Source organism: Neomonachus schauinslandi, chromosome 6 (genome assembly GCF_002201575.2).
Source record: "Neomonachus schauinslandi chromosome 6, ASM220157v2, whole genome shotgun sequence".
Taxonomy (NCBI): domain Eukaryota; kingdom Metazoa; phylum Chordata; class Mammalia; order Carnivora; family Phocidae; genus Neomonachus; species Neomonachus schauinslandi.
This window is the reverse complement of record NC_058408.1, coordinates 125,655,652-125,718,877: the sequence shown is the minus strand read 5'-3', so window position 1 is coordinate 125,718,877 and position 63,226 is coordinate 125,655,652. Positions and strand designations below refer to the sequence as shown.

The 63,226-nt window shown below is 46.3% G+C and overlaps 1 protein-coding gene across 1 annotated transcript; it reads right to left on the bottom strand.

Annotated features, from left to right (window-relative positions):
- Nucleotides 1–2,620: 2,620 nt before the first annotated feature.
- CNNM1 (cyclin and CBS domain divalent metal cation transport mediator 1) lies at nt 2,621–59,261 on the bottom strand. Its single transcript, XM_021699969.1, has 11 exons — nt 57,698–59,261; nt 34,618–34,761; nt 31,545–31,685; nt 29,274–29,443; nt 27,268–27,367; nt 26,829–26,876; nt 15,402–15,565; nt 5,636–5,819; nt 5,395–5,538; nt 3,692–3,793; nt 2,621–2,700 (listed from the first exon to the last, which is right to left on the bottom strand). The coding sequence occupies exons 1-11, from the start codon at nt 59,259–59,261 to the stop codon at nt 2,621–2,623; spliced, it is 2,841 nt and encodes a 946-aa protein (XP_021555644.1).
- Between the last annotated feature and the right edge of the window lie 3,965 nt (nt 59,262–63,226).

The window sequence follows — 63,226 nt, the reverse complement described above, 5'->3', positions numbered from 1 at the left end:
TCTGGCTTCTCATTTGGGTTTGACTTTTCATTGCTGGCATTCGCTATAGCAAAACCTTACCCATCTGGCGCCCAGAATAGAGTGCCCGGGCTTTCCTGTAACCTTAACTGCATCCTCACACCTGGCCTTGAGAGCCTCCGTCTCAAGCAGGTGGGCCTCAGCTGAGACAATTACGTGTGCCCCACCCAGCCTTCATCTCCCATGTGAAACCACTTTAGAACTGAGCTCTTCCAGGGGCAAGAAAAACATTCCAGGAAAAGCATTTTCATTTTATTAAAAAAATTATTTACAATTTATTAAGCCTTCATAAATGCTTTATTTTAAAATCTTTTTTTTTTTAACCTGAAAAAAATCTTGGGGAACAGAGCAGGGAATAGGGAGGGGAGTGGTGACAGGCTCCTTTGGGATTTCGCAAAGGGATGGATGTAACTCAACAGCAGTGGCCTGAGCCCTGTGGCCTGAGGGATAATGAAAGGAGGACTAGCCAGGCAGGCCCCATTGGGCCAGTGGCCAGCCGGGCAAGAAGATTGCATGATGACAGATCTTGCTTGAAACTCAGTGTTGGCTGGTTTGGGTCTCAGGTGCCCAGCACGGAGGGCTGACACTTGGCCCCTTCCTATGAGGCAGAAGTAGGTGTTGGGGATGGGTGGCAGCTGTGGGCTTCTCTAGGGGTCATGCACTGCTGAGCCTCAGGCAGAGCCAGGCAAGGGGGAGGAAGTCAATCATCCATTGCTGGAAAGGGCATCTCCAGCTGGAAAGTCTTTCCTTCCATGTGCCGCGGCCCTCCCATCTGCAACACCTGCTCTGGTTTGGTGGGGAAGAGGGGACAAAGTTATGTGGGGGTATGGTAACACACCCTGGGGTATGCCAAGGATTTCTGAAGCCCTTCACTTCCTGGCGGGTGTCAGCTTTCCCCATCGGTATGATAGAAGACCGCCTGTCTCTCAAAGTCTGTCTCGAACTGCCCCCTAGTCACTTCACTCTGCATTGCAGAAACTTTGGGCTGAAAGTTCCACGAGCTAAAATAGTGGTTTTTAACCCTTTGTGAGTCTGAGACCTTTCAGAATATTATGAAAGCTTTAGCCCTCTGGACAACACACATAAGAACACATACACTAAACTCTGACAGTATGAGGGGTTTCACAGACCCTCTGAAGTCCAATAATGGACCTACCTGGGGTGACTGACCCCCAAATTAAGAACCCCTGAGTTAAAGGTTCCTTTGGGCTAGCATTTTCTTTTGAGATGCAAATGACCCAGAGGAATTATCAGTCTCCCCCTCTCCCCTTGTGATTATTGATTGAATGGGTGTGGGGGTGTGAGATGAGTGGTTTTGGGGGCAAGCAAGGTAAGCCTGGATAGTATATCCCAGTGAAAGGTTTTGGGAATGGTTTGGAGATTGAGCAGACAGAATGGGATCACTGGATCCCTGATAGAGGGAACTCAAGAGATGGGAGACAGAAAGGGAGACAGGTGTCCCAAAGACAACCTTCACTTACTCCAACATTTTCCTGAAGGTTGGTTGGCTATGTGGTTAGTGATCTGAATTTTATTCTCGAAGCAGGTATGGAGTCATTCTGCCATCTGGTGGCCATACTTGGAATTGCATCTGCTCCAACATCAGGTGAAAAAAGATCTAGGAAGTTCATGGAATAAAGTACACTTAGCTGACCTGCTGGGGAGGAGGAGTAAGGGGAGGGGTGGTGTGGAGGGAACAGATGAAAAAGAAGGGCGATTCTTCAGTGTTCCTGTGTAATGGACACTGAAGTCCCACGAGAGCTTGCATCCTTCTTGGCTGACCTGGGCACTCTTTGGTTTGTCATGGCTAAACTTGCTTTAACAGCTTAGAATTTTTCTACGTAAGTTTTTGTTTGTTTGCTTGCTTTGATTTCAACTTAAAACCTGAAGTTCCATCTCTGGCTCCCAATTGGGTCTCTGCTCTCTGCTCCTCCTCTTCCAGAGCAGATTTACTGTTGGATCGAGAACTGCTGATCGGGAGCCAAAAAGATGTGTCCCTGGGAAAAAACGGTGACTTGAGGTTCCATCTCACGGTCTTTCCATTCCAGCCGAGACACACTTCCCTGGCTGCTAGAACCCTTACCTAACAGGAAACCGGTCACCGACAGTTTTCTGTTCTGTACCATCCCATGCCAACGCAGCTGGGTCCCACCGCCTTAAAGTCCTGGAGGAAGTCTCAGTGAATCTCCTGCACTAACCCCACGGCCTCTGCGCCTGTCCGCCAGAGGCGCCTTCTGAGCTGAGCGAAGCATGAAATATGGCATCAGGGGATCCCAAAGAACGAAAGGGGGGTCAGGGGTCCCAAAGTGGCATTGTCAGCTTGGGGTCCTTTCTTCTCCAGTCCCAGATTGTACTGTGGAGAAGACCATTTCTAGCATGTTCCATTGGAGGCACCTCCATCCGTAATGGCCACAGCAAGGCTCTGAGTCAAACTGGAGGCAACAAGGGGAAATCTGCCAAACTGACAGTGAGGGTTGAGGAGGTGGTAAGGAAAGCAGAATGCTCTGTCACCTGTGGGAGGCCTCGGGAGACGCAGAAGATGGGAGGGTGGGTTCTCCCTCAGCGCTGAATCTCACATACCCAGCAAGCACTGTCTGCCCCGTCATGTGATCAGAGGCATTAAATTGGAGTTCTCCTCAGAGGCTCTCTCTCCATCGGGTGACCTCTTCTGTTTTCGACCACCTGGAAAACAATTGGTAAGGGTCAATCTCTGGCCGGGAAAAAGCGGAAATGCAGACAAAGCCCTTGACAGTTTGGCAGGAAGTAATCTGCATGGAATCCTGGTGCAAGTATTGGCCTATGTACATCTGGAAGGATTAGGGCAACACCTTCTACCTGAGATGACATCTCCAGAAAGCCAGGCTGGTGTCGGTGGAATGGAGATCCGCCTCCCCGCCCCCCCCAGAGGATTGAGTAAAGCCCATGTAATGCCTCAGGATCATCTCTCCATCCCCTGAAGGCCCTGGCCCAACTCATGGGCAGACGCCTGAGAGAGGACTGGTCTCCCAGGCTTTGATGTTCCATGAGCCAGGGTTTTGGTGGGTATAGCTGGGAGCCATTCCCACGGATCTACATTCTGTAGATTGGAAACAATCCTCCTTCTGCAATGGGGCAGGTGGGGTAATCACATAATTGTCCTTAAGGATGGAGGGGCAGTCTGTCCCCAGCTCTACTGTTTTCAGGAAGGAGTATTTTTCACCTTGTTCTTCCTGCTATCGACTTCCTTCCATGAAGGATATTGCTTTCCTTTCTACTGATGTCTCCTGGACACAAATTCTTTCTTTAAAGGACCAGATAGTAAATCTTAGAGGTTTTGCAGGCCATCTGGCCCCTGTTGCAACTGCTCAACACTGCCATTATGGCCAAAGATAACAAATGGGTCTACCATCCAGTAAGTCTTTATTTACAAGAACAGGCAGGAGAGGGAGGTCAGGATTTGGCCATGACCATGGCTTGCAGACTCCTGTCCTAGACAACCACCAACCGAATGGGACACATCCCCAAACTATCAAGGGCACAGTACCGGCCCAAGCCCTGTTATGGGTTTTCACGGGTGTATCTCATCAGATTCCCATAAGGAGTCAATGGTTCCTCCTCCAGGAGTGACGTCCTAACATGCTTTTTCTAGCAACCAGGTGGTGGGAGGCTTTCATCTGGGTGAAGAGCTACTCACTCAAGGTTCTCAGCAGCTTCTTGCCCAAGGTTTCCTCAAAGTCGCTGCTGCAGGGGCTGGTCTCTGTGTCCAGGTTGATATTACAACATTCACTATCTGATGCTGAGAAAAAGGAGAGAAGAAAGAACTCAAGTCTTGCCGACACCCAGGGATCCAGGAAGGGTGATTCTGGTTGATGCTCCTCAGCAGGTGGCAGCTCAAAACCAGAGGCAAGGCCGTGGTGGCCGTAACAGGGAGGGATGCCCAGGTCTCTGTGGGCTCTCGTTAATTAGCAAGGGGCATTTTAGTGCCACAAAAGGAACAAAGAGATCAGGAGTGAGACTCCAACTATCCAAACATTATTTGGCAGGAGAGAGATGAAAAGGACAAGATGTTCTCTGTTCAGTATCTTTGCCAGACCAAAAGCACATGAGTACCCTGGAGGTGGGGATATTTCGTTCCAATACCTGCTCAGACCTGGGAAATCACAGGACTCAATAACAATTAAGCACACGTCTGTATCTTCTCCCACCGAACCCTGTGGGGATTCAGACAGGCACAGAATCTCAAAGCCGGGAAGAGGCCCAGGCCCTTAATGCCCGTGAGGTAAGAACCTGACCTGGGAGGCAGGGTGGGGTTGTGGACACTTCTGGGGGTGCCTGCTTCCAATGCAGTATGTAGACCACACAAGCCCCTTCTCCGGACCTCAGGGTCCTCACGCAAGGTCCCCTGTGTCACACAAGGACGATGGACTAGCTGAACTCCAAAGACTATCTTCTCCATTCTTATTCCTTTGATACAATTTCTTGCTACATGCTTTAGCTACTAAATTCAGTGTGTGAGGGAGAAAAAGAACATCCGTTCTATGTTCCCGGAATGGTGACCATGTATGTCCCAGATACTCTGAGTAAGCCACAAGTTCAAATATGCTGTCTTACCGACCACAAAAATGGATGAGCACTTGCTGGGTCATTGCTCTGGACTTGAGGGGTCTCAGACTATGGACTGCAGCGGGTCTGTCTAGGAGGCCAGCTGGGGTAACTGCTGCCTTGTGGGGGGTGGGGGGGAGCAGAGGCACGGCTGAAGGCTTGGAGAAGTAGATCTCAGTGAGGCAAGTACAGGAGGATCTCAGGACTGGTGGGACACTGGGAGCTCAGAGCAATACCACTGCCAAGATGGAAGTGTTGCAAGTCTCAGAGGGAGGTGATATGATCTCAGAGCTCAGGACAAGTCCTACAGATCACGTCTGGCCCAAAGGAAGGGAAGACCCTGCCAGTAAGAGTGACAGCTGACTTCAGTTTCCTCATCTGTAAGGTAGGTCTCACGAGAACCACCTACTATGCCCAGAGCATGGTACCAAGCACTGTGAGGTGCCCTCTGTATTTGCTATCTCATTTATGCGCAAAGCTACTTGATGACCTAGCCACCGAGATTTACATCTCTTAACATAAGGAAGAAACTTACCTATTAAGGTCAGGAAACAGAAAATTGCAAGGATCTGAATCCACGTGGAAACCTGCTCCTGACCCTGCCTGACACATTGTCTTCCTGGGAGAATGGAGTGACGCGCCTGATGAGGGGCTGGTGCTCTCTACGCGGGAGTTCCCCTTCCCTCGCTCGCTGTGTGAGGAGGTGGGAAATAGCACACAGGGGCTGGAGCCCCTCGCCCGGTTCTCCCCGGGCCGTCCCAGCAACCGACGGCGAGGCCTGACCTCCTCCCTGACCTGCTGTGGTGGGAACGGCTGCAGAAGACAGCTGCTGTGTGCTCTGCTCCTCGAGGCCCCTCACGTCCTCCTGGGTGAAGGCCATCTCCTCCATCTTCAGGTCCACGACCTCGCCAGCGCTTCTCAGCCCATCTGAGCGGCTGCCTGTGGAGGACAGCAAGTGTGTGACCAGTCTGCTCTGGAGAAGACCTGAGACTCCAGCTGGCTCGGGATGGCAGCCCAGCCCACCTGCCCGACTTACATGGCAGGCTGTTCCTGTTGCTCAGGAGGGTGATGGCACGGTCATCCTTGGGGGTCTGGGGGGTACCGCGGGTCGTAGGGGCTTTGGTGGAGTCTCCGTCAGCGAAGGCCTCCATGTCAGGGGACTGGGGTGAGCTGTCCATGTGGCAGGCGGTGAGTGCATTCTGGTACTGCTGCCGTGTGATCTAGAAGAAAGAGGCAGAGGGGGGAGGAAGCTCAAGAGGAGCGGGGCAGAGCCCTCTCTGGATGTGGTCCACTTCTCTGAGCTCAGAAGCAGCTCTGCTGGGGTGCGTTGGAACTCCTGACCTCTGTGGTCTAGGATCCATGACCTGGGTCCTTTCCCAAGCTGTACCAGCCTAGCAGTTGAGAGCCGCTGCATCACCACTCTCTTTTTTATTGGCTCTGGGCTCCTCAGTGCACCTGGAGGGGCCATACCTTCTCCTGAGACTCGGGAGAGGATGGAGGGGTACCTTCAGTTAGCAGGGTAGTTGCCCACTGCAAAGTTTTAAACGCATGCTGATACTATTGCAAAGGGCACTCTTCCCAAGGGTCAGTGGGCGGGGACTATGGGGAGGGAAGTTCTGCTGTTCCAGGTCCTCCCGTCAGGAAGCTGGAGGCTGAGGCCCGAGAGCACGCAGGCATTTCTGATTTGGACTTGGGCCACGGCCGGATGTGGGCTCATGCTCCTATGTGGGAGAAGTGCACAGCAGAGGTCTCCCAGTTGTCTCCTCAGATCATGGGAGTCTTCCTCGTGATTTTCCTGATGTGTCAAGCCTCACCTACAAGTAAAAGCATCTAGAGAGTCAGGCTTAGCCAGGCCAGAAGGGAGCTTCCAGAATTCCAGGCAGGAAAAGTAGAGATCCAATGTCTTTTCTGGAATACGGAAAGGTTTATCGGTCATCCCTGTTCTCTGGGTGTACGTCTGCCTGATATCCTTGTTTCCAGTAAAAACAGGCTGGTTTTTGCACCACCCAATATAGAAACATGATACTGTTAATCAGTGAAAGGCCCTGGGTGAAAATGAAAATGGCACACGGCGATACATCCTTCCCACGCACCACGGCCCCTTCAGTGTTTTCCTCCCGTCTTCGTTGCATTTGGCTAGACAACTGGCAAAACCACAAACTGCTCATAGTCCTCTTTCCTTTAGGGGCAGGATTGGTATTACCTGTGGGAACAGGAAAGGTGTGTGGCTGGAAACAGGAGAGGGCATGGTTAAGATTTCCACGTTGGAACAGAGGTGGCTTGAAGCTGGCTTTGTATCTGGCAAGGGCTCTTCCGACTCTGGCCCCTCGTCAACTGCCCACTCCTCAGCACCTGTCCTCCAGGCCCTCCTTTCCCTGGTGGCTGGGATGTGCCCCACGCCTGGCCTCCCTGGGGGCTGTGGGTGATGGTCAAACCCAAGGCTGGAGTCAAGCCTAGACTGCTCCATCCTCACATGCTCTGGGTTGACTCTGCATGCGGATCAAGCAAACTCTAAGCACAACTAATCTAAACACAAAACACCAATTAAGAATGCGTGTCTTTTTGCGATTCTTATGGGACAGACACATGCAGAGATCCTAACCTTCTAGCCATACTGTCATCCATTAGAGGGGATACAGTTCTCTTGATAGTTTAAAACCGTGATTCTCAAACTTCAGCATCAGAATCACCTGGAGGGCTTGTTAAAGCAAGATTGCTGGGCCCCACTCTCCAAGTTTCTAATTCACTAGGTCTGGGGTGGTGCCCGAGAGTTTGCATTTCTAACAAGTTCCCAGGTGATGCTGATGCGGCTGGTTTGGAGACCACACTCTGAGAACCACTGACTCGAGACCTAGTTAAAATCAGACACAGTCCTGCTCAGGTTTTTCTTCTTTCCCCCTTTAAAGGAGTCAGATGAATAAAGCGACAAAGCGTTAATGGGCGTTGATATTTTTCAGGTCAAAAATTTATGCTCTGTGTTTTATGGCATGCAATGATGGGGGTCTCCACTTAGCATCTGTCTAAAGTCTTCAATAGAGTCAATGTGACTGTGGACTTTTGCAGCCCCCTCTGTTGGGAAGTGAGAGAAGTCAGGTTCTGAAATTTCCCCAGGAGATGTCAACTCTGGAGCCTACCCTCAGTCTTAAACCTTATCGTGACTCAATCACAGAGAACATCAGGCATATATTAGAGATTTCACCACCAACTGTCTGTGATGCAGCCCATGCTGATGGTTCAGGGACTTTCAGTGCTTCAGAGAAAGGATCAAAGTGACATGCTAATTATTCATGCCTTCTGGGACAGTGCTTCTCAACCTTGGCAGCACATGAGAATCACTTGGGAAGCTTTAAAATATCCTGATACTCAAACAACACCCTTAAGCAATTATACCCAAATCTCTGAGAGTGGGGCACAGACATCAGGATCCTTTAAAGCTCCCCAGGTGATCCCAATGCACACCATGGTTGAGAACCACAGCTCTGGACTCTTGGAAATGCCCCCTGTAATCAATTACTATCTTGGCTCCCCTTGATAATGGCCTTCACTGATGTTCAGCTTTCCTACTGGACCCCCAGCTTGCGTCGAGGGCTGAAATAAGAAACTTCCATATGAAGAACAGAAACTCTGGCAAAACTACAGATGAAGCCAATATGTATTACTTTTTTTCTGATGCCTTCCATAGTCCTATAGAAATCCGTTTGATAAACCCTTCCCCAGAAATTACTGCCAGGAAAAAGCTCCTTTCTCTAGGTAAATGATGTACTTCCTTACACCGGATGAGAATCCAAATATCCCACTATGTTTGCACTCTTTGCTTTTATAACCAGGAAGCTCACAGATAAATTATTTACTGACAGTAACAAATTCATGCCTGATAGCTTTTTCACCAAACTGGTTTGCCATTTCTTCTTAATTTCTTATTTAAAACATCACTGGGTTAATTTTGAGGGGAAATCATATACATTGCTGGCAGTGCTATAAATATCCTGAAGAGACAGGACTGATATTAGGTGTTCAGATGTAGTGTTACTCATAAGAGCTTGCTTTTGCAGGATATGGATATGGAAGATATGGGGTCGGGATATGAGGACGGAACCTTCCATCCATAGAGCGTATTATGGCTTATAGAGCACTGGGATGTGTTATCTCCTTTGCTGCTCATAGCGACTATGTGGGGTAGGCATGAGAGCTCTTGGGATCCCCACTGTACAGATAAGAAAACGAGGCCCCAAAATGTCCAGGGATTGTCTGAAGTTTGACGGTTAGCAAGTTTTCAGAATCCTAGCCAGTGCACGGTCTCCTACGCTGTGCAATTTGCCTGGGAAAGTGCTGTTCAGTCTTTGGAGCCAGGGAGATGGAAGGGGACGTGAGACGGTGGAATCCTAAGTTCCCAGAGCGGGAGACTCCAGAGTCTGATAATGGTGCCCCTGCAACCTGGATATTTGGGGTTAAAGGCCTTTTACTCTTGCTCCCCAGGGGCAACCATGTCAGCCTGGGCTCTGCGCTCTGGGAATGGATGTCCCTCGGCTGCCCTGGGGCTGCTTTCACATCCCTTTAGGGCAGGTGCCCCAATAACTACTTTGTAGGCTTGGGGTCTACAGGCATCTGACGAGTGACAAGAAGCCGGCACACGGCCTGGACCAGTGTCACCATCAAACCCAATTCTCTACCGTGCCCGTAGCCTTCCTCTAGGTGAAGCCTGCTTTGGAGTCTCGCGGGTCCTCCTGGCTTAAAGAACAGAAAATTTTCCTAAATGACACCTGATAAGCTCAACAAAGCATATTACTCTTTTTGGGTTAACCAGTTAGTTTAGATTTGGCTTCTGGTTTAGTCCCAGTTTTGCCACTTTCAAGCTGGGCAACCTTGGCCAAATCATTAACCTCTCTGAGCCCGTAACAGAGGCCCAGAGATAATGAGATAACACCAGTGAACCTGACGTCCAGCTGTTAGAAATGACAGTTTAAAACACGTCCACACCCATCTCTCACAAGTTAACTTTATAATGGGCATACACTTCAAAGAAAGGGGTCAAACCTACCATCTCATTATGTCTAAACTGTGGACGGCATGGCATGAGGTGAGGTAGGGGCAGGGGCAATGGTCCCTCTGACCTCGGAGTAGGAGTGGAGGGGCTGCCAAAGCAGGACGAGGTCTTAGGACAGTAAATTCTTAACTAAGAAAATAAAGCAAAAGACAAAGTAGGGGAAGGAAGGAGATTCCAAGTGGGGACAATGAGAAGAGGAAGATGGAGAGAGGAGAGCCGGTGAGTGAGGGAAGATAGGAGGGAGGGGGGTGTACTCTGGTTTGAAATGGATTTGGGGGCTCAGGGCTCCAATCAGCTGGTACATTAGCTGTGGTCCCCAAGCCAGAAGCCTCTGGGGAGTGTTGCAAAGTGCTGTATTTAGTTTATTTTTGGAAAGGTTCTGTCCAGGCTGCATGCACAGTGAGCCGTACCATTCTCTCTTTGTTCTTAAGAAAAAGTGAGATCATCCTCCAGTAAGCTGGAATCAAGGATCCAGGAACTCTAACCCTCTTTAAGCATGGTTCTGGAGTAAGAAATGAGCTGGGAATAAAGTATTGTTTCTGGTCTTGCTTCCTTACAAGGTCCTGAGTTCTCTGTCTGGGATGCATCACACAGGTGTTAGATAACCACCAGTCAATGGTGCTAGAGGGAAGATTCAGACGACCACAGCCAGGACCCATATCAGGGCAGAAGCGTGGCTCTGGGTATGGCGGTGCCGGGGCGGGGGCGGGGGGTTGCCCGGGGCAGGGGTGGGGGGGTGTGTGGGGGCAGGACCCACACAGGCGGCAGATGGTTGTGTAAAAGGAAAGGCACCGCCCACTGACTACCTTCTCTTTCGGTCTCACAGCCTTGCTGTCACAATGCTTCCTCTTTTTAAATTAAAAAAAGAAAAAAATCATAAACTACTGCCCTGACCACATGTCACCTTCACAGAAATTGTTGACAAGGCACCACTCTAGAAAATGTGTTCAGGAAACAACCTCTCCCCAGCTGCATTTCTAGATTCAAGCATTCCTTTTCTTTTTTCCCCCCTTCAGTTCTTCTTCTTCTCAAGTTTTTATTTTGCTTCAAGAATGACTTTTTGTCACTTTGCTCCCCCTGTTCAACCGCCTGAGAACTCGTTCCTCTCTGGCACAGTACTGTCCAACAGAAATAGAACGGGAGTCACACGGGTTATTGAAAATTCTCTCATAGTCACATTAAAAAAGTAAAAACAAATAAGTGAAATTAATGTGAATAATGTTTCATTTAACCCAACATATCAAAAAAAAAATTCACTTCAACATGGAGTCAACATAAAATTATGAACGGGGACCTGTACATTCTTTTTGTATTACGTCCTTGGAATCCAGCAGTATTTTACAGGTGTGGCCCATCAGTCTGGACGAGCCACGTTTTGTGTGCTCGTGGATGTGGCTGCTGGCTCCCGGGTTGGATAGCAAAGGTCCAGCAGATCAACCTGAACCTCTCTGCCCAGTTTCAATAATGTGGCCTTGCGTGGCCAGTGGTGCTCCCACAGCCCCCAGAGAACCACGGGGCCAGCTCAGCTGCTTCTTCACTGTCCCTTGAATGCACTCTGTCTACTTGCCTTCCACATGCCTTTTGTCAGTGTCCCTCCTCTTTCCTAATTCTTAAACGTCTAGTACATTCTCCAGCAATATCGTGTTTCAAATAAGTGCCACACAAATTCGTAATCAATTAGATACTGCCCTGCATGGGTCACTACAGCTTAACCTATGTTTCTTCTCCCTAACTAGACTTTAATCTCATAAGGCAGAGGATATGTTTTATATTTCTTTAGAGAAACCATGGTATCTAGAACCATTATTAATGTTCAATAAATACGTACCGACTGGTTCACTGAGGGAATCAAACCACTGCTCAAAAGGCAATGTGTTTTTATTCTCTCTTTACTACTGTAGAAACAACCATTTCTTAGCAATAGCTTGAATCAAATTGCCTTCTCTTACACATGGCCAGTTAAGAACTCAAGCAGCCACTAAATTACAAAGGAAATGGAGATCTGTTTATCTTGAAACTAACCAGAAGTAAGTGTGCCCTTCTGGACATTCTGACTTCGAAGCCAATGTGTTCAGAAGTTAACCTTCAACCAGGGTGCTGTCTCTCCTATCATTAGGATGTTCATCCCCCAAAACACCATCCTGCAATTTAGGGATTCTGCCACCAGATGGTGATGGGGCATCTTGGTCACGGTTACACAATCCAGACTGTAAGACATCTGCCAAATAGCCTAAGTTTAATAATGATATTTACAAAATACAATTTTAAAAAATTCATAAGGATGCTTTGGTACCTTCATTCATAATTCACTATGATTAATCACAGCTTTAATAGTTCTCCCAGATAATCATTAGATACACCTTTCTATCTAATTTTGTAGCTTATCTTGAAGTCAAATTACTCCTGGACTTAAGAAATGTTCTGGAACCTCAGTCTGCTGGACATGAAAAACCCTTGCAAAATCTTCCTGCAGCCCGTCACAGGGGCTTGGGCTGTGAGACCAGCCTTCTTGCACGGTTTTCTCTTTAGCTTCCTCAAAAGCTCGCCTTCTGTTAAAAAGGGGGGGGGGGGGGGCAGGTGGGCGAGGGGAATAAAAGGGCAGCCTAAACAATGGCCCTAACAAGTCTGTTACATCAGCAGAAAGAAATTTTTAACTTTAGTCTAAGACATCATCTTAACTTATATAAAAAAACAAAACAAAAGAGAAAACCAGCACCAAAACAAAACACACACTTGCATTCAAACAGCTTGAACTCCCAAAGTTCCCTCTATAGAACTGTTACAACTGAAGTTTTTAAGAAATGGGGGCCATGATTTGAAGGAGGCTTCTGAATAATACTTCGACTGGTTTCTAGCCTTCCCTCAACTTCTTTTGACATTTAGTCTCCTCAATGTCAAAATGTCGAGGTGGGAAAAAGGACCATGTTCTGCGCTGCTCAGTTGCCCCAGGTCACAGCCTGGTCCTCTTGCCTGACTGAGACGATGACACTTGCACCTGAGGACGGACCTCGGGTTTGGGGTTTTTAACCCGTCCGCCGTCTCACGTCAGGCAAGACACTTCCCTTTTATGTTCCTCATTAGCTGTGAATGTCCCCCTTCCTTCTGTTCTAGGCCTGGATGTCTATGAGCTCACCTGTAAGTTTTAAGAAGATCCTTACATACTTAATGCTAGGTGTTCATCTTAACACATTCCTCTTTGAGGAGCTGCCCCCTCCATCCCCTGAAAGTGCTCTCCAATCTATGCACACCTAGAGATGTTCCAGAAAACTCTGGGCTCACCACAGTTGCTCATTAAACAGGACGCCTCAAAATCTCATTCACTTTCCTCCCCAGACCAGCAAGCCAAATCCTCATACTGATTTCCTAAACGTGTTATATAAACCATGTGAGGGACTGAACATTTGTGTCCCCCCCCCTCATATGCTGAAAACCAACCTCCCCCCCCCCCCCCCCCGCTCCCGGCCCCGTGCTGATAGGTGGAGGTGGGGCCTTTGGAAGTAGTTAGGTCATGAGGGTGGAGCCCTCATGGATGGAATTAGTGTCCTGCTAAGAAGAGAGCTTGCTTCCTGTCCGTCTCTTCCCACCACGTGGGCATATAAGAAGACAGTTATTTGCAAACTAGAACATGGGCTCTCACCAGACACTGGATCTGCTGGTTCCTGGAACTTGGACTTCCAGCTTCCAGAACTGTGAGAAGGAAGTGTTTGTTGAGGTCACCCAGTTTATGACAATTTGCTACGGCAGCCCGAACTAAGACAAATGATAAGACCTGAGAAGCAAACTTAACAAAAATTCCCAGTGCAATTGCAGTGAATCCAGGGGGCTCCCGCCGGCCTAAAGATGCCACAGGACACGGCTGCTGAGCCTCCACTGTCATTTCGCGTCAGCCTCGGTCTTTGCGCACTGTGTGCAGGCACTCAGATCCATGAGCCACCAAGCTCTCTCCTGCCTCCGTGGTTTCTCTCCTGAGTTCTCCCCACCGCCCCTTTCAGGTCCCAGCCAAAATGTCCTTTTCTCAGCCCGCTCTGATAACCATTTCTAAAGCAAGCAGCCCCCTTGCCAACTCTGCCCAATCCCTGTTTATCCCACGACCCTGTTTGTTTCCTTCATGGCCTTTATCACTACCTGAAATTAGGTTCTTTACTCTGTGGTTACTGGTTTATCCTCTCTGTCCCCCTCCTAGCACAGAAGCTCTAGAAAGGCTGGAGCTTAGGGTCTTGTTCACCACAGTCCCTTGCCAAAGCCTAGACAAGCACAGAGTAGGCATGCGGTCAGTATGGTTGAGCCACTTACTCATACTGTGACTTTCAAGTTCTTTTCCCACAAACCATGTGACGAGCACTACAAACCAGCAAGAGCTGGCATAATAGTTTCTCTGCTCACATTTTTCCTACCTCCACTTCTGAGGAAGGCCTGCAGAGGCCTCAGGGCTGAACGCAGGGAGGGGAATCACGGGTTTCAGTTTTCTGAGGCTTTACCTTCATTGTCATACAGGATTTGTTAAGTGTCTCCGCTCATATAGACCCATGAGTATTGCTGGGTTAGTTCCCAAAGTCACTTCTCCTTGGGGCTCCGTCAGCTCTGATTTCCCATAACTCTCCCTAAAGCCCAGGGATTTGAGGGTTTGGACTCTGAAGACAGAGAGACCCAACTCTGAAGCTTGGCTCTGCCACCCACCAGCCCTGGACTCCTCAAGCTCCAATGTCTTCATCTCTAAAATGGGAATGACAGTAGGACCTACCTCACAGGGTGGTGGTAAGACTAAGTGGATCATTCAGACAAAGGAGCCATAAAGCACATGCACAGAGTACCCCACAAACAGTTATCCCACCCCACCCTCCAGGCTCAGCCCCTGCCTCTGGTAACTTTCCATCCTTACAGTTTCAGCTCAGGGTGTCTGCAAGGTTCTGGAGCACAGAAAACCAGTCAGCGCACACTGCTCTCAAATTATCGGAGCTTGTGTTCTGGACAGGAGAGGACCTCTTCCCACCTTTGTGATTAACACATCTCTCATAATCCAGCCTGCAATTTACCAAGTGAACTCATCAGGTGTTTAGTTGGACTTGGAGAAACGGGACTCACTCCTGATCTCTGGCCCAAGCATGTAACCGTTTGCAGAATGCTAGCAAACAAAACAAAATAAAGCCTATCAAAGCAAGAGAAAGGAGGAAATTCTAGGTTTCTGTGCAATCCCAGTCTCAATGAGGAGTATGAAGAAACAGCTCCCCCACCCTTTAACTACAAGGCGATGAGCATCGCTGCTTCTCCCACCTGTCCAGTGATGCTCCCCCGAGCCCCACACAGCCCAGCGACGGCCAAGGGCAGGACGGTTACACGAAGGGTTAACAGTGAACATACATGCCAAATTGCATTTTGGACCTGGAACGGTAAGATGTAAATATATACCATCATACGTAAAATCATAGTGTGGTTTCTTCTAGACACCTGGTTTATGAATCACCTGCAAATTTATCTTGAAAAAAAACCCCAAAGCAAGCTGGTGCCAACGGCAGGGGATCCAAAGGAAACGGTTCTGCTGCCAACTTGTCTCAGGCAAGCGAATTCCCTATCGCTCTATGCCTCTGTTTCCCCACACGAGAAATGGGGGTCAGGAGATCTTAAGGGCCCTTATAAAGCCAGGGAACAATGACCAGCCAGCGTTCTCTCCGAGGGCACTGGGATGCGCATCCTGTGCCGCTGCCCCCTGGGGCTGGCTGGCTGGCGAGCGATGGCCCTCCCGGGGGCGGGGGCAGATTACCTTCACGAACTGCACATCGCTGAGGATGTGCACTGAGTAGTCAGGAGTGTAGAGGTTGTTGCTGCCGCCGCACAGCTGGGTGCTGCTCCCCCCAAAGTCGCTGCGCTCACGGTTTGGAGACTCGGAGCGGTTCAACCCGCTGCAGCGAGAAGGGGACCGGTTTACTGCAGATGGTGGGGGAGAGGGAGAAAAGGCAAGGAGAGGCGGGTGGGGAGAAAGGGGGGGGGGGTGGAAAGAGAGAGGGGGGGGGGGGAGAGAGAGAGAGAGAGAGACGGGGGGGGGGGGAGATGGGAGGGGGAGAGAGAGAGAGAGAGGTGTTTACTGAGGGCCGGCAGGAGTTCTGGGCAATGCTAACACTGGGTGGTCGACGCGGGCCCGCACCCTTTCCGTCAGAGGCTCAGGGCTCCCCTCTGCTCAGGCTCCTCCTGCTCCCCACAACCTCCACCAGCGAGGAGCTGGGCAGAGGTGGACCACAGCCTTTCTCAGCTCTGGTCTTTGGGCTAATGCAGGACATGAGGACTGTGCTTTGAGTGTGGGTATAGCTGCTCCAGAGCGAGAGATCCTCTACCAGGATCTAAACTCCACTCACAAGCCTTAGGTTTGACAGCACATACGACCAATCCTTGCCGTGGTGAGGTACGTTAGCGGGGATGACTCAGGTCTGCCCTAACACTGGCAGGAAGGACCCTGGACAAGCAGAGGCCCACAAACTATATGGGTACCTATTTGAGTCGCATTAATAAACTGTTAAAATATGTTCTATCCTTGTCCTTGACAATTGTACCATCATAACCTGGAAGGCAAGGTCCAGCTCCTTAGAATTTCTGCTAAAAGGGAAAACATAAAACAGGGCTGTATGGGGACAAACAGCCCCTGCCCTAGGGGCTTCCCAGTCCCATTCCCCCAGCGCTGTTTAGGGGAGGCACTCCAGGATTCCCCTATCTGAAGTGTGGTCCAGAAGGCAGAACACAGGCTCTGGCCTTGTGAGTTCCTCGCCCCACAGAAAGGGCTAGGACTGAGGAGGGCCAAAGTGGGGTCCTCTAAAGTGTGGGTCTAGGGCAGGACTCCATCTAGGCCTAAGTGGGGGCGGGGGGATACTGGAATAACCCACAGGCATCCTAAATGTTCAGAGTCAGGGTTGGTTGGTTTGTTCTCCCATTTTCAAGAACTGCTTCTAGGGAAAGTTCAGTTAAGACCACGTCACTTGGTTTCAAAATGGATTACGTGAACCACCTTCCTGGATGAAGAGAAGAAAGGTTCTTCAGGTGACCCTCACGTAATCTCAACCACAGAATAAACCTGAGGGAGAGAATTGCACTCCGCGTTTCTTTCCCCACAGGGCAAGGGGCTGTGCAGCCAGCCGCTGGTAACACAGACTTCGTTCAGGGGCTCGGATGCAGGGTCTGGCTCCTCAGAGCTTCTGCTCCTTGTACTTTCAGGGGAGAACCTCGGGAATTCAGTCCTGTCTCCTGAGATAATGGTGCCACCAGTCAAGATAATTGATTAGCATCTACCTGGAGCGAGTCCTTGAGGGTTCATGGTCTGTTTAGCTGCAGGCTGTTACCGTTGTCCGGCAAACCAGGGAGTGAAAAGGGTAAAATAACAACAGGCTGCATCATTTTTCTCATTAAAACCGTAACAATCGTTGCCTTGATAGGATTATAGAATTAGGGACTCTATTCCAGTGTCCCCTTCTCAGGAAGTGCCCCTCACATATACTCCATCACTTACTGCCGGAAACGTGGGGGGCGCCCCTGACTCCTGCTGCTCCCCCAGCCCACACCAGGCCCTCTCACCTCCACTTCCAACATAAGCCGGCCGGCCTCTATCTCTGTCCCCACTCAAGTCCCAATTACCAGGACCCCTAAACTCCTTGCTTTGTCCCCGAAAGCCCCCCCTGACCTGACTCCTGCTTCCCTGTCTGGTCCCATCTTGGGGACTCTCTTCCCCTCCCCCACTTGCTCGGCTGCCCTCAATCATACAAGTGTGCCCCCACTACCTCAGAAGATGCCATTTCTCCTGCCCACCTTCCCCCCGCCTTGGGTCTCAGTCATCAGGTCTCAGCTGAAAGCCACCTTCTCTGAAGACTTTGGCTGTCCTGAGGTTTCCCTGTTTTTTTCTATCACTGTCCCTTGTTCATGCCTTCAAAGTACTTTTCACAAGTTTTAATTCATTACGTGTTTGCACTTGTGACGTCTACCCAATTCAATGCTAAATTTCATGAGGGCAGAGATCTTGTCTTTTCTGGTCATTGTGGTCCACTAAGTACGTATAGCATTGTGCCTGGCCTAGAGCAGGTGCTCAATAAAAAGGTATAGAGTGAATGAATCAACACCTAAGGGTCCCTTAAAGAGTTTTAATGTAGAATCTAAATTTTGTTTAAAAAAAGATTTCAGAGCTCTCAAATCATCCTGGGTTGAAAAGCCTTTCCTTTGCAGCTTACAATCATCCTGGGGAAGCTGACTACTCCAAGAAGCTTAGGGGCGGATAGAAGGACACTCCAACACAGCGGCTGGACAGAGTCAGAGAGTGTGCAATGAGAATTGAGGTACCAAGGGGCCTCGGGCTTTGGCCCAGTAACTTGAGGAGGAGGCCACAGGGAACACCAGGACTTTATTTACCTAAAGCATGTGAAACTGGGGATCCTGGCGTCAGGTCTCTAGGGCCCTACTTATCCACTGGGTGATGGGAGGGCCAGACCCTCTTCCAGTGACCACGGACTAAGGCCAGTGATGGTGCCATGGAGAACAAGAGTGAAGCACCCAGGTGATCGTAAATGGCAGCAGCACTGGGCAGAAGAGCATGCATTTCATTTCTGGTTCTGGTCCCTTGAAAACAAGCTGATGCGTTCTGGCTTGGCTAGACCCTTTGTGGTCTTCTGGGGTGGTGGCTGCAAAGTTAAGTCAATGGCGCTTCCTCAGGGTAACTGCTGTGGAAAAGGGGGCAGGCAGTCCTGCAGGAGGGTGACTTCTTTGTCGTGTGAGTGGAGTCTGGAACGCCGTATCCTGACCTGGTGGGTCTTGTCCGCAACTTAGTTTGGAACCAGTGGAGAGAGTATGAGCAGGGCCTGAGAAATAACCATCTCTCCCTGACAACCCTCCACTTTGCCTGGTGGGACACGTGCTGCACACACCCCACCTGTGCTCTTCCATCTGTCATCCCTTATATCACAACTCCAGGCGCGTTCCAGGAGGATGGCAGGGAGACAGGCCTCTCTTATCTACTAGACCACTTCCATCTATAGAAGGCTCTGCCTGAATCACTTCCACACTCTGTGGGAAACAGAGGCCACAAACACCTCCCTGTTCCGCCCAGAGCTCTGGTCCTCGCTGGTACCCCGCACAAGCATGCCACCTGCTGTCACTCCCAGGACCACATGTCAAATGCAAGCGACATCACTGTTGTGCGAGGAGGAGAAGCATATTGTGTTTCGTTGTGTTTCGTTTTTTAAAAGTAAGAACAAGGTTATTGAAGGTTTATTCAAAATCCCAAAGGATTCCCAATACCGAAAGATACAACTGTCTTATAAAGGTCGGGCCTATAAAAGCAGTTTTTGAAAGGAAAAAAAAAAAACAAAAAACAAAACACAAACCCTCACTTCATGGCAAAGAAAGTCCCAGCTCATCTGAGTGATGTGCAAGATCAATGTTTTCACGTCCCAGAGCCTGACATTCCTCAATAGGTAGGATGCTGATGACTTGGCATTTTGGTAATTGTGCACATACACTCAGAGGTTTCTGAGCAAGGGAAATGGAAATGCTTTTAATAAAAAAAGAGAAGAAATCAGTAACAGACGAGTGTCCCAGCAGCATGGCAAACTAGTTCAAGTTGTATAATTCCCCTTGGCATTTCCTAAGAGCAGAGGCCCAGGCTGGGGGAGTGAAGTGAAGAGGAAAATGCTAAACTATAGTCAAAGAGGTCTTAGAGGGGACAGATCAAACAGGGATCAAACTGACCACAGAATCCCTCACCAGGAGGTAAGCCAAGCAGCTGACAAATCCCTTGTCCACTCTTGCTTACATCATACCCTCAAGCTGGCCCTGGAGACTGGTGGGAAGCAGGGTTTTCTGCTCTAGACTCCCAAGTGCCGTGGAGAAGTGTGACAGACCGCATTCCTGCAGCCTCTGCATGGTCAGGCTGCAAGGGACATCTGTCCTAGACAGCAAGTTGGAGTTACTGAGGTTGGGTGGAGAAGACCCTGGGGCAAAATTGGGTGTGGGCTGGGAAAGGATTTTACACTCTAACTGGGGCTGAATGAAATCTCCTCTGCACCAATAGGTGGGGCCCCATGAACCTATACCCAGCTCTGGGATGCTTGCCTCACTCATGACACCTGTACCTAGAGCAGAACCCATGATACAGAAGAATGCCCCGCTTCCTGTTTCAGTCTGGGGATCTGAAGGGAAAGTAGGGTTCAGTGGCTGCCTGCGTCTATCTTTTGGAGCATCAGTGAGGGACAAGGGGGAACAGCCCTCTCCGGTCATGGTCACTGTGCCATGGGCCATCTGTGTTCTCCAAACTGGATGGGGGAGCTTAATTACATAGGTCTATAGGAGTACAAACTAGGATTATTAAAATTCATCATTCTGGGGTAATATTCAACATCAGACAACCAAATGCCAAAAGCTCTCTGTCAAAGCTACAATGCGAACTCTGCAAATCAGCCCAAGTTAGGAGCCCAGATGAACTCGCTCACATTACATGGAGCTTTAATGGTTCCCAAATGTTTATGACACAAAAGCCAACCCAAAGGAATACTGCCACCTACCACATTTCACAAAGGAAAAGGATTATTTTTAGAGACTCCCTGTATATTCTGGGAGGAAACGGTCCCTATCGATCTCAAAGCACATTACAGATGTCAATCGAACACTGAAAAAACATCACTGCTCCTGACCTCTCTCCTGCTCCGTGCTTTTGTGGATTTGGAAGGACTGTCATGAGGAACCTGAAATCATCTCCACTGGGAAAATAAAAGGAATGAATCTGGGGAAAGGGAATGATAACTGCAGTGGAGCTGTGTAATCTCAGCGGGTTGATCAGAAGTCTACTTTTTAAATGAAAGCACCTGCAAAGTTGGCTAATTACATCATGCTCTGGAAGCAATGCACAAAACCACTCCATTCTCCTTATTTTAAACTAAAGCTCAAATAGAAGGAAACTGCCTATGGATAATGGTGGCAATATTTGGTGCAGGGACCACTGGCCTCAATCCACTGTGAGCACCATAATTCATTAGCATGACCGCTTTCAAAATGCTAATAAGTCACAGTCCTCTAGGGCAGAACCCATGATACAGAAGAATGCCCCGCTTCCTGTTTCAGTCTGGGGATTTGAAGGGAAAGTAGGGTTCAGTGGCTGCCTGCGTCTATCTTTTGGAGCATCAGTGAGGGACAAGGGGGAACAGCCCTCTCCAGTCATGGTCACTGTGCCATGGGCCATCTGTGTTCTCCAAACTGGATGGGGGGCATCACAAAAAGCCCATGTTCAAAGGGGTAGCCAAGTCCAGGACAATAGAAGCAGGACCTAAGAGACTCAGATTCCATACATCACCCAGTGCTCATCAAGACAAGTGCACTCCTTAATCCCCATCACCTATTTTACCCATCTCCCCATCCCCTCCCCTCTGGGAACCATCAGTCTGAGTCTGTTTCTTGGTTTGTCTCTCTTTTTCCTTTGCTCATTTGTTTTGTTTCTAAAATGCCACAGGTCACTATATTGTACGCCTGAAACTAATATAACACTATGTTAACTACACTGGAATTTAAAACAACAAAAGAATTTTGCAAATGTATACAATATATATGTATCAAATTATCACATACATCTTAAATTTACACAATGTTATATGCCAATTATGTCTCAATAAAACTGGAAACTTTTTTTAAATTTTGAGTACAGTGTTAAGCTGGTTTCAGGTGTACAACTTAGTGATTCGACAAGTCTATACATTATGTTGTGCTCACCACAAGTGTAGCTCCCGTCTGTCCCATTACATCGCTATCCCAGTATCACTGACTATTCCTTATGCTCTGCTTTTTATTCCTGTGACTTATTCATTTCAAGCGGAAACTTTTTTGTTAAAAATAAAAAAGAATTGGAAAAATTAAAAAAAAAATAAATGTAACATTGAAAAAAGGGAGAGAGGTTTGGATTCCAGTTCTCGTCCTTCTCCCTTCTCACTGCATCGGTGATACTGATGGATGGCTCGATGTTTTCAGAGCTGTTTCCTTACCTATTGTTTTCCAATGATAATTTCTTCCCATCTCTGAGGTGGTTGTGGGGAATCACATAAAATGATTGGGTTCTTTTTAAACTTAAAGGCCCTATTAATTTCCAGGATTTCTTTTTCCTCTGTGTAAGATGGGGGCGAGACATAATATACGCAAATAATTGTATTTAGATCGTAAATCAAGTATGGGGCTGGACAAAAGGAAACCAGATGAAAGGAGGTGGGGAGGAGAGAGTCAAAGGCCCTTTCTTTTTTCCTGCTGTGTTCCTCACTGCTCCAGAGGTAAAGCAAGGGTGGGAAGAAGCTGGCCTTGCTCTCAGTTTTGTGGCTCACCTCTTTCTCGCTGGGTTGAACAGCCAGTCACAGAAAACAAGGGGAAGGTGGAAAGAGCTCTCAGGAGCAGATGCCTCCCACCAGGGTTGGATCAGAAGTTGCAGCACCTCCGGGGCGGCCGGGGCGGGGGGGCGGGGGGGGGACGTGTCACAGCAGGAATAAGTCACCTTCATCTTGGTCTGACGCTGGGTTACCATCAAGTTTTTCATAATAAATATCAATGAACTAGAATTAACCTTCCTTTAACTGGAAAGTTACAAAGAACTGGTTTGTCTGGTTAACTGAGGATAATTTAAAAGGAAAATATATGCCTGCTTTAATCCTTTTGGTTGAATATTTTTTAAAAATGTGAACCTTCCCTCTCCACTGAAACTTCCTAGCATACTCTTCATTCACCAAGACTCCCTGCCTGTGAAGGATCTTGATGGTCCATGATGTGGTCATTTCTCATTTTGCCAGCTGGCAGGAGTAGACCAGTTAGCTGGTAGAAGGCACCAGCCTGGCATCCCACATTGACCATGCTGGTCTTTAGTCATGATGAAGGCATGAGCTCTCACAAAGCAAGAAAAAATTTATTTCTTGGTGGAAAATCACTAAATGAGAGAGAAAACCTTGGTGAAATTTGAGAAGGTGATTAACTTGTCTTGTACAGATAAACATGGGAACCAGATGGCTTTAGATGGGAAAAATGTGACTTGGGAGAAAGCAGGAGTCAACACAAATACTTCTGAAGCAGCAAACTTGGGGGTTTGAGGTCTCAGGACATAGCGTTTTTGAAAGTTGAGGGTCTACTGTACAGATAGCAAAACATAGCTGGATTCTTGCTGGCTGAGGTTATGGTGGGGCCTCAGAATCCTACTGTGGCACCCGGTTAGGGAGACAGATGTGGGGGGTGCAGGGAATTGGACCGTGTTTTCACATTCTAACTTCAGGGCAATTTAACAGGTAAGTTCTTGGTTTGGTCATTACTTGTTTCATGAGCCTAAGAGAGCAGCCTCTAGACATGAAAACAATACAAACACTTCATCGATTATTACATTCTTCTCAACCCTCGAGTTACTGTGTAGTTCCATGAGGAGCTGCCTGACCCAGTTAAAAAGAAACGCAGCAACTTTTATTTAATTAACATCAGAGGTTAAACCTAATGAAAAGTCGTTTTGAAATTTTTACACATATTCTTTGTCTGAGTAAGGCCAGAGAGAATATGGTCACCAGAGAGTAACATTACGGGGAAGATGAGGATGGGTTAATGGTCAGCTAAAGGCAGAGGCCACACAGAATGAATGGTGGAGGGAAAATAGCAATAAGGAATGGTACTCTCTGTTTCTTTCTCTTCCTCTCCTGCTGCACTCCTCATGTCTCCATTCTGCAGTGAGACAAATGATGATCAAGAACTCACCCCATCCCTCACCCCGTTATTTCCTCCTGTACATACACAGAGACATCTCCGGGAGCTAAATTCACAAGTGACACCACTGACTCGGCAATGCCCGGGCTGTATGTGCCAGTGAGTGTTATCTGTGGGATGTGCTATGCCTCAGAACTGGCACGGCCTGTGGGAGAGACGAGTTCTCTTGCAGGACAGTGACAGAGACCAAAGGCCTCTTGCACACCCCACTGAATCTACGGAGACCCGACACACCCACGCACGTTTACCTGGGGAGCCCGCCAGAGAGTCCCCTCTGCTGAAGGCGAAGGTACGAGACACAGAGACGGGCACTAAAGAGTCAAGGGCCAAGGATTTGTGAGTTGCGAAAGAGAAGATAAACAGAAAAGGAGAAAGACAAAGAGCAAAGTGTGTGAGTCAGTCTGTTCTTGAGTCTTCACGGAGTCACATTTCTCTGCAAAAGGGAATCTCGCCTCTGAAAACAGGGAGATTGCAAATCCTCTCACAAAGTCACTCTCCAGAAACAAGAACATAAAACAGTCTTGGCTGAAAGTCTTCTGAAAAGATGCGCAGTAATCTTAGAGGGGATTCGACCTGCCGCTGACAAGAGCAGGCAGTGTCCCTGGGAGGAGGGGGGGATGACGTGTGTCTACAGCATTCTCTCGGAACCTGCAAATATGCTGGGAGTCCCGCACTGCCTCGCCCCCAGGGCTTCCCAACCGCCACAGGGCCCTGCCCGCCTGCACAGCGGCTAAAAGCAGACTGCGTGCTCCTGCCAGGGGCAGCAGGAGGAAACCTGCCTGTGCCTCCGAGGGGCTCCCCCGTGGTCACAGTGCTGGGCATGAACTGTGCATTGCTGGATCAAGGGGGCATTTCTATCTGGGAATCTGTCTTCCTCTCTCTTATCCAATTGTTCGGAGAGCCTTTCCTTGGGGACTAAAGGAAGTCAGTCTGCAGGTGACAGCACACCGAAATCGGCAACTTCTGTGGTCCTATCTGCCACCCCAGGTGATTGTACGGACATTACCCACACACGCAGGGGAGCGGGGAGCTTTATACCTACCTGATTGATAATCATTTGGTCTGACACCAGATGTCAAAGAATATTGGAATGGGCTCCTAATGTGAGACGTACCGGGATAAGAAACCGCACAGTCTCAAGAAGCATCCTAGAGCTTCCGGGGCTGCCAATGAAATGTACACCCCACCAAACAGGTAGGAGACAAGCCTCTCCCTGCCTGCATTGCCCTGTGGGCATCCGTTTCTTCTACCCTGAGCTCAAGCCTGGTTCCTTCAGAGTTCCCAGGCTCACTGTGATCCTCCTGGGGTCCCTGGCAATCAGATCCAAGAGAAAGGAGATGGTGCTGGCTGTGTTCCCTTTACCCTGCACAGGAAAAACTAGGGTCTAACTGATAACCTCAACTTCGACTTTGAAGCTAGGTCCCCAGGCCAGTGTTCTGGCAAACCTGTCATCCCATTTATCTCCCTCAAAGGCTAATAAAGCTACAGGCTGGCTTCGAGGACAGGGGTAGTTTGCTAGACCGAGACCCTACAAGAATTCACTGCCTTATGCTCTCCTTTGACTGCAGGCTGAGGTTCGTTGCCCGTGAGCAATGCTGGGTGGCTGGACCCTGGGCTGGGGGTGCACCTGGCACAAGTGTGGGGTGTGGCATCCTTGGGGGATATTTTACACTGTACTCCGCTAAGTGGGGAGCGCTTGCGGGGACGATGGAAAATGTCTCCACACCCCTACTGGCTAATTCGATTTCTTTCTCCTTCTGAAGATTTATAAAGATGCTCAGAAGTGAGGGGAGGGAAAGAGTCTAATGCTCCTTTTTAACCAGTTTTGAAGGAGAGATCAGTGTTGTAAGTTTACTCCTGTCTCACTGACAAAATGGAGGCAGAAATGGATAGAAAGAACTAGAGACAGGTAGGAAGGAATGGAGGAAACCAGGTAACAACTTCCCACAACTTTCTAAATAATTTTCTTTTTAAAAAGAATAAAGGTCATCCATAGTAGGTGGGCTGGGGAGCCTCATGTAGCTCTTTGTTCCCCCATCTTTTGGTCTTCTGAAAGAGCCAGAACAGGGTCCCATGTCTAGGTAACATTCAGAATCTTAGGAATTACTTCACCCTGAGCAATCCCTAATGTGATGGATGGAAATCTCTTTTAGAGAACCAAGACTTCCGTGGTCCTGTAGCCCATCCCTCACCCATCCAGAGTTCTTGTTCTAAGATGATGATGCTTCCTTCACCAACCTTGTCTGAGATTCACTGGTTTATGTAAGTGTAATAATGTACCAGGGCTTTACTTTTATAGATCTTCAGCTCACGTTGGGCCACGCCTTGGGTATGGAGAGGTACTTCAACTTCATTTCAGCCTTCTGCTCGGCTAGGGTATGAATTACACTGTAAATTGTTCCACTATTTCCACATGGAAATTGCATTCTGGAACATGATGGGTCTCAAATCTGTATTTCCTTGTGCTGTGTGAACTAGCCAGGACACGGGAATGCATCCGGGTAGTCATCACTTACTGGGTAATTTGGAGCAAGTCAGTTCTTTAGTTTCTCTGTGTTAAAATGGTATCTACCTTTCCTGTGCCAGGGATTGTGATATCAAGCTTTGAGATCTTCTGATAAATCCCAATAGAAAGTACTCCATAAAATCTTTTTTATGATGAGAGAAAACACCCCATTTGTCATGAAAATAGCCCCCGCTGTAAACACTTAACAGCTGAAAGCAATGCAAAATTCAGACCCGTGAATCAAAAAGAAATCTAGAGAAATAATTCTTTCTGGATCACGCTTATATCCCCATAAATGCCATGCCTTCTAAACACAAGTACAATAACTCCACACAGGAAACAGCGAGAAGGTAGAGCACGGAAGGGGCAGAACAAACCAGCCATGAGCCCTGTGGCAGCCCCTGGCATGAGCATGCACAGCCAGCTGGCAGCCAGCTCTCCACCAGCTAAGACGTGGTGACGAGGAAAGAGAAGCAGGTGAGCCACATACCGTGCCAGCCTGGAACTTACATCCTAAGACCTTGTGGGCATTTCCTATTGACACAGTAATGACAGACCCGTGTCAGGTAAAGTGAAGGCCAGTGCGTGAATTATATCCTAGCAGAGAAGGAAAGGCTGAACCTCCACCAGAGCACCGCAGTCACCCGCCTGTATTCTCCGGCAGGTGACAATAAATGGGGCCCCTCCCCTCACAGCTTCCCTCCCTGTCATTCGTCACTTGCACATGAGCAGAGAAGCAGCAGAAAACATTCCAAACACAGCAACGAAACGCTTGTGGTCGGTGGGTACCTGGCAGGAGGCAGTATTCCTGGCAGAGCATTACAAAGAGGCTGCCAACATTTGGGTTAGCCCCAGGCCAGGCTCAAAGTGCTCGGTCCAGCTCCCCAGAGTGGGCTGAGGCAGGACCACGATGGGGGCAGATGGGGGAGGGGTTTGAGAGATACATACGAAAGACCGAGGATCCAGCCAGGCTTCCAACCTTCCGCACATCGTTATCTAAGGACAGAAGGATGCAGTTCAGAACACACCCCTTCTTATGGAATGCACGCTCCTCCACCCCAGCCCCAGCACCAATTAACCCTGCAAAAACCAGGCAATCAAATGGAAGTGTAAAAAGCAAAATCAACTTGTCCTTTCATACGGAAAAATACCACTATCCACTCCTGGCACTTGATAATGTTGCAGTCTACCATGTACTTCCACAAACAAACTCCCTGAATGAGAAAGGACTCTTAGACCCATTTTACAGAGGAGGAAACTAAAGTCTAGCAAGCCAAACGGCTTGTACAGAGAGTCCCTAAAAGGAGTCAGGACTTGAACCCAGATGTTCTTTTCCACAATATCCCACTGCTTCCCCCAAGAAGCTCTGGCCTGGGGACTGGAATACCTGAGCAAGCAGTAGTCATGACGGCTGGGACACCATAGTAGGTGAAGGCTCCATTCTCGAAGCGAAGGCCTTCCTTCCCAACCTCCACTTCCACTTTACCCTGGGGAAAGAAGGAAGTACACTGAGGGCATGTATGAGGACTTCCAGTTCTATTATTGGCTACAACCCTAAGCACTTCTGTCTGGATAACAGGTGGACTTAAGTTCTTATCACAGGGAAATGTGAAGTCTATCTGAATCCATTTCAAAAATAGCAGCTCCAACTTCAGTAGCCCTTGGCAGCACATTAATTGCTTAGTTCATAAAGGAGCATCCCATCCTGAATAACCAACTCTCTTTGCATGTTCTGATGGCCCTTCCGTGATGAATGTCCTGGCCCCAGCTAGCCCCGGGCCCCGTAAACTGCTGCCTGGTTTAGTCTGAGATTAGACCATCTCTGAGTCTGGTTGAGAGAAAATCAGATTTTGCGCAGAGCTTGTTTAATTCATCACCAGGAAGAATGGTAGCTAACGGCTCGCCTGTAGCGTGTACCTGTGGGCTGGTAATGGGCTACGTGCACTGCACAGATTCTCACTCCATCCCACCACCCGACGAGGCCCAGTTTTTATTTATTATTTCATTTTATTTATCCCCAGTTTACAGATGAATCAATTTGAGGCTCAGAGAGGTTAAATAATTTGGTCAAGGTTAGTTAGAAAGCAGCAATACTGGCATTTTAAAGCCAGATCTTTCCCATTTCTGAACCTACGCTCTTGCTACTACCTTTCACTCCCTCCAACTTTTATTTGAAAATGGTTACTTTGGGGCGCCTGGGTGGCTCAGTCATTAAGCGTCTGCCTTCGGCTCAGGTCATGATCCCGGGGTCCTGGGATCGAGCCCCGCATCGGGCTCCCTGCTCTGCGGGAAGCCTGCTTCTCCCTCTGCCTGCTGCTCCCCCTGCTTGTGCTCTCTCTCTACCTCTCTCTCTCTGACAAATAAATAAATAAATAAAACTTAAAAAAAAAAAGAAAATGGTTACGTTTACATGAAGCATAAGATAGTAGGTTATATGGGTTCATTATGTTATATAAACAATGTAACGGGACTCTTGTTGATTTTCAGCAGTGAAGAGTGGACTCCATTTTTGGAGAAGGGAGGTCACTTTTTGACGCTACATGGAAGGATGGGTGTGAGGCCCATCACAGGGTCGGAGCAGACAGGCTGTAGGTGGACTGGAAGCAAAGAGAGGCCCCTTCTAAGGTAACTGAGCTTAATTAAGATTTTTAAGGCAATCCCTGTATTTAAGGTCTGTAAGATTCTGTTGCAAAGAGATGGGCAATAGTGACAGGGCCAATGCTGGAGATGGGCCAGGGAGCCAGCGGCGTCACAAGCTGGAACCACACGTGACATGTGTTTATGACAGGCCTATCCAAGCACCCAGGGCAGAAGGCGATGGTACTTATGTGAGCACTGGGAAGACGCTGTGCCTCTTTTATTCCATCATTTGTTCCCTCCCTGGTCCTCTTAAGGAGGAGAAGATTCGAGAGGCTACAAAGGCTGAAATGTGGCAGAGAGAGTGGATGTGTTCCTTGCACCTCCAGAGCAAGGAGCGGCTGGGAGTCAGACATAGTGAGATGTCAGCATGACAGACACGGTTGGGAGGTAGTAGACCGTTGCATTCCTGGGGATGTCTAAGCAGACAACGGGGTGTTTGGGATTCTGCAGGATGACAGTTTTGGAAGTGTAGTCCCAGAACCCCTCTGCTGGAGAAGTCCCCACCCCACCCCACCATAAACACTGCTGACTGGTCAGACTAACTGCCATCAAGGTCCCACCACTCTTGGGACACCGGCCAGTCACACCTGGCCCCTTCTGCGGGTCATGGACAAATGCCCACCCCACTGGCCTTGCCCTGAGGTAGCAGGCTGAGGCTTTGAACCTGGCACTGAGGAGGCACAGCCCTTCCTCTCCATCTAGCCTGGAGATGCCCTCGTCCCGCCCTGGGAGGGTCTCTAACTCCCCACTCACCTGCAGGAGCAGCACGAAGTAGTCCACGGGGCGGTTGCGCTGGTAGAGGTAGTGTTCTGGGGCTTTCTTATTCTTCTCGTCAAACTTCAGCTCCTGGATCACATTGGGATGTTTCAGGAGCCGGAGCAGGATCTTCTCCGAAAGGTACAGAGATTTAAAGGGCTCCACTTCTAGGGGAGATAGGGAGGCAGGAAGAATAAGCAGCTGAAGGAGTCAGGATGGGCAAACCAGGGCTTGTGTCTAGAGCCACCTCCATTCATGCTCCGGGGCACCAAGCCGGCAGGGCTCTTGTGAGTCTCTCAGGTGGGGGTAGTGGGGCCTCCCACCCAAGTGTGCATCTCAGCTTCTCCCCATGCCCTCTGGGGATACGTGTCCCTGTGCTGGCACCCTGGAGAAAACGGGTCACCATTTTGGAAATGTTGGTCTTGCTATTAATTTTCTTCTTGATGTTATTTAAATTTGAGTGTGGACTTTAAAAAGAAGGCAATTTTGCCACTTGCAACAACACGGATGAACCTGGAGGACATTATGCTAAATGAAGTAAGCCAGACACATAAGGACAAATATGTATGATACCACTTATATGATGAATCTAAAATAGTCAAACTGGGGGCGCCTGGATGGCTCAGTCGGTGGGCATCCGACTCTTGATTTTGGCTCAGGTCATGATCTCAGGGTTGTGAGATTGAACTCTTCGTTGGGCTCCACCGCTGGGCCTGGAGCCTACTTAAGATTCTATCTCCCTCTCCTTCTGCCCTCCCCCACCCTTGTGCATGCTCTCTCTTTCTCTCAAAAAATCTTTTAAAAGTAATAAATCAGTCAAACTCATAGAAGCAGAGAGTAGCACCCTGGTTAGCCAGGGCTAGTGGGAGGGGGACATGGGCGAGGTATTGGTCAAAGGGTGCAAAGTTTCAGTTATGCAGGATGAATAAGTCCTAGAGATCTCCCGCATAGCTTAGTGCCTGTAATTAGCAATACTGTATTGTATACTTAAAATTTTGCTAAGACGGTAGATCTTATGTTAACATAGAAAAAATAGTAATAAATAAAGAGGGTGGGAGGAAACTCTTGGAGGTGATGGATATGCTTATAGCAGAGACTGTGGTAAGTTTCACAGGCGAATACTTAGCTCCAAAGTCCTCAAGTCGTATACGTTAAATGTGTATCGCTTTTTGTATGTCAATCTTACCTCAATTAAGTGGTTTAAGAAGAAAAAAAAGCAATGGTAAAAAGAGCATGGATAAGCAAGCCATGTAAACAACAAAGGCCTTAAATGCTATAATCAAATGAAACAGAGAATTTAACCTGATTTATTGGTATGACATGTATCTGTTGAATGAAATGAAATTCCAAGTTAATACAGAGTTAATTATGTAAGTGATCCGTTCCCACAAATGTGAAGCCTTGTTGCATCACATTTTCATATTAACAGGTATTATTTATTATATGCTATGTTATGAACAGATACAGCTGTTTTGCTGTGACAGGCAGCCAGCAGTTAAAAGAAATCTGTAATCACAACTAGAAAACATGTTGAAAACTACTTTCAAGAAGCTCCAATTTAAAATTTTCTACTTCTTAACACCTGGAACAGTACTAGCACTCATAACAAACTCAATAAGTAGATGTTGGACTGACAATTGAACTTAGTCATGGGTGTGATCGTTCTAAGTCAGAACCTGAATTAGGCCTGAGTGAGAAGACTAGAAAGTTCAAAGACAAATACTATCTTCTTTATAAGAAGTTTGTATTTGGATCCTCATTCTTTTCTTGTTTTTCTGAAGATTCCAAGATTCACAACTGACTTCTGTATTTTAAGAACTTGTAGCTCACAAGCCTATCTGGTCCTGGGAGGGACCTGTTGCCCAGTAACCTGGGCCTTTTTGCCCAGTAGGACAGGGCCTTTCCCTCTTCAGCAAATCCTCAGGAGCACTCGGCCTCAGGCTCCTGCCAGGAAGCAAGGGGAGGAAGGGAAAAGAGCAGCAGTGGTTTCTTTAGCTCTTTTCTTGAGTAGAAGAGAGAAAAGCAGAGCTGAGTTGTACTCACTTCCGCCCTAGAAGATCAGGCCTGGGGCCGAACAGGACAGTATATGGCCTCCTGCGGCCCAACCTACGGCACCCCTCCCCGTGGAACAGTGGTTCTCTGTCTCTGCTGAGCACTGGAATTAGGTTGCGAGGTACTAACGTGATTGGTGCAGGTTTCCCCTTCCAGATTCTGCTTTCTTGTCTGGGGAGGAGACACGGGCGGGAAGCGGGGGGGGCAGGGCCATACCTGTGGCCATGAAGCGGTGTGTGGCCAGCAGAAGCTGCGGGGAGATCTTCACCCTCATCTCCGAGTCGGAAAGCTTGAACAGGGAGAAGTCGTGCCGCTTCCTCTCCCGGTGTGGGACCCTCTGCTTTTTCCGGTTGTCGGCTGCAGGGTCACAGGGGACAGATGGCGGCCAACTCAGAATCAGTTTTCCCATAGTCACATGGGACAGAGAGATCCCTTGGGATCCCATGAATTTCTGCAATGTGTCAACTGTAGGTGACCTCATGACTTCTCTTTCCCCGGGGAGCAGAAGGATGCTACTAAGGGACAGAAGGTGGGAGACGCTGCCAGGTCGCAGGATTATTTACTCTTAGGTGGTGTGGGGTGGAAGAAGGGAAAGGCTGGCCTGAACCCCGAGGCCGGGGTTCCAGTGCTCGCTCCCCTCCTGATCAGCTGTGCAACCTCTCTAGACACATTGTGTGCTTGTTTTCATCTACACAACAAGGTTCATAAGTAGCGATAACTCATCCCATGCAGTTATTAGGAGACTCCGAGCAAAACCTACCTGTGAAGTGCTTACAAAATGGCATTCATACACGAGGGACTAGCTTTCTCAGCATCAAGGGGTTTGGCAGAGCCCAGGGGGTTTCCGCCTCTTGCCCTTCTCCTGTCCCCAGAGCTGGGCTCACCAGGTCTCTTCCTGCAGATTTAAACCACACCCTGGGCAGTATCCAAAGCATGTCACCCAAGGGACGTAGGTGGTCACCTCCTCTTTCCACTCACAATTCTCCTGCTTCAACCCTAGCCTCTCCCCAGGGAGGGGATTGAGAAAAAAATCAAGGGAAGAAGAAAGGAGAAGGAATGGGAACAGCCCTCTAACTTACAAAGTTGCGTTCTCTAGGCCAAAAAAAAAAGGAAGTTCACACTTTATCAGTGTTACCCTTCATAAGCTTGGCCATTGCTAAAAAAACCTAGGGGAACTTTAGCTGGCCTGTGCTACTGATGGAGAAAATCTGCTTTTTCCAATTTAATTTTTTTCTCCCTTCTTTTTTTAAGCTTGTTTAAAAAAATTTTTTTTCTTACGGGTAGAGGGAATGTTTTCTTTGGTCAGGTGTCTTTTGCTTTCCCTTAGTTTTGAGTAAAATTTTGAAATGTCTTGCCTATTTCACAGTGCTGAGGGGAGCAGGGAAAGGGATTTGGGTTTTCTCCAGACTTGGCCTGTAGACAAACAGGGCTGGGGGGAACTTTCAGTGCAGGCTGAGTGGATGCAGTGGACGTTAAAGGGAATGAAGCCCAGGGACAAGGAACCAGGGCCCTAGAATCTGGCTCCCTGGTATTCTCCTTCTCCTTTTGGAGCTCACTTCAGCCCCACTGTTTGGGTTTCCTTCTAGAAGACAGAAAGCACCCTTCTACCGTGCGGCGGTCTTGTGGGCCTAGCTTGGACTCTGGGTTGCTGCTTTAACACTCCTTTTGCTTGGGTAGCAACAGCGGCAAGATGCAGACCTAGCTGTCCTGTGGGTCAGGGTCAAGTGAGAAGAAACACAGTATTCCTGGCTCCTTGGCCTTCTTACAGCTCTTAAGGAATCATGCCAGCAGCGTATTTATAAGTGCAGGAAAGCGCTAACCCTCTCCTCCAGAAAGAGGATTGCTCAGCAAGAGAGCAGCAAATATATGTATCGGATCAATTCTTTTGTTCTCACTGATGAGCAACCTTCTGCTTTATAGGACATGTTTGCCTAAATATCCCCACTCCCTCCTCCATCAGAATGCCACTTAACATTTCATCATTGGAGAATCATTCCTCATCTCCCTCTTCATTCCTATTATTTTAATAGTGACTATTTGGAGCATTAAGGTTGTTAAATGCTGGAGGAGGAGCATACTCATTTAGACCAGCATGACTACTATCAGCCCCCGACACCAGTGTGAATGCCTTCCCCAACAGATCTACTGAGGTACCTGGGAATTCTAAATCAAGAGCGGTGGGCAGAGGTGAAGGGAGAAGGGAAAAGGAGAGGTAGAAGTTAACCCCTATTTGAAGAAGTTGGGCCTGGCCAGGGTATCAGGCCAATACCAGATACTGTGACACTCTTACTGTGTTTTGTCAGGGCCTGACCCACCTTTTGGGTTTGATCTCTTCTGAGTCTAAAGGGAAGCAGTCTTTCTGCACCACTCACTGACTTAGAGCATCAAAGCTCTTTGTACTGGGAGCTGGTTTCTGAATGGCTGCTTCTAGCAAGCTAAGGACAGGGGTCTGGATGGAACGAATTAGCTGAGGTAGGGGAAAGGGACTGCTGTCTCATGAAGTGAAATTCAGAGGAGGAAATACTTCCTGGCCTAGGGACTCCCATAGATTTAGATAACCCTCTCATCCCACAGACAGAGCAAGCCTTTGTAATGTCTGCCAGCAAAGCTCTGATAAAGCTCAGTAACCAAAAGCAGTCACTGTCTGCATAGAGTCCATATTGTTCCTGAGGGGGGGCATGGGTGGGAGGGGAGGGGTGGGGAGGGAGAATGAGAAACCAGGCTATAGGGCTGGAAAAGCGTGAGGGAGAAGAGCAGTGTCGAAGAAGGGGTATTTAAGGTTTTGGCTTAGGTTGTGTGTGGGCCATCTCATGACGGTCCCCGCCGTGCGCTGATGTTGTGATGGGGGCGGACTGTGAGTGCAACCCCAGGGAGTGCTGGGGTCTGCGTCTAATGGATGAAGAGACAAAACCAAAACCAAACAAAAGGAAAAAAAAACGGGGCAGGGGGGGATGGAAACAAGGGCAGAGTGGCCACCCCAAGCACACTTAGTGTCCTTTACTTCCTTTTCCATCCAAAGGCCAGGAGCAGGAGGTCTCCTTTTCAGTCTTGGCTCAGTTCCCACAGGTTCCCTCCTGGTAAACATTTAGCTGGCATGTTCTCAGTGACTCAGGGTGCCTCAAGCCAGGGTATCTTGCCATGCCAGCACCTAAAATTTGGGGGCTGACACAGCAATGCATGCATGGGCTTGTCCTGTCACCCTTTCACACAGTATGTCAAACTAAGCCAGCTCTGAGAGTTTCAGAAGAAATGAGATGACCCTGAACAAGAGCCAAGGCCATATACTTACTGTAGAGGTCAGTTTCATCCAGGATCTCTGACTTAATGATCTCCTCTATGATGTCCTCCAGGGTAACAATGCCCATCACCTCATAGAAGGGGTCTCCTTCTCCCTCATTGTTCACCCTCTGGACAATGGCCAGATGAGATTTTCCTAGAGAACAAATGAAGTCCCAGTTAAGCATCTGGAATATTTTCAGAAATCTTTCCTTTTGAGAAAATTATACAAAGTTGCTGTGTGAACCATCTTGGGACTGAACTCATCTTAGGACCTCCTTAAAATACGAACTTTGTGTACAAGCTCTTACAAATGCAAACCTTATACTTTTTTTAAAAAGATTTTATTTATTTATTTGAGAGACAGACAGGGCACGAGTGATGGGAGGGAGGGGCAGAGGGAGAGGGAGAAGCAGACTCCTTGTTGAGCAGGGAGCCCGACATGGGACTCCATCCCAGGACCTGAGCTGAAGGCAGAGGCTTAACCGACTGAGCCACCCAGGCGCCCCTAAACCTTATACTTTTATATCTGTCTCTTTTCTAGGAAAGTTACCTAATAAACACAAAGCTAGTTAACTTTTCTTTCTTTTAACTTTCACATATTAGCAAGTATATTTAAGCTGAAAGAGGCTGAATAATCTAATTGAAAGAATGAAAATTTGGAATCAAAAGAATTAGGTTAGAAGTCTTTTTTCCTCCTCCAAACTTCCCCCATAACTATCCCAGCTACTCTCTGTGAAACTGACCCTGGGCCAATCATTTAACCTCTACTGGGTCTCTATTTTCTCATCTAGAATTAGGGAATAATACCGGTATGGTGATTTTAAAACATGGCCCCAAATTCCTTGATACACCTCCTATGGAAAGGTCCGTGGTCTCTATCTCCTTCCCTTGAGTCTGGGCGGGCCTGTTACTGCTTTAACCAACAGAGGACAGGGAAGCGTCTGCAAGGATATTTCTGAGACAAGGTCACAAAAGGCATGTGGCTTCTGCTGGAGAAATGCTCTAAGAAGTCTGAGGCCAACACGGTGGAGACGGCACACGCAAGTGTGAGTGCGCAGGTGACAGGTGCAGCTGAGCCTGGCCTTCCCGCCATCTCACCGCAGCGCCAGACAGGTGAGTGGAGAAGCTGTGTTGGCAGTGGGTCTGCAATCTCAGCTGATCCAGCGCCACCCGCTGGAAGCCTCCCCAGCCACTCCAGTCTTCTGCTTCAGGCACAGACGCTGTGAAGCAGAGAGAAGCTCGTCCTGCGGTACCTCGTCCAAATTCCCAACTCAGAATCTGTGAGCATAGTAGAACGGCCATTGCTTTATGCTTCTAAGTTTTGGGGTGGTTTGTGAGCAGTAATGGCAACTAGGATAACCAATAGCCATACAGTCATTGTGGGGCTCAGATGACCTAGCGGGTGCGTCAAAGTGCTTTGTAGACTGTAATGGGTCTCCGGCAGGCAGTGAATTTTTATTGTCCAACAACCGAATAATAATAGTTAACGTGTACTGAACTCTCATTATGATTCAGGCACTATTTGGAGCACTTTGTGCGTATTGACTCATCCAATCCTCATAACAACCCCTGAGATAAGTACTGTTGTTATCCCCACTTTATAGATGAAAAGACTGAGGCACAGATTGGTTAAGAAACATGCCTAAACTTACATAGCCTGGAAGTGGCACAGCTGGATTGCAAACCCAGGTAACTGGATTCAGTCCCAAAGTAGGGACTGAGTCTTACCTAACAGTCCTGCAATCCTGCTTCACCTTGGTTTGTTTTTATCTGCTGATAAACAAATTTCCTGGTCCTATTTCTAAAACATAAATCTGGGTGGTTCTTTTCCTTGGCTGAGAGACATTTAACGGGAAAATCTAGAGTACTGACTTAGAAGTTATGCTTGCCAAAAAAAAAAAGGAAGTTCACACTTTATCAGTGTTACCCTTTATAAGCTTGGCCATTGCTAAAAATATCAGTTAAAAGGAGTAGTCAGTTTGCTGGAGGCATAATTAACCATTAAAATTATACACGTGAACTTCTGTATCAGATACTTCAAATCACAAAATAGCTACCTATCAGAATTTTAATTGGAAAGATGGGATTTGTATCACTCAAGAATGGTCTCTAATTTCTTCTCCACCTTCAACCTGTCTTTCAACTGTCTCCAAACTGGTCTGATCATGCCACTGCCCTGCTCAAAAGTCCTCCAAGTTTCCCTAGTATGCACAGAATCAAATCGAGACTCATTGGTTTGGCATTATCAAGACAGCAAAATGCCCTGCTCCATCCCCTACTCATTTGATACTATGGGTGCACTGTGTTACCTTCACTTCCCCACTTTTTCCATGTGTACTTTCTAACGCTTTGTGCACACGGTCCCCTCCCACTCCATCTCCACTCTTCAAGTTCCAGCTCAGGGGCTAGCTCCTCAAGAAAGTCCTACCAGATTTGCCCCATTCTAAATCGGAACCAATCTCTCCTTGCCTATGTTTTGAAACCCTTGATAACTCCATCAGAGCATTTGTCACAATTTGCTGCTTCTGGTAACTAGCAATGTGTGTGTCCTCTACTGCACCATGTTTTTTCCTCAGGCCATAAGCTCCTTCAGGATATACACTAAGATAGGGTACTCTCCACATAACAGGAAGCCAAATAAATGCCTGATGAACTGAACTAAACTGAACGAAAATCCATAGTTGATACAATAGATGATATTAAAACGAGACATTAAAACCTTTATTTTTTGATAAAATACAACGTGTTTAAGTTAAAATTTAAACTCTGTATCAGTGGTTCTAAAATTATCCTTCTTTGAAACAACTGCAACTGTACTTTGTAGCTTAAATTAGATTATGTTAATTGTTAGAATGTGCTCAATTTAAAGGGTTTTTCCTCAACACATTGTTCTTAAACTTATGGCACCTGTTCTCACTTTCCTGCTAACGTGCTAACAGATGACAAAACAATTGACTAGTATAACGGAACTTTTGGAGAAGTGAGTTCTTAAAAGTATTTTCTATAATTGGATAATTTTTGTAGTGTTGAGCTCAGAATATATATAATACAGCCATACTTCTGCCACTAAGAGATTAGTTCACGTACTGGGATTAAATAAATTAAGATTTTATGATGCTTCACAGAGTGCCATAACTTCCATGTGAAAATCAACCATTGGTCTACACTTCATAAGGTCAATTTGAGGACGTCCACTCTGTGACCGCCAGGGAATAGAGATTAAAAAAAAAAAAAAAGTCCTAATTATATAATATTCAAGACAATACACTTATGTAATCTATTAGAAATATTTTGCAATTCACAATCAGCCTTTCTGATCACCTCAAATGCCTACAGAGGTCTACAGACAAATGAAGGAAGTCGTTCTTTCTTGGGTACAGACTGAAATAGGAATCAGAATCAGAAATCACATAACCCTGTTCATATAACCTCTGTTCAGAAACCAGCTGTGCTCATGACACATAGACCTGAGGTCCATCTTCTCTCAAAAAAGCTGCCCTTTAAGAGACCTATCTCCCTGTACCCTTCTGCTTCCTAGGCCTCAGAAGGGCTGGGGGTAGTTCCCGGTGAAGTCCATCTTGAGACAGGGAAAACGTAGTCACTCCTTCCCGCCACAGCACTTTGTACAAACCTCTCTTTGGCATTTATAACAACAATAATAGCTATTATTATTACTATTATTATTATTATTATTATTATTGCAGCTACCATTTGCTATATTCACCCCAGGAGCCAGGCATAATTTCACCATGCTATTGTTCTAAGTTATTTCCCCTACTATGATGGTAAGCTTTCTGGGGGGCAACAGCTATGTTCTACTTAATCTCCATTTCCCCAGAATCTAAGAATAACACCCAGCACAGAGTAAGAGCTCCATAAGTAGTGGATATCCATGTGCAAAAGAATGAAGCTGGATGCCTACCTCGCACTGTACACAAAAGTTAATTCAAAATGGATCAAATGCCTAAATGGAAGAGTGAAAACTATAAAACTCTCAGAAGAAAACATAGGAGTAAATCTTTGCGACCTTGGAGTAGAAAATGTTTTTTTTAGATAAGACACCACAAGCACGAGTAACCAAGAAAAAAACAGATCAACTGGACTTTAGAATACTTTTAGAACGTATTTAACGGACTACCAGCAAATCCTATATCTGACAGGGAGCTTGTATCCAGAATACATAAAGAAAATTTACAACTCATAAAAACACAACTCAATTAAAAACCGGGAAAGGATGGGACTAGACAGTTATCTGAGGAAGATATACAACTGTCCAATAAGCACATGAAAAGATGCTTAGCATCTTCATCATTAGGAAAATGCAGATCAAAACCCTAATGAGATACCACGTCACACCCACCAGAATGGCTAGAATAAAAAAGACAATAACGAATGTTGATATGGATGTGGATAAATGGGAACCCTTAGACATTGTTGGTGGGATTGTAAAATGGGTTACCTGCTTTGGAAAAGTTTGGTGGTCTCTCAAAACATTAAACATAAATTATCACATGATTCAGCAATTCTACTGAATCCATATATGGGTATATACTTCGGTAAACACCCAAGCAAACTGAAAACATATGTCCTCACAAAAATGTGTACACAAAGGTTCATATTCTTCTTAAAAGCTTAACAGTCAAAACAATCCAAATGTGCATCAACTGACTAAAGGATGAATAACACGTGGTGTATCCAGACAGTGAAATATTGTCTGGCCATAAAAAGAGAATGAGGTAGGGGAACATGCTATAACATGGACAAACTTTGAAAACATCATGCTGAATGAAAGAAGCTAGACCCAAGAGGCCACACCTTGTGTAGTTCCATTTATATGAAATGTCCAGAGTAGGCTAATCTGTACAGAAAGAAAGTAGATTAGTGATTGCCAGGAGCTAGAGGAAGAAGGGGATGGGGAAAAACTGTAGGATTTCTTTTGGAGTGATGAAATGTTCTAGAATTAGGTAGTGATGGGTATACAATCGATGGTCCACTGAACCGTATACCTTAAAAGGGTGAATTTTATGGTATGTGAATTTTATCTCAATAAAGCTGTTATTAAAGCCATTTGGAACAAGGAAAAACAAAAACCAGTGCTTCAATGAACAGGAAGTCAGTGGGTGAGTAAAAATAGGAACTGTTTCATAAAAAGAGAATAGGTTGAAATATAAGAGCAATACTGGTTTGGACACAGATGGCGATGCTGGCAAAATGCTAGTTTAGAGTACTTGTCATTTTGTGCTCTAGGATGTGGCAGAGACCAAAAGTGGACACAGGCGAGGCCATCAGGAGAACAGGAAAGGGGGAGAGGGCACCATCTTATCAATTTCTGTGACGGTGGAGAAGGTGAGCAGGGATGAGGGTTTGTCACAGCTGGGAGGAAAGAATCTAAGAACAAAGATCTCATTAAGATATAATGAGGGAAAAGGTAATGTTTTACATAGAAAATTCATGAATCCTACTGCTTTATGAGGTACTATGTCCCTGGACCAAACTACTGTGGCACTGAACACCAACAGATGGGAAATCTGTGAGCTGAGTTGAACAATACAGACACAGTGGATTTTATGGCAATTCACTTTCTAAAAATTAAGGCTACATTTGTCTCTGTTGTAAAGAGTATATTTTATTCTGGGTCTACTGGTGTTCTACTTCTGAACTGGTAACTACAGATGCTCTGGCCTCTGGCTTGAATCCCTGCCGTGTTCCTGGTGTCCAGTCTCAGCAGAAGCCCCAACTCTGTCCTGATGGTTGACTTTCCTGGATTCTAGCAGCTATGAGCTCCTTAAGCATTGGTTTCCTTCCCTCCAGCCTGGACTACTTTCTCTCAGCCTCTGATTTACAGTCTCTAGCTTCGATGCTGTCTACACCCTGATGAGACGCAAAGTAGAGAATATATACCTATGGCCTGGGTCTTGCTTGGACCACAGCATTAGGATGGTTTTGGTTGGAACTCAATCCTCAGTGAAGCATAAGGGGTCAGTCACACCTTTCTGGGATGAAGTCATATTATAGTCCTCCATTAAACATGAGATCCTCCAAGCCCAATGCTTTGGAATGCATTTCACTAGTTCAATGGCTGCCAACACTGGCTGTATGTTAGGATCATCTGAGAAGCTCTGATGTTTTAAAGACTTTATCCCACACCCAGAGATTCTGATGTCAACAGTTTGGGGTGGAGCCATGGCATCAATAGTTTAAAATATTCCCCAGATGATGCTAATGCTCAGCCAAGGTTGAGCACTACGAGTTGGCTTATAGTCATGGTTCTCAAAGTGTGCTCCCTGGACCAGCAGCATCAACATCACTAGAGAACTTAGTTAGAAACGCAAATTCTCAGGACCCACCCCACCCCTAGTAAATCAGAATCTCAGGGGTTGTGCCCAGTGATTTGTGATTTTAATAAGCTCTATGGCTAGTTCTGATGCAGGGTAAAGTTTGAAAACCACTGGTTTTCAGGCTCTGGCACTCTGGTTATCTGTCAGATGACTTACTAATGAGAAAGAAAAACAAGCACTGAGATGTCTAGTAACATCCTGGTCCCTTTGGTGCACCTGGTTTAAGTTGCCAGATGCTAAGTACTTACTAAAAGACAGAAAAGAACCTCCTGGAACAAAGGGTAGTTGTAGTAGCAAGCTGATGAGTGTGCTCTCTCATATGATGTGGTGGTTACGGCATTTGGTTGACTTTGGGCAGAGTGAGTGTTGACTGTTTAATGCTGAGCTTGAAAAGGGATTTCTTGTAGCTTTTGTACCAATCACCTCTGAGACAAGCTTGAGGAGCTGCACTATCTATTAGGCTCTTGGTGTGTCTCACTCAGGTCAATAAAATTTACCAGTACTGAAAGTCAAACTAGTCACTTACTTCTCTTGTCCCCCAAATCCAAAGGGTGGTCCTAGTACTGGTTTCTGGAAGTAGCCTATCTCATCACCCCGGGCATCAACACACCCAAACTACACGTCACATTTCTTAGAAGGGCAACTAGGTTTTCAGGCATTGCTTTTTTTTTTTTTCTTAAAGATTTTATTTATTTATTTGACAGAGAGAGACACAGCGAGAGAGGGAACACAAGCAGGGGGAGTGGGAGAGGGAGAAGCAGGCTTCCCGCGGAGCAGGGAGCCCGATGTGGGGCTCAATCCCAGGACCCCGGGATCATGACCTGAGCCGAAGGCAGATGCTTAATGGCTGAGCCACCCAGGCGCCCCCAGGCATTGCTTTTAAAGCAACAGTTCTCTCCCTGTTTAGTCAACAAAACAAGGAGGCAACCCACAGAATGGGGGAAGATATTTGCAAATGACACGACAGATAAAGGGCTGGTATCCAAGATCTATAAAGGACTTCTCAAACTCAACACCCAAAAAACATATAATCAAGTCAGAAAATGAGCAGAAGACATGAACAGACACTTCTCTGAAGAAGACATACAAATGGCTAACAGACACATGAAAAAATGTTCATCATCATTAGCCATCAGGGAAATTCAAATCAAAACCACATTGAGATACCACCTTAGACCCGTTAGAATGGCAAAAATGGATGGTACAGCCACTTTGGAAAACAATGTGGAGGTTCCTCAAAAATTTAAAAATAGAGCTACCCTATGACCCAGCAACTGCACTCCTGGGTATTTACCCCAAAGACACAGATGTAGTGAAAAGAAGGGCCATATGCACTCCAATGTTCATAGCAGCAATGTCCGCAATAGCCAAACTGTGGAAAGAGCCGAGATGCCCTTCAACAGATGAATGGGTAAAGAAGATGTGGTCCATATATACAATGGAATATTACTCAGGCATCAGAAAGGATGAATACCCAACGTTTACATCAACATGGATGGGACTGGAGGAGATTATGCTAAGTGAAATAAGTCAAGCAGAGAAAGTCAATTATCATATGGTTTCACTTATTTGTGGAACATAAGGAATAGCATGGAGGACATTAGGAGAAGGAAGGGAAAAATGAAGGGGGGGAAATCGGAGGGAGAGATGAACCATGAGAGACTATGGACTCTGAGAAACAAACTGAGGGTTTTAGAGGGGAGGGGGTGGGGGGATGGGTTAGCCTGGTGATGGGTATTAAGGAGGGCACGTACTGCATGGAGCACTGGGTGTTATACGAAAACAATGAATCGTGGATCACATCAAAAACCAATGATGTATTGTATGGTGACTAACATAACATAATAAAATTAAATTAAAAAAAATAAAAAATAAAGCAACAGTTCTCAACTGGGCTGGTTCGATGTCCCCCACCCCCACCCTGAGGGGACATTTGGTAATGGCTGGAGGCAAATTTGAGTTGTCACACTTGGGGCGGGGAATGCTACTGGAATCTAGTGGGGAGAGGCCAGAGATACAGCTAAGCATCCTGCAATGCCCAGGACAGCCCCACTACAAGGAATGTCAATAGTGCTGAGATTGGAAACTGCTTTAAGGAGACAGAAAGTCAGCAAGCGGTGGCAATACCACAACTATATTTCAGTGTTGGAAGAAGTGGAAATATTCTCCAAGGGTTTTTAATAAATATAGCCTCTAGATGGTTTAGGCACATCACAGGGAAGACCTCCTAAGGCCTCTGTCAGCATATGCCTTGGAAAAAAAAAAAGCAAATAATTGATTTGCTTCTTTTCTCTTTCAAAAATAGCTACAGCACTTTGCTAAGGTAACTGTTCCCAAGATAAAATTTAGAAGCTAAGACAAAAGCATAATTGCTTGGAAATAGAGAACTAAGGAAAGCAGAAATCATTTTATGGTTTTATGGGTTTTGCCTCTCTTATGACCTTCACCTTGTAAAATACATTGACATTTGCTACCTTTTTATTCTCCCTGGTGTCCCTGCAGCATCTTTTATTCATTTAGTAGACAGCATCGAGTGCCTCTTCTTTCTTACCTTGGTCTTAGGAACCGTCTACCCTGGAGAGTGCCCTGAACTCCAGGTGTGTTCCTGGGAGCAGTAGCACTGAACCTCACCTGGGTGCTTGTTCAGAATGCATGTTCTCAGGTACCACCTCTGACACCCAGAATCAGGACTTGGCGGTGAGGTGCAGTCCAGACAGCTGTTTCAATGGTATCCCAGGTGACTCTCACGCACACTGAAGTTCGAGAAGCACTGCTTCTGACACTTGCTACTCAACGTGTGGCCCCCGGACCAGAAGACTTGGCGTTAGGGGGAAGCTCGTGAGAGCTGTGGCAGCTCAGCCCCATCCCCTCAGTCTGAGTCAGAATCTGCATGTCCTCAGGATTTCCAGGTGGTTCTTCCGCACATCTGAGTAGGAGAACTGGTCAGGACCCTGGTTTCCTTCCCACCCTTATGACTGTTATTTTTCTGTTTCCACTGCTGATTCCTTCATCCTCACCTAAAGATAAATACATCTCAAAGGCTCTAGCTCAGTGATTCTCAACCCTGGCTGCAAGTGGGAGTCACCTGGGGAGCTTTAAAACCTATTGATTACCTGTATGCCACTCGCAGAAGTTCTGATCTAACTGGCTTGGGGTGCAGTCCAGGCATTGGGATGTTTAAAACTCCTTCAGGTGTCTCTACTGGGCAGTTAAGAGTCTCTGCTCCAGTCCTTGATCCTCTGCTCCCCTCTTCTTGATTACAGATCCCAGCAGAGCCCAACACTTGAAATATCACCACCACCTCTCCCCTGAGGACTCAATTCATATCTCAGCATCGTGTCTACTTTGATCTCCCATCCTGTTTTAAACATTTTGCCTGAGCTGTCTCTTTGTCTTGTCAAAATCACTTATCTCAATAGGATCACATGATCTTCAAGGGCCATTATCCTCGTTCTTCCTGCCTCTTCCCTACAGTAAGTGGCACTATCAACCTTCTAGTTACCCAGGGTCATCACTCAGGAGTCACTTTTTACTTCCTTTTCCTTGTTCCTATTAGGAAACAAAATCCCCGCATTCTTGCAATCTGCCTTTTCTTCCTTCATTTTATCAACAAGTATTTATTAAATGCCTGCTATGTACCAAGCACTATTCTAGGCACTAGAAATTCAGCAATAAACACAATGGACAAAATCATTGCCCTTCTGTAGCTTACATTCTAGTAACTTGGGGTGAGAGATAATAAGCCAAAGAAATACGTAAAATCTACATCACAGCTCTAAGGGGAAAAGGAAAGCAGGGTAGAGCAATGAGGAAGTGTGTGGGTGTTACAATTTTAGGTAAGGGAGGGCAGGGATGAAGTCCCTGAGAAAGTGGTATTTGAGTAAAGATCTGAAGGCAGTGAGGTGGGGAGCCCTGTGGGTATCTCGGGGACACTTTTTGCAGTAGAACAAGAAGCAAAGGCCCTTAGTTGGAAGTACTACTGATGTGCTTAAGGAATAGCAAGGATGCCAGTGGGGTAGCTGCTGAGTGTGGGAGAGGACAGTAGTAGGAGCCAAGGTCAGGGAAGGGGTGGTTGTTGCACCTGCGATAAAGCCTGCAAGGCCTCTGTAAGGACCTGGCTCTTTGAGTGAGATAAAGCCATTGTACAGTTTCACATGTGTGTGTGTGTGTGTGTGTTTTGACAAGAGTGATGTGATCTGACTTATGTTTTAAAAGGCTCTTCCTAGCTGTTGTGTTAGGAATGGACATAAAGTGGGCAGAAGTAGAAGCACAGAGACCTCATATGAAGCTCTGGCAGTCATCCAAGTGAGAGATGGGCTGTGGCTTGGCTGGGAGGTAGTAGGGGAGGTGGTGAGATATAAGCAGATTCTCTGGATCTGTTGAAAGCAGAGCCTACATGAGGGATTGGATGTGGGGCAAGAGCAAAAGAGAAGTTTGGGCCAGAGTAGCAATTTACAGAGTTTGGAAATATTGTATGAGGAGTCAGTATGGCACCAATAGCAGAAGCTTAGTTTTGGACAGTTTAAGTTTGGGATGCCTTTCAGACCTCCACGTGGAATGTCAAGTGGTAGCTGGAAATAGAAGTCCAGAGTTGATGATATCTTTGGGAGAATGAGAAATAATCATTTGGGAGAAATAATCACAGGAGTGAGACTAGACAAAGAGATCCATTTCTGAGCCTTGGGGTGTTCCAACATTTAGAGGTCATAGAAATGCAACATTCCTGCAACAAATACTTGAGCATCTGATATGGGTAGGCCCTGCACCAAGTGCTGAGGATACATCAGTGAATATGATGTAGGAGGAACCAGTAAAGGAGCCTGAGAAGGAACGTCTAGAAGGTAATGAAGTCTCAGAGGTTTTCTCCATTCCAACTGCAAGTGCACAGTCCTTAATTTCCATGTCCTCATCACATCCTGGACAACTGCACTAATATCCTAACCAATCCTCCTTTTGTTTTCTCCAACTCCAATCCATTCTATCCACAAAAAACCAGACTGACTGCCCCCAAACAGCATTTATGAGCTTATTCCCCACTTCAGGAACATGTACCAGTTCCCAGGAAGGATCATTTCTGAAGTCTTCTTGCTGCCATTAAAGGCCTCCATGGTTTTTTGGTATATACCTTGCCTTCTTTCCCACTACCCTAAATGGATTGTGTTTATCCCCCAAAACAACAATTGGTCCAAGGATACTCAGCTAATAAATGGTAGAGCCAATATTTGAACTCAGGGAACTGAACAGGACCCACCCACCTGGGGTTTGTGGGAAGCTTCAAGACAACTAAACGAGACTGGATCCTTGAACTTCAGGCCTCTCAGACTGAGAGCTGGTCTTAGAGGCAGCCCATGGGGCCAGTTTGTGTCTCTCTAGGTTCAGGCTAAACATAACCAGGATCCTCAGCTTAAAAAATCACCATGATGACCCAGAGTGATCTAGCTAAGCTTTGACTGATGGTGACATTCGCAGGTCATGAACCAACCTCAGACATGAAGAAAGACACTGAAAGGCAAATAACCCTGGTCTAAGTTGCCTAGAGATCATACAGTTCTGGGCCAGTCCAGAGGCTCTGGCCGAGCTAGGTTGGTCCCAGGGAGGAAAGAAGTGTGGCTCTCAGGGGCTCTATTTAAGTAGGTCAGACTCCAGAGGTGACCTTAAAACCCACCCTTTTGAAGGTTATCATTCTGGTAAAAACAGCCAACAGCTACTCCAACGTTCTCCCCACTGTTTCTGATCTAAACCAAGCTGACTCCTGAGAGCACAGATCAACATTCACCCCATTTTCCAGTTTTTGCCCTAGGGGTAATTGCCATACCTATTGTTCAGAGGGTGCACACATTAACCTCTAGTCTTCATCATATCTCTGCCAAATGGGGATTGGTATTATTAATATATGAATGAGAAAACGGAGACTCAGAGAAATAATCACTTGTCCAAAGTAAACAGCTCTCACTTCTGTTCATTATGTCCAGTCACATTTACATGGGTTGGATCAGAGAAAGCACTTGTTAAACTAACTGACTAACTAGATACAATTTGTGTCATTAGATCAATAAGGTAGAAGGCAAATGGTGGAGTGTCTTGAATGTGGTGTAGTAGAGGCATTATCTTTAGCCTTTGCAGTAAACTTACCATGTAGTATCATTATTCCCATTTGGGGAAGGGAGATAAGCCTCAGTCAGAGTGGTAGAGTCACCTGCCCTAGTACACAGCTAGTAAACAAAGAAGCCGGGATCTGAGCCCAGGTGTCTAGGACTCAGTGCCTGTGGCTCCATGGCCTGAGGCAGCAAGTCACAGATGTGGCCTCTGATTCTGCCTCAGTCACTAACACTGAGCAGGACACTCATGTCTCCAGATCGCAGGTGCCTCATATACGAAAAGGGAAAAAATGCTACTGACTTCACATGCATGGTGGTGCAAAAGGAGTTAACTGTTTGGGAAAGTTCTTTGCAAATGTAAAGATTAACTATAAGGGATTATCATTGCTATTTTTATTATTTGTCTTTTCTGGGCCTCAGTTTCCTCCACCTTAAAATTAAAGGATGGGACCAGGTGACCTCCAAGGTCCTAAAATTCTCTATTTTTTTTTTTTTTAGAGGGGGGTGCAGAGGGGGAGAGGGAGAATCTTAAGCAGGCTCCACGCCTGAGATCATGATCTGAGCCGAAATCAAGAGTCAGACACTTAACCGACTGAGCCACAAAGGCACCCCTAAAATTCTCTACTTTTAGAAGTCTAAACAGTCCTCGGCTACAAAAACAGTTTGGCTTTACAGGATGATTCTTTGTGGTGTATACCAGAATTTTAACAGTGCTGACAGTTGTAAGCCTCTTGCATTTACAAAGGGTTGTGAACTCAATACCAGGCACACAATTTATATGTTAATATTGAAGAATTCCATTGGAATAAGATGACAAAAAGATGTCTTGACACATGCTAGATTTTTTTTTTTTAATCTATACAAACAAATCAAATTACTTTCTATCAGATCAGGAAGAGAAACACAAAAATGTTACCATCCCTACCAGTCCTGTAGCAACCACCTTGATTTGGAAAAACAAAACAGTCCTTTTCTCTAGTTTATGAAAAAAGGCTATACTTTGTAGTAATTATCTTGCTCTACTTCATCCAAAATAGAATAATCAATACGCTTCTCACAAAAAAATTTCTTGAGCCACTAAAGGCAATTACATATATATATATATATATATTTTTTTTTTTTTAAAGATTTTATTTATTTGACAGAGAGAGACACAGCGAGAGAGGGAACACAAGCAGGGGGAGTGGGAGAGGGAGAAGCAGGCTTCCCGCTGATCAGGGAGCCCGATGTGGGGCTCAAACCCAGGACCCTGGGATCATGACCTGAGCCGAAGGCAGACGCTTAACGACTGAGTCACCCAGGCGCCCCTAAAGGCAATTATAAAAAAGCCAACTGTGTCACCCAGAACACCATGGTAACCAGTATTACCAGGGCATGAAAAAATAGTTGTTAGTCACTAGGATCTGAGCTGGTTGGCAGTTTGGCTTGCTAAGCAACACTGCAAAATTAGCAGAGTAATGACCCATTATCTGGAGATCTGACTTTTCACAGCTTTAAATCTGGTCCCAGAAGGAGCTACTCCAGGTCCATACACCAACCCCATGCCCTAGGCTCCCAGTCAAAGCCTAATTAATCATTTATTCAACTAATATTTATTGGAGCTTATTGTATACCAGGCACACAATTCCCAAAACATATATTTACTTGATTTCTCAGTAAATAGAGGCTCTGAAAGACACACAGAAAGAGTGGTTTTGTGATGAGTGAGGTGGGGGGGAGGGGTTGGCTCGAGGCCGACTCAAAGAGAACTAGCAGCTGATAACCAGGGGACAGAAGAAAATAGACAACGAATGGCTTTATAACACAGCATAAAATAACTACATTCTCATGACCACCCTCCTGCGTCATCAAGAAAAGATTAGGTTATATTTAGGATCCTTTCCTAAGGAAGGCAGGAATGGGCATAAAACATTTTAGAAATATCACCACCAAAAATGGTTAAAATATATAGCTTTGGCCTTTGGAGAGAACAGAAATTATGTTTGACAAATATCTCATTCTGCCTAGTTCCCCATTTTACTTGAAGAAAAGCATTAAGATCGTTGCCTTCCAGCATTCAAATGTGGCGTCCGCTTCTTTTCTGCCTTTATTCTTCTAGTTTAGTCTCCTGCCTCAGCTGGAATGCCCTTTCCCTTCATAATTGTTTGTCAAAATCCTTTTCCTCAGAGAATTTTCCCAGATCCTCCCAGGGAATTTCTCCCTTCTGCCTACCCCACAGATGTCTGGATGCCCTTGCCTACCTGCCAGGCTGCCCGGTACCCTTTCCATCAGAGACCTTCCTCCTTTCAGGCTCCTGGAGGGCAGGCTCTTTCCCATATTTAAATCTGCGTCCATCTCCCAGAGCCCTGGTAGCCATGCCCTCAGTGAATGTTCCTGAACTCGGCTGCCCACACAGTCACTAGGGTTAGAGGGAAGGTTGGCTGGCAGAGGTGGCACTTTCCCTAACGGATATTAAATGGCCCAGGAACCCACATGACAGCCACACTGCCCCCTTTCCTCAAAGCCTTTGCACGTCTGCCCCCTTCCCCCGGAAAGCTCTTCCTCTGGGAAACTCCTTCTTGCCACCCTTTAGGATTCAGCTCAAATATCACTTGGGGAGGGGGAGGAGTCTATCCTTCCCCACAAGACCAGGTCAGGGCCCCTATTATATGCTCTCATGCCTCCCTCTACCTTTTCTTCAAATCACTTGTTACCACTCGTAATTATTTATTGGTTAATGTAGATCTTTCTACTGCATGGCAAGCACCAGGAGGGCAGGAGGCCTGACACAGAATAATGTCATTTGGAAGGAAGGGAGGGAAGGACGGAGAGAGGGAGGGAGGGAGGAAGGAAGGAAGGAAGGTGAAGAGGGAGGTTGGAAGGGAGGTAGGGAGGGAGAAAGGAAAGAAGAATGAATTGAGAAGAATCCCAATTTGGAAAGGAAGAGACAGCAGACAATAAAGAGAATTGGAAGAGTTGTTATGAAAGGTCTTATTGGGCCTAGAGGTAAACCAGTTTAAGAAAGTATTAGGAACATCCACAGATACCACCCCCCGCCTTGATACCCAAATGCTTTAAGGGGTCCAGAAACACAACCCAATGTATTTGTTGTTAAAAAATGGAATTGAGGTGAGCTACTATATTCTTCAAATAAGAGAGGACTCACCAAGGATGATAAAACGAGGAAATGGAATTTAACTGCAGCCTGTGGGATTTAGATTAGATAAAAAGTCTGACAATGAAGGCTGTTACATGCTGGAAAAGATAACTAAATCTAAAAATGAAAGCGTGAATTAGACTCTCGGTCAGGTTTTTCAGTGCCCCTTCCAGCTCAGATTCTATTGTTACCTCATATTTCTTTTGCCAGGCTGAGAACAAATTATTTCAGAACAATATCACATAATCATAATAAAAATGTCTACAGAAAGAAATATAAATCAGCAATTTAATGCCTCGTATATCTAATTATTTCTACTTTTTCTTGTTTATTTTTGTTCTGCCTCCCTGTACATGATGGGCTATGCTTTGTTTACCGTTTACTCTAATTACTGTTTAGAAGGTAAACATTCTAAATTCTACTAATTATTATTTAGCAATGTTTAACATGTTTTTAAACCTATTACATCTAATTATATCGGTGAAATAGAACTTTGAGTGAAAATAATTTTTTATTTTACGAAAGACAAAAAAATGTAGCACTAATGTTTTGGCAGCTTTTTATAGAATTAAGCAATGGGATGATTATTCTTCCTGCTAAAGTATCACATCAGAATTTGGAGTGATAAAGCAAAACACTGACTTTTGAACCAGATTATTCCTCAGTGAAAATGTTACATTGTGTGTCTATGCCAGGAGCGTTTATTGGCTAGCTGGATCGTCTTTTAAGCAACAGATCACATGCGGTAGAACCAAAGATTGAAGAGGATACCTTTTTAGCTCCACTATGTCTGTCTTGTTCATCACTGTATTCCCAGGGCCTAGTACAGTGCCTGGTCTAAAGCGGAAGTTTAATATTTACTAAATAAATGAATGAATCAATGAATGAATGAACAAAGAATGAGTATGAAAACTGCAATAAGCTATTTTACAGCCGTGATGGTCTATAGATAGAATAATCCAACATTATGTGCATTATGAGGTGTTTTGTTTAGGAAGATGGTGTTACTAACCCAGCAGAGCCAAGTTGTTTAACTGTTAAACATTAGAGCAATAGCACCCAGAGGCCACTGACTTCAGAACGAATCTTTATTCCTTCTCCCTGTTCTCTGTATACGGTTGGTTTTCTCCTAAAAACAGTCTAATAAACAGAGTAAACTGTAGAAATTAAGTTCAACAAATCTTTAGGGCTCCATTTTATAAATCAGTCTTCCCAAATTATGGGACTCACTCCCAAGGAGACTACAGTGAAAATAATTATCACCATATAAAAAAATCACTCTTGGGATTAGAATGGGATATTTTATTAATGGAAGAAGGCAAGACCATGGATTTTTCTCTTTATTTTCTTTTTAAGAATTTGATTAAGGTTACTATGGGTGCTATATTTTTTAATATGACAAAATATTAGGAGTTATTATTTCAGGATGGTGGGATGATTACCTTCAGGTGATTTCCATGCTTTGTCTACTGTTCTATACTTTTCAGTTTTCTATACTGAATATGTAGTACAGAAACTTACAAACTTCAGTAAAAATTTTATAAAAGCCAAAAACCTAACCATAGTCACTCTCTTCTCCATGCTCTCATTGCATTTTTATATTTCTGTTGTATCACTTTTGTGTTAATGATTTATATACAGGTCTGTCTTATCCACATGCTACATGCTGAAACATGACTTGTGAATTGTAATGTTGTTGAAGTGGGGGGTGGGGAGAAAGGTGAGTCCAGCCTGCCTCCTGCTTTTCAAAGGGGAACACTCTTCTCCTATCAGGCTGTAGGCTCTTTGGGAGCAGGGACTGTATCTCATACATCCAACTCTTAGCACAGTGCTTTCAACACAACAAGGGATCAATAATTGTTACAATAAATAGATGTACCTAAAAAAGTGGAGAAACCATATATACAACACTTTTCTTCTAACACTTAAAATGTGCCTTTGTCCTGCATGGCCCACAATGATTGGCTGGAGATCATTAATGATGCATTTACTACAGAGCTGTGCAGATCCTTTCTGTTAAAGTTTAACTCCTTCAGTTACTCATTTAGTCATTCAGCAAGCACTTACTGAAAACTTATCATGTGCCGTATCTGTTGTTAGGTGTTACAGCTACAAAGACAGATAGGATAGTCTCTGGCTTGTTCTGTGGGTGTGCAGCACTAATAAGCAAAACCAATCATGCGACCTGTTAATTCAATAAGAGAGATATGGGACAATTAAGTTGGCTCAAACTGGGCTTTACAGAAGCTTCCCAGAGGAGCTGGAGCAGGGATTAATCAGGCAATGCATGTTCCTGAGAAAGAGGACAGCATGGGGAAAGGGACAGAGGCAATAGCCGTGTGGCTGTGAAATTCAATGCTGCCCGAGCAGGGAGCTGAGGTAGGGAGTGGTGAGGGATGAGCCTGGAGGGGAAGGCAGGGAGCAGGTCAGGAGAGCACAGCTTTGACTTCATCCTGCAGGCAGTGGGGGGAGAGCAGAAGCGTTTTGTGCAGGGGATGACGTCACCGGAGATTATTCCAGTGGCAAGGGAGAGGACAGATTGGAGGGAGACAAAAATTAGAAGAAGCAAAATTTCTTAGGAGGCATTTGCACAAAAGAGTAATAGGTTTGTGCTTATATTTAAGAATCTTAGTGAACATTTATTTAGCATTTATAATGACAATTACTAAATAAGCAGTATAATGCAGAAGTATCTTATTATTTCAACCAACCCTATAAGTAAATACCGTTATTATCCTCATTTTATAGCTAACAAAACAGACAGTTAAGTAACTGTCCCGAGGCCAGGATGCAGTTCGGGCAGTCTGGCAGCAAAGCTTATGCTCTTAATCACTATCTCATTTGTTTAATTTTCGTCTCTCCCATTGGAATGAAAGCCCTATGCAGACAGGACTGTTGTATGTTCTCCACCATGCCGAAACAACAGCTACACAGCAACTATTTCTTCGATAAATTCAATGACTCACCTGAGTGAAAGAGTGGACTAGACCATATATAGATACAAGAAATATTTTTGATGCAATTTTGGCAAATTTCTGGCAGACTTCAGTCATTGTTATGGACTGAATGTCTCTCTCCCCCGACCCAAATTCATATGTTGAAGCACTAACCCCCCTCCCCCCAGTGGGGCCTCTGAGGAAATCATTTAAGTTAGATAAGATCCTAAGGGTGGGGCCCTAAGCCAACAGGACTGCTATACAAGGAAGAGACCAGAGCTCACTCTCTCTGTATACACGTACTGAGGAAAGGCCATGTGAAGATGTACTGAGAAGCCAGGGAGAGAGCCCTCACCAGAAACTGAATCAGGTGGAACCTTGATCTTGGACTTCTGGCCTCTAAACAGTGAGAAAATAAACGTCTGTTGTTGAAGCCACCTAGTCGATGGCAACTCAACAGACATATCAGTGATTAGTAGGATGAGGGTGTGGGGTGAAGGGGAGCTTTCTCGCCTGGGAGACTGGCAGGGCAGTGGTGCTGCTGACTCGGGTAGAGAATCTGGGAAGAGGAGAGGTTGGTTATGGTCAATGGAACAACACTAATTATCCTATACTTTGGGTTCACCTCACTCAAACATAAAAAATACAGTAGAAATTAGCTACTTAAAACCATTCATTCAATAAATATTCTATTCATCCCCTTGTCATGGTGGCCGCTGTGCTTGTCCTGAGAATACAAAATAAGTAAGATTCATTGTCTGCCCTTAAGGAGCTCACAGTCCAGTAGGGAGAAATACTGTTCCTTTTTTTTTTTAAATTTTATTTATTTATTTATTTGAGAGAGAGAGAGAGAAACAGCATGAGAGGGGAGAGGGTCAGAGGGAGAAGCAGGCTCCCCGCCGAGCCGGGAGCCAGATGTGGGACTCGATCCCAGGACTCTGGGACCATGACCTGAGCCGAAGGCAGTCGCTTAACCAACTGAGCCACCCAGGCGCCCAATACTGTTCCTTTTAGTAAAGCTAGCATGCTAGCTAGAAAGACATTTTTCCTTTTCCCCATTTCTAAAGACCTGGAGCTCATAAGAAGTAAAGAGGTAAAATCCCATATGGGTAAGACCTTCGGAGTCACATGACCTGGGTTTGAATCTGGGCCTTGGAATACTAGCTTAGTGATGGTCTTAGATAGGCCAAGTAACCTTTCTGGGTCTTGGGTTCCTCACCTGTAACTGCAGAGTTGTTTTATGGATCAGATAAGAGAAGATAGGTAGAAATGTTTTGTAAAATGCAATATACATGTTAGCAATCACTGTAATTATAAAAGCTCCATTTCTAACCTATGAAAACTAGAGGTAAATCAGCCAGAGGCAGCAAGCCAGAGGTGAAAGGCTGGCTTTGAACCCTGTGGGTGGCAGGAGTTCTAAGGTAGAGGATGGAATGAGACTGGTGTAGTGGGAAAAGCACAGGCTTTAGGGTCTTGCAGATCTAGTTCAAATCACAATTCAGTTATCAACTGTGGGGAGTTGAATAAGTCAAGTAATGCATCTGAGCTTTAGTTTCTTCTTTTAGTATAAAATGGAGTTGATAATGTCCACCCAGGAGGGTTATTCTGAGTATGTAAAGGGCTTGGCAGGGTGCCTATCAGAGCTGTTGCTCAATTAATGGTAATTGTTCCTATTTATCATTTTCCTCCCCTACCTCCTAAGGGGTTTGTTTAGTTACTTGAGATGCAAAGAAGTGAGGGAAACAGAAGGGCTTTTATGACTTACTTTAAAAGTTATTTTTAAAGGTAAAGAAAAGTAGTTCAACTGGGCTTTCCTTTCCTAACCTATGGTGCAAACACAACGTGTATAGAAAATGACCACTGTGTTATATGGCATGAAGCCAGAGAACACTCAACTTGATACTTATTCCTTGTATTTATTCTAAGTAAATCTACCAATCACTATTAATAAGGTTCGCTGAAGGCAATGCTTCTCAGGCTCTAATGTACACATGAGTCACCTGGGTGCTTGTTAAAATGCAGATTTTCATTCAGTGGATTTAAAATGAGGTAGGAAATTCTGCATTTCTAACAAGGTCCGAGGTGAAGCCCATGCTGCTGGTTTCTGGAGCACACCTTGAGGAAGGAGCAAGGCTCTGAAGGGATGTGGAAATCTCTTCGTTGGCATGGTGTGCGTCGTAATTCCCAGCTTCTCTTGAGCGATCTAGCTAACTACAAACTGACTACTGATAGAACACAGACAAGCCTTTTTCAGACCAGATTTAGAAATTCTGCAGCAGGGCTCATTTCAGATCAGTACTGACTTTTTTTGAGCAGCCTACTATGTGCAAGGCACTGTGCAAGGTGCGAAGGATACAAAGGTTAGTGAGACACAATTCCTGCTTCTGAAGACTGTCTTTATTCTGACATGGTACACCCTTGTAGACTGTTAACTTTCTAAGGGCACTGTTATTGTCTCACCTATTGCCTACTCCATAGGTACTCAATAAATAGTAAATGAACGAATGAATGAATGAGTTTATAGGAGTTTCATGAAAAATATCCTCCAGTAGCACATGACAATGAGACACTATCTTAACTGCACTCTCTCTTAACTATCACGTTTAAGGGATAGTTATGTTAGAATCAGGCTGATAGGGTGGGCCCTAATCCAACCTGACTGATGTCTTTATAAGAAGAAATGATTACAACCACAGAGATTCCAGGAATGAGCTCACACACACTGAAGGATGACCGTGAAAGGACACAGAGAGAAGGCAGCCATCTGCAAGCCAAAAGGAGAGTCCTCAGAAGAAACCAAACCTGCCGACACCTTGATCTTGGACTTCCAGATTCCAGAACTGTGAGGAAATAAACTTCTGTTGTTTAAGCCACTCAGTTTATGGTATTTTGTTATGGCAGTCCTTGCAAACTAATATATAAATTTTCACAGTTTTTATGCCCAGATCCAAGACTCCCTTCTGTAGCAGTCTTACAAAATGTAAGAATAATTCTAAGAGTGGATGGATGAACCTAGGAGTACAGTGGGATCGAGTCAGGGAAGGACTTAGGGGAGACAGATGGAAAAGGGTTAAACAACAGCCCAAACTGGGCTAAAACAACTGTAATATATACACATTTCCCTCTCATTCTCATGATACCAACACGAAGTCTACAGCTGGGACTGAAAATAGGTTTTTAACTCCTCCCCCCCCACCCCCCTTTTCAGGCTACACTTTGATACTTAACACAATTTTATTTGTCCAAAAAAATTGTGGCAGGAGGAAGACCCCAGATTTCTCTTTGTATGAAAGTCCTAAAGAGTACTTGTGATGATAAAGTAATGAGACTGAACTTTTGATAATCAAAAAGATGTATCAAGATATGCCAAATGTCCTGCTAGCCACAGGGAAGCTATATTTGAAGCTTGATTCTATAGTCAGGGGATTGATGTTTTTGTTCTGTTTTTACTAAACATGCTAACTCATATGTACAGATGAATGCCTCCTTCAAAATGGTCATTCTAGAAGGTTCTACACTTATTCTCACCATGTCACTGTTCTCAACTCATTCCTGGAATTGTTTTCAGGGTCTGTGAGATAGTCTTCTGCACTCAATGGTGACTCTTGAAGGTGGATTTGATTTTCAAAAACAATCAAGTGTTCTTCTGGTTAACTAGGAGAACCAGTCAAACTGTGTAATCCCAAGAAGATTGACCCTAAAGAATCCAGGCTGATTTTTCTTGAGTGAATTGTACTCAACTCCAGAAGACAGTTTCTAAAGGCAAACCCCAGATGGTAGTAGATATGCTATAGACATGATAGGGGTGGAGTGGTGACTGCTCTGAAGGAAACCCCATTCATTTGTATATGCGAATTTTCTAGTGGTTCCCTTTACCAGAATATTTCCTCACATCCAGATCCACCCTCTCTCATGGAACCCCAGTTCCCAGAAGTACAAGGACCTTGATGCCGTAGTCAACTTTTAGTCTGGGTCCATTTTTAATCCAACCTGGTTATTGGGAAAGTTAAATAAGGGAGAAGAACCACTAAGGTGTCTGGGGCTTACTACTCTGTGTGATTCAAAGGATGGAAAGGACCCAGAGGGAAGTTCCTGGGACATAACTTTCTGCTCCATGTAAGAAAGACATTATCAGCAGCTGGAGCTGTCCAACAATGGAGTTAGTTTGCCTGGGAGATTGTGAGTTTCCAGCCCTGGGAAGAATTTAAAAGGAAGGCTGCTTATTATCGGAGGCTGTAGAGGATCCTCCTGTACTGGGTGGGGAGCTACCCAATGATCTCCAAGGACTATCACGGGTCCAACCTGCACAATACCTGGCAATTGTTAGGTCCTGAAAAATACTGAAAGGGAATGAATGAGGCATATAGCGCATCTTGTGAGCCAAGTAAAAGGTTAGAGCCTGGGGCTCAGTCATCTGCAAGGAAGGTAGGAAAAAGTGAAATGAAAATAGCCACCAAGAGGTGGGGCCTTCCTTGAGTTTTTGCTATCATAGGAGAGTTGCTTTGCACACCTGAAACTTCACATGTTTATGAATACTTTTGAAGGGGGAAGTAGCTGAGAGAGGAGATAGACCACTGCTCACCCTTCTTAAACTCCTCCAGCACCGTGTCCAGCCGGGTATCATTGAAGACGCAGTGCAGGGGCCGGTTGTAGAAGCGAGTGACGGTGAGCAGCGGCGTGCAGTCGTCGGGGTCCACGAAGGCCAAGTCCTTGACAAACAGAATGTCCACAATGTTGTGCCGCTGATCGCCCTCGTACACGGGGATGCGAGTGTAGCCGCTGCGCAGAATCTCCGAGACCGTGGCGAAGTCGAGCACGGCGTCCGAGCGCAGCATGAAGCAGTCCCCGAGGGGGGTCAGCACCTCCTCCACCACCTTGGTGCGCAGCTCCAAGGCGCCCTGGATGATGTTGAGTTCCTCCTTCACCAGGTCGCTGTAGGGGTCCGCGGCCCGTAGCGTCTCCAGCAGCTTCTCCCGCGTGTAGAAGGTGCTGATCTCCTGTCGCAGCGCCCAGTCCAGCAGGCGGCCCAGCGGGTAGCACACGGGGAAGGCGGCCGCCATCAGGAGTCGGGTCAGACACACGCTGTGCGAGGCGATGGCCAGCCCGTGCCGCGAACAAACCGAGTAGGGGCAGATCTCGGCGCCCAGAAACACGGCGCCGGTGCACACGAGCGCCGGCAGCCACGGGAAGTGAATCCCTGCCTCGCCGTCATCTTCTCCAGTGCCCCCGACGCCCGGCGGCAACGAGGCGTACAGCCAGCCGGCCAGGGCCGCGTTGGCTCCGGCTTGGCCCAGGAGCAGGGTGCAGAGCAGATGGGTCCCCCTGCCGCGCACGGCCTGCACGCGGCGCGCCTGCTCCTGCTCTGCGGCCGAGCCACTGTTCCGCAGCACCCGTAACTCCACCGGGTCCAGCGAGAGCAGGCTCAGGCGCAGGCCGCTGAATAGGGCAGACAGGGCGAGCAGCAGGAGCGCCCCGAGCGCCCGAAGCCACGCGGGCGTCAGCAGGTCCCCGCCAGGACCGTACAGCCGCGGGCGGACGCGCAGCAGGAAGCCGCCGGCGGCGCCGTGGTGGTGCCAGGCGCGCCCGTCCCAGGCGCACAGCGAGAAGAGCTTCCCGCCACCGCCCGCTCCGCCCCTCTCTGCCTCGCCCTTGCGCAGCTCCCGCACCCGCACCTGGACTAAAGCCGAACCCGCCACGCCTCCGGGGCGCAGGGGACCCAGGACCTCCACGTCCGACGCCCAGTCGCTCTGTTCGCGGCAGCGCTGCGGCCCCGGGCGGCGCGTGGGGACAGCACTGGGCGCCACGCCGCTACTTCCCGGGGGCTCCTCGATGAACACGAGCCGCGGAGCCCAGTCGCCGGTGCCGTTCTCTCCCGGGGAAAGGGTGGGTGCGGGCACCCGCGCCGCGGGCGCCGCGGGCCCGGGCTGGAAATAGACGCGCAGGAGGAAGCTGGTGCCTTCCGCGGCGCGCAGGGTGCCCCCTTCCAGGGACACGCGGCCTCCAGCGGTGTCCTCGGGCCGCAGGCCCAGCAGCCAAGCGGCGGCGGCCGGGGGCTGAGGGGACAGGGAGAAGAAGAGCAGGAGCACAGCGCCTCGGCTGCAGCAGTCCCGGAGCCTGACACCCACCGCTGTTGCCGCAGCCGCCATCCTGCACCCGGCGCGGCTGCACGTGATACTGCAGAGAACAGTGCGAGATCTGGAGGGAGGAGGAGCCGGAGCCGGGAACCCGGCCGCGGGCAGGTCACCACGTGTGCGCCCCCTGCGAGCGTGGGCTGGAGGCGATGCGGGTTCAGACCCTGCCCCCGCCGGGGGTCCCCGCAGGAGGCCGGAGGTGGCTACGCATCACTGCACCACGCATAACCCCCGAAACACTTAGGTGTATCTGAGCGGCAGCCTAAGGAAAGCTTGGCTTTGGAGCTCGGCCTCCTGCTCCAGCAGTAGGGCGCCCCTCCGGGAGCTCCTACCCGGCAGTAATTCCCTGTCGGCCCCACTGCTTCCCCATTGGCCAGGGATATTTCCCAGCGTTTTGCCTCTCCTCCTGTCTCTTGCCTTCCCCCTTCTGGTCAAAAGATACGCCGGAGACAAGTCTTGAGTCTGTAAAAACTTTGCATTTGGTCTCAAGTCTGGTTGACCTTTTAGGTTTTAAAAATTTCCTAATTACTTAAGTTCAACTCCTTCTTAAGTTCCAAATGTCCATGAATAAGATCCAAATGTCCATAATAAATTGTGACATTACTAGGTTATGGAATACTATGCAGCAGGAAAAAAGAATGATGGGGATTCATGTGTTTGTGATATAGAAATATCTCCAAAGTAATAGCTGAAAAATAGGGAGGGGCGCCTGGGTGGCTCAGTCGATTAAGCGTGGGACTCTTGAATTCTGCTGAAGTCATGATCTCAGTGTCCTGAGATGGGCACCGTGCTCAGCAGGGAGTCTGCTTGAGATTCTCTCCATCTCCCTCTGACCTTACCCCCACTCGTGCTTGCCTGTCCTCTCTCTCTCTCTAAAATAAATAACTCTTAAAAAAAGAAAAATAGTGAGATGCAGAACAATGTATGATATGCCAGTTTGAGGGAGGGGGAGAAGCAGACTCCCCGCTGAGCAGGGAGCCCGACGCAGGGCTCGATCCCAGGACCCTGGGATCACGACCCGAGCTGAAGGCAGACACCCAACCATCTGAGCCACCCAGGCGCGCCACTTTTACATTTTTAAAAAGTAATACAGACCTATAGTCAATTTACCCAAGAAAAATGAAAACATATGTTCACACAAAAACCTGCACACAAACATTAATAGCTAAAGTTAAATGTAGATGTGCATATATACACATATAAAAGATTAATATGCAGAAGATACACCAGAAATTTCTAAGTGTTCACCTCTAGGGAGCAGGACTAGATAGGAAGTTTTGTTGAGAGATACTTAAAATATATATATAAACAGGAGGTTGCAAAGAAAATACAGAGATCCTCCTACTCCTCACACAGTTTTCCCCAGGGGTTACATCTTAACTATAGTATAATACCAACAGCAGGAAATTGGCACGGGTGTAAAATGTATGTATAGTTCTATCTCATTTTATCACATGGGTAGATTTACATAACCATCACTGCAATCAAAATGCAGATTTTTTCTATCACCATAAAGCTCTGGGAGGGAGACTTTTTTTTTTTACTGAATTCCTTGTTTTGTTTGAATTTACCACCGGCTGGTTACTTTATTTTTACTTTTATAAATTTATTTTTAAAATTTATATAGTAAAATTCACTTTTTGATGTGCTGTTCTATGAGTTTTGACAAATGCATATTCATGTATCGCAATCAAGAATAGTGCCATCACCCTTCAATATTCACTCTCTCTCTTTGCGGAACCCCTCCCCCAATCCCATCCTCTGACAACCACTGATTTGTTTTCCCCTATAGTTTCCTCTTCCAGAATGTCATATAAGTGGAATAATACAATTAAAGCCTTTTGGATCTGGCTTCCCTTACTTAGTGTAACACATTTGAGAGTCATCCATGTTGTTGTGTTCATTCCTTTTTATGGCTGGGTAGTATTCTATTACATGGATGCACCAAAGTTTGTTTATTCATTTACCAGTTAAAGAACATTTGAGTTATTTCCAGTTTTTGGCAATTATGAATAAAGCAGCTATTAATGTTTGTGTGCAGGTTTTTGTGTGAACATATGTTTTCATTTTTCTTGGGTAAATTGACTATAGGTCTGTATTACTTTTTAAAAATGTAAAAGTGGCGCGCCTGGGTGGCTCAGATGGTTGGGCGTCTGCCTTTAGCTCCGGTCGTGATTCCAGGGTCCTGGGATCGAGCCCCGCGTCGGGCTCCCTGCTCAGCGGGGAGTCTGCTTCTCCCCCTCCCTCTGCTTCTCCCCCTCCCTCTGCTTCTCCCCCTGCTCATGCTCTCTGTCTCTCTCTCTGTATCTCTGTGTCTCGAATGAATAAATAAAAAAATCTTTAAAAAAAATGTAAAAGTAACAATAATTTGACATGCTACCTTTGGCTCCTTCGACTAACTTAAAAAATCATTGCTTTGTGTGAAATCTTATTTTCCATAGAATTTGTAAGACCCCAAAATATTGATTAAAAAAGCCTTGCGAATGATATAGCTCAGTACAAATGGTTCTAGCTAAAAGTTATCTTGTTTTCATTACAAACTCTTATCATCCAGAGTGGAAATAACCCCTTCCCAGTTTGGGACTGGACAGGCCTTAGTAGACTGCTGGTCACATTCCTACATAGAGGCCTTTCACAGGGAATGTGAAATAGAATGCAAGGATTGTGAAACAAACCTACTATTGCCTTAAAATTCACTAGAGCCTGCCTTTTGTGTGGGCAGCTTGAGAGATAGAAGGAAGATTTGATCTCAAGAGGGAACATTGAGGCATGTAGGGGAAGTATGGAGAAAAGGGAGAAGAGGGGTGATCTTTTCTTTTAAGTATTGGCAAAAACTGCTCTCACCTTTCTCCTCACACTTGTATCTCTCTCCTCCCCCAACCCAACTTCCTCAGCACAAAGCTACCTGCTATCCTAAGGGTTCTCCTACCTCTTTTGGGCCACAGGAATTTATCATCATTATAATCCCACTTAACAACTTAATCAAGCTTTAGTGTTACAAAGGAATGTCTTATTTATTATTTCACACACACACACACACACACACACACACACAATAGCCCTGTGTAGTAGATGTAATTCTACCCACTTTACAGATCAGGTTAAATGACTGGGTAAAACTTCTTTGGATTCTAGATTGATGCCCCCTCACCTTGCAGTGTTGACCAGTACCAGAATAAAACCCTTCAAAAATATTAGATCAGGAATTTAAAAACCTAAATTTCTGATTATAAAGTATTACATGCTCATTGAAAATAAAATTTTAATGCCAAAAAGCATTAATAAAAATAAACTATAACCCCACCATCCAGAGATAAACAGCGTTAATATTTTGGCACATTTCCTTTTTTTATTTTCTATATACACTGATAACAGAAATACACACACATACATGCCCTCAGATATTTGTCTATTTTATAATTGAATACATATTATACATACAATTCTACTCTTCTTCTGTCACTTAATATATCAAGAGCATTCTCCTGAATTTAAAAAAATCTTTTGTAAACATAATTTTTAATGAATGGGACTATTACTGTATCTATATCTATTATATTGGAAGAGAGGGGGAATGTAAGAATGAAACTATTTCCAGTTGCTTCAACTCTATTATTCACAAGTGTTAAGCTTAGGAAAGTCAATCCACTTTTCTGGACCCATTTCCTCATCTGTGAAATGAAAGACAGTTTTAAGATCCCTAACCTTTCATGAGTCAGTGAGGAAGGGCTAATGTACACTGGGTGAAGATAATCTAGAGAGACATACTTTTCCTTTACTGAACAGGAGATTCTGGAAAAATACTGGGTTTCCAGAGCTCTACTATAACTGAAAGGATACCTAGGGACAGGTTTAGGCAGTGTGATTCTAGAAAGGAAGAGCTGCCAAAAATAGCTCCCTGGGATCTGAATGTAGATGAGATCATTAGATCTCTTATAAAATGGGCACTTCCTAGTTTACAAGATGGGCAATTCCTCACC

Coding starts and splice junctions, on each gene's coding strand:
- CNNM1 (XM_021699969.1), bottom strand. CDS start 59,261: ATGGCGGCTGCGGCAACAGCGGTGGGTGTCAGGCTCCGGGACTGCTGC. Junction 15,566..26,828: donor GGCTGGATCCTCGGTCTTTC/GTATGTATCTCT, acceptor CACCATCTGCAG/TAAACCGGTCCCCTTCTCGC. Junction 2,701..3,691: donor GAAGCTGCTGAGAACCTTGA/GTGAGTAGCTCT, acceptor ATTGTTTTCCAG/GTGGTCGAAAACAGAAGAGG.